This window comes from Mya arenaria, chromosome 12 (genome assembly GCF_026914265.1).
Source record: "Mya arenaria isolate MELC-2E11 chromosome 12, ASM2691426v1".
NCBI lineage: Eukaryota > Metazoa > Mollusca > Bivalvia > Myida > Myidae > Mya > Mya arenaria.
In genome coordinates this window covers 14,617,911-14,689,999 of record NC_069133.1, presented here as the reverse complement: position 1 = coordinate 14,689,999, position 72,089 = coordinate 14,617,911, and the positions used below count along the sequence as shown (strand labels likewise).

General features: G+C 36.3%; 5 protein-coding genes across 5 annotated transcripts; 2 read left to right on the top strand and 3 right to left on the bottom strand.

Moving 5' to 3' along the window:
* Positions 1-20,792: 20,792 nt before the first annotated feature.
* LOC128210364 (uncharacterized) lies at positions 20,793-27,089 on the bottom strand. The gene is made up of 8 exons (XM_052914676.1): positions 26,853-27,089; positions 25,750-26,098; positions 25,359-25,521; positions 24,592-24,667; positions 24,122-24,263; positions 23,547-23,729; positions 21,776-21,929; positions 20,793-21,451 (listed from the first exon to the last, which is right to left on the bottom strand). Exons 1-8 carry the CDS (start codon positions 26,972-26,974, stop codon positions 21,222-21,224), a joined length of 1,419 nt encoding a protein of 472 aa, XP_052770636.1. The 5' UTR covers positions 26,975-27,089; the 3' UTR covers positions 20,793-21,221.
* A 231-nt stretch (positions 27,090-27,320) lies between these two features.
* On the top strand, positions 27,321-49,513 carry LOC128211101 (putative uncharacterized protein DDB_G0271606). Its single transcript, XM_052915520.1, has 9 exons — positions 27,321-27,432; positions 35,932-36,017; positions 36,969-37,085; positions 37,965-38,130; positions 39,309-39,410; positions 40,217-40,319; positions 40,681-40,825; positions 42,279-42,392; positions 45,097-49,513. The coding sequence occupies exons 1-9, from the start codon at positions 27,351-27,353 to the stop codon at positions 45,424-45,426; spliced, it is 1,245 nt and encodes a 414-aa protein (XP_052771480.1). The 5' UTR covers positions 27,321-27,350; the 3' UTR covers positions 45,427-49,513.
* Positions 28,353-32,122, bottom strand: LOC128211099 (52 kDa repressor of the inhibitor of the protein kinase-like). Its single transcript, XM_052915518.1, has 4 exons — positions 31,899-32,122; positions 30,130-31,429; positions 29,586-29,717; positions 28,353-29,023 (listed from the first exon to the last, which is right to left on the bottom strand). The coding sequence occupies exons 1-4, from the start codon at positions 32,039-32,041 to the stop codon at positions 28,418-28,420; spliced, it is 2,181 nt and encodes a 726-aa protein (XP_052771478.1). The 5' UTR covers positions 32,042-32,122; the 3' UTR covers positions 28,353-28,417.
* A 2,138-nt stretch (positions 49,514-51,651) lies between the features above and the next one.
* On the bottom strand, positions 51,652-68,789 carry LOC128211100 (uncharacterized protein DDB_G0284459-like). The gene is made up of 3 exons (XM_052915519.1): positions 68,627-68,789; positions 61,282-61,717; positions 51,652-59,328 (listed from the first exon to the last, which is right to left on the bottom strand). The coding sequence occupies exons 1-3, from the start codon at positions 68,684-68,686 to the stop codon at positions 57,656-57,658; spliced, it is 2,169 nt and encodes a 722-aa protein (XP_052771479.1). The 5' UTR covers positions 68,687-68,789; the 3' UTR covers positions 51,652-57,655.
* Positions 68,790-71,268: 2,479 nt separating this feature from the next.
* Positions 71,269-71,797, top strand: LOC128210477 (uncharacterized). Its single transcript, XM_052914825.1, has 2 exons — positions 71,269-71,464; positions 71,568-71,797. Exons 1-2 carry the CDS (start codon positions 71,269-71,271, stop codon positions 71,795-71,797), a joined length of 426 nt encoding a protein of 141 aa, XP_052770785.1.
* Positions 71,798-72,089: the final 292 nt, after the last annotated feature.

Genomic DNA, 72,089 nt, shown 5'->3' with positions numbered 1-72,089 from the left:
CAGGCGCGGTTGGCCCAGGGAGCCCTGGGAAATACACGGACGAACCGGGATTCCTCGCGTACTATGAGGTTCGATAAATAAATCTATTTTTGTTTTTAAATTATATATTTAAAAAAATGCTTGGAATATCTTTAGAAATATGACAGGGTGTCTCCTTGTGTCAAAATGTTGTAAACTATTCAACTAGCAGTTCTAGATCATGCAGCCCATCATAAAGATTCAAATTCTTAAAGGTAAAAATTAAAGATGTAAATAGTTTAAGTAGAGTGGTGACAAAAGAAACAAGCAGCAATGACTTGAAAACGTTATCTGTAAGACTGCGTCCATAGGGATACATGTTAAAGATGCACTCTTACTCCCACATAAGATTTACCACAATTAATACTATTGTTTTATTATTCCAAAAAGGATGAATAAATGTCGAAAACAATGGTTCTAATGAAGGATACCTATTTTAATTTGAAGTAAATGTGCATAAAAACAGTATTTCTACCATTTGAGATCATAGTAGATCACAGTAAATCTTTAAGCATTCACCAAACATTTAATATTTTTTGCGTTTTCAGCTATTAAATACACGGTTACAATCTTGTTATCAGTACTAAATATTTTCCAAAAATGCATTATTAAGTAAGTAGTTAAAGGGTTATCAGTCAAAGTATATGTTTGTTATACATGTGTATGTATTTATATTGAATAAGATTGTCATTTTAACAGTTTCAAATGGATTCGTTTTGACCGTGAATATAAAACACCGATATATTTTTTTGTCTTTATAAAGACATGTTGGCCAGACTTGAGACTTGTCGTTGGTCAGACCCAGTGGTTATTTCACTTTTTCAAAGGCGCTGTGCTTGAAAATCGCTACATATTCACACGCATTCCTCGCGTAATATATTACGATAGGAAACACGTAAAGCGTACAAATCCAGGGCTGTCCGTAATGTTCAGATTACTAAAATAAGCAGATATTTATTAACTCAAAGAAGGCGATTCCGCAACTAGATACCCTACGTATATGGGACATTTTCCACATATCCTTTACATTATCCCACAGACATTATATGCGAAATGACTTATTGGCTGCCATTCCGGATGTCAGGGATACATATTTTACCTAGTAAGCTTTCGCTGTTTCTGACAACAGTTCCCTCATTCGAATTATGATTACAATTATATATTCACATTTGAACCTATTCAGGGTCGTCTTTGATGTATTGCATCAAATTCTTCATGATGTCTTATTCGCATCACGAGTTACACCGACTTGACATTGAGACGATATCTCCGGGCAACGTCATTTCCATAATTATTCACGATTATCCTATCACCGGCGTAAGATTTAGTTGAAATTATTTGTCTACGGTCTACATTTTTTTCGGTGACTTTCCAGTTTTATAGGACTCGCTCATGTTTTAGAACGAAAAAATAGTTTTCCCGGTAATTTAATTCATCTAATAACACTTATCATTATTTTACTCTGTGATATCAAAATTGCAGAAAAATACAATATAGTGTGGTGCGCACCCACGACGGTGAAGTAAAAAAACATTGAAAACAGACACCTTTTGCACTAGGCCACCAGGACTTTTAATACAAAAGTTATGGATATTTAAACATCTTAACAAGACATTGATAACATCACGTGATTATATCAACCAACCAATCACGCAACAACGAATGGCTCGTATCATGTTATAACGCTTATGGAAATTGTGGTCTTCAAAGACAATATATCGACAGCAAAAATCAACATTAGCTGAAAAGTTTCAGCTTTTGGTATTTTAGTTTTAACACACCTAATGATTTGCCACATAAATCTTACAAAAAAGTGCAATTTACAAAAACCTGAGCCCCTTTAATTAAAACACTAGTTAAGGAATAGTTGTTTTTATTCTCGTGCACGTAATGGTACTAACGTCTCATACAAAAGGTCCCGGGTTCGATGTGGCGATTGATAATTGATATCAGTAGCCCGGGTTTGGACGTGGCACTCTGGCTTAAAGTGACACTCTTATTCAAAATCGATGAATACACATGTATAACAAGCATTAGTTTTGAGTGATAAGCCTTTAACTACTTACTAAATAAAGCATTCAAGGTTACTTTTAATAATTGATAAGAATATTGTAATCGTGTATTCATTAGATGAAAACGCAAACATATTAAATGATTGGTGAATGCTAAAAGATTTTCTGTGATCTACAATCGTCTTATAAGGTAGAAATTCCTTGTTTTCTGCACATTTCTTTCAAATTAAACACAGTATCCTTCATAAGAACCATTGTTTTCGACATTTATTAATCCTTTTTGGTAAATTAAAACAATTGTATAAATTATGGTTAATCTCATTTGGGAGTAATCTTTAAAACAACCTTTTCAATACAGTAAACACTAATTTCAGGCACCACTTCATGTAGATAACGTGATGTCAATGATTTTGTGCAAGTGCAAAGCCAACTCCACAATACATTCTTAACTAAACATGGACTCTGACAGTTATGCCCTATACGACCATCTATGTCAATGATGAACTCTATTGAACTTGCCGCCTGATCCGTCTCCACAGGTCTGCGAGCTTCTGTCCTCGGAGCAGGCGGACTTTCGGCGCCACTGGCTGCAACAAGCGGACGTGCCCTACATGGAGGACGGACAGGACTGGGTGGGGTACGACGACCCCGACAGCATCACCGCAAAGGTTGTGTTTTCATTCACGATGCGTTCACTGAGTCAACCATGCCGATTACATTTCAGTAGAAAGTGTCGGTTCAAATTTATTTGTATTTTTCAAAATAAGTCCATAAGCATCTTGATTTTGGCTTGGCAATGTGCTTCAAATCCCGTAACAATGAATATCTCTTCAAATGATCTGGTTTGGTGACGAATGAATACAGCAAGGCCATGGTGCGGAAACTTGATATTGATGCATTCCAGGACGATTCCACCTTGATATTTTAATGTAACTTTACCTTGCATTTAAATCACTTCAGGTTGCCTGGCTGATTGGGGAAGGGTACGCCGGTGCCATGGTGTGGACGCTAGATATGGACGACTTCCGGGGTGCCTGCCCCCTCTCTCGGGCACCTTACCCCATGATAAACCGTATACACAGGCTACTCAAAGGTGCGTACATTCAGAAGAGGCAAACTTTAACAATTCGAGGCTCAATGCAGGACATTATTTCTATTTTAGTTGGAGAATACGATCGTATTGTGTCGAGCTCGCAAGTTGACATTGTTATACAATACAGTCAAACCCCGTTGGCTCAAACTTCGAGTGACCGGCAAAAATAGTTCGAGATTCAGACAGTTCGAGCCAAGCGGGAATACTTACCTTCAGTATAACGAAATTGGTCCTTTACATCCAATTCGAGGAATTCGAGCCAAGTGAGTTCGAACCAACGTGGTTCGACTGTATATGTAAGTATCAGAAGTATATCATATTGACTGACAGTTGTAAATCTACCAATGCCATGGCAGCATATGTATTTTAATTATTAGGAGAGAACGGTACAGTGGGTCAAACGTGCAGAGAAGATGGCGTCATGGGTTACCCTTGTGATGACGTCAGCGCCACGTGCTCCGCTGAGACTAACGTCTGCGTTTGTTCCTCGCCCACTGTTTCAGATGGGCTACAATGTCTAAAACGTATGTATCGCATGTTTAATGCATGTAGTAATACAACATATGTCTTGTGTTCATTGCTACTTGCAGCCCTAAAACTTGGGACATCGCTTAAGCCTCGTTGAGCACTAGTTAGGTGTTGTCCTGCCAAGTCAGCCACTCAAAATTGACACAGGTCAAGAAATACCTTTCATTTAATTTCAAATCGCTTACCTTTCGAACCCATTAAACTCAACTAAACTCACTCGTAACAACGAACTAACGTTATAAGAACTGTTGTTGTTGTTGTTGTTTCTAACTCGAGTGTTTGCTCCGCTGTCGTTTTACTGTGATCTGTAAAATATATGTTTCCAATCATCAGGAAAATATCCAGGCGAACCATGTGACATACAAACGGACGTGTGCGTGAACGATTCCTCTTGTGACTTCATTTCCGCAGAGTGTAAATGCAGATATGAGTTTTACTTGGATGGGAATAACTGTGTTCCAAGTAAGCTGACTTTGCCCCTTAATTCATAAAGTCCGAGCAAAAACGTTTTATATTACACAGCTTTTAACATTTCCTTGAACTAGAAATATTTTTAAATATTCTTCAAGAACGACTGTTAACATGGTGTATGCAGTATATATATAGCAATAAAAACAAATAAATTAGCGTGCTGAGTTGCCATAATTATTTATTTTAGCTGCAGTGAGTGTTTGTCAATACTTGTTCCAATATTGTACATTTTTAAAACTATATACATGTGATTTTATTTCCAGGTCTCCAGCACTTTGCTATGTTTCTATTTGTTATGTATGTTTTTTTATTTATGTCAGAAAATAGCTCATTGAGCTAATGTTTCTTGTTAAAATATACCAGACTTAAAATAGAGATTCTTGTATCATGTACCTTTGTTGTTTCAGAGAGCGGTCTAGAGGAAGCCTGTGACACAAAATTCCCAACCCCCTGTCTGGGGGAGCAAACAAGATGTTCCTTGGAGGGAAACTGTGTCTGTGTCACCGGCTTCAAGCCCTTGCAGGGACAGTGTTTTCCGCAGCCGCTATCCACAGACGCACTGCCACCGGATGTTGGATCCTCCACGGACGCACTGCCGCATGATCTTGGGCCCTCCACAGACGCACTGCCACCGAAAGTTTGGTCCTCCACAGACGCAGCGCTAGCGGATGTTGGGCTCTCAACAGACGCACCGCCAACGAATGTTGGGTTCAAAGATTTGCAGATTTCAGTAGACACAGGGGCTACAACAGCATCCGAGGAAAGAGAAGAGTGGGATAGGCCCCCTGATACAGATGCCAATGGCGATGTCGGCGCAAGTAACGATGCGGATATGAATGCTGAAACGTTGACCGGAACTCCAAATTTAGCCACAGCAAATGAAAATACATTAAATAGTATGAATGTTTTGATGATTGACAAACATATGCTGCAAAAGATTCGGGATGAAAAAAGTAGTGATAGTAAGACAGATCTTTTTCCTATAAATCACCTTACTAAACCAAAGGAATTCCATATTGAACTAGAGGACACTGTTCAAGAAATAAAACCCGGAGTACCAGAAAATATGCATACCGATGTTGTGGATACAGCTTCAGATGATGATGATGATGATAAGGATTCATTAAAAGGTACATGTTAAGCATAATCCTATTACATCTTCAACTTTTAATCGATTGTCATATTTTTGGTTCCTATCGTTTTCTCCTGATGTATACAATAATGCATTTAAACAGTGTTAATATTTATACCAAAAAATGTAGTAAATTGAAGTTTTTCTTCCAAGGACCAGTCGCCGTGTGCTACTACTCCAGCTGGTCAAGTGACCGCCATGGTAAAGCTCGTTTCCTGCCAGAAGACATTGACCCCACCCTTTGCACCCATCTCGTGTATGCGTTCGCCAACATAGACACGAACTTCCAGCTAACAATGACGAACAGCTACGCAGACGAGGAGATGTGCGCGAGTTTTAACGGCCTGAAAGCCAGAAACCCGGAAGTGAAGACATTATTGGCGGTCGGCGGCTGGGAGTTTGGGAGCTGGGTGTTCTCGCAGCTGGCTTCCAGCGAGGAGAACCGGAAGAACTTCACGACTTCCTGTGTGGATCTGCTGCCCACATGGGGGTTCGATGGACTGGACGTGGATTGGGAATATCCGGTTCTTAGAGGCGGCGGCCTGGCAGACAAGGAAAACTTTGTCACACTTCTCCAGGTACGAAGGTGCTAAATATGAAAATGTTTATACAAGATGATCACTTTGATAATAAAACCCTAGGAAAGTATCAACGTCTGGTATATTACTGCTGAATATCTTTGCAGCTAATATGATCGGCTATAAATAGCTTAATTATTAAAATATTGAATATCAATTTGTAGCTAATGGCCATCAACGGCTTAATTATTAAAATGCTTATTATCAAACTCATTATTTCCAATATTTGTCGTTTGGAAAATGCTCGTTTATTTATATGTTTTGTACCTGAGTTCAGTGATATTTGTGCAAACAAATTGACATGCATTTTGGTTTAATTAGAAAAAACAGAGACTTCATATTGAATTCATAAAGTTTCCCGGATATTATTCAGGAAACATCTGACATTGACCTTTTAATCAAAAGCGTTTAATACATTTTATAAGCAGACTGAAACTGAAACTGTCGGATTTCCATTATTTTCGAAATTTTGTTTGTTCAAGATATCTAATTAGCTCAATTATAAAAGCTTATTTGGGAAATAAAAAAGGAAAAAAAGACAAGTTTGCCCTACAAATTTAACCAGTTGTTGAATTCAATTGGAGCAAAATGGTCACTTCTGTGGTTTGGTTAAGGTCAGCGAAAATACGTAATGGTCAATGTTTATCCGTTAAGTGCTGTTGGCCAATCAATTTGCTTGTATGGTCAAACTTTCCAAAATACAACCTATACATTGCTTACCTTGTTTCATTTTCACCGCCCCCACCCCTTAAAATTGTCCAAATGTATTTGTTTATGTCAATATCGGCGAAAAAAGTAATTAATACGCTCTGACTGAACCATTTTGGACGAGAAATTGGTAAAACGTTTTTTGGTGAAGTACACCAAAACATTTTAATCAATTGAAATTCCGGTTCTGGGGGAGGGGCGAATGCCAAAAGGCTGTGCCCCTAAGTTACACCCCTGTAACGTCAATGCCTGGATCCGTCACTGGTACTGCTTTTATTTTCACTTTTTTATTTAAAATCAAATAACCTAATTTGCATTCTGCGAATGCCAATAAATCTTACATACGATACAATTTTCGGAATATCCTTGCTCATTATTTTACTATGTATAAAACATATCCAAATGATATCAAAATAACATGGGGTCAGCAGGCACCCAATACTATCATTCTATATTTAAAGACGAGGCTGAACGCATGGGGAATCCCCGCCTGCTACTTGTCCCAGTTTTAACGCGCCTGTCTAAGAAAAAATGTTCTGTTAATTTAACCGACATCTATATCATTGATCAATATAATTGGAATTCCAGGAACTGAGAACGACGTTTAAAGACGAGGCTAAACGCTCGGGAAATCCCCGCATGCTGTTGTCTGTCGCGGTGGCTGCTGGGAAGGAGACGGTCGATACCGCCTATGACGTCAGAGGAATCGCAAAGTATTTTTGCCATTTAATGGTGGTGGTAGAATATTATGTTAGTACATGTTTGTACACGAATTATGGCTTTATAAAATCTAATTATGTAAACCAATGCCTCCACCTGTTTCTTAACTGTAAATATCTCTACTTCGTGCTGACGCCTCAGGAACGAACGAGTAATATGTATTCCATTACAAATTGCAGACATGTTGACTTCATTAGCATTATGACCTACGACCTGCACGGTAGTTGGGACCCGGTTACCGGTTATAACGCCCCGCTCTTCCCCCGGTCCGAAGACGGGTTTATGGACCGGACACTCACTGTGGTAGGTGTAATTTAAACTTATTTTCCAACGGTGATCAGGGGCTGTATTCAATAACCAACTTTGCTCGATTTTGCATGACATGCCCGGCTTAAGACTTTAAGAACGATGCGATGACAATAACTTAAAGCAACTGTAAATCTTTAATATTTCGTCAGCAATGGGCCGCAAACTACTGGGTAGATCAAGGGGCTCCGAAATCCAAACTCGTAGTCGGCCTTGCGGCGTACGGACGAACGTTCACACTGCTGCTCCCCAATAATTGGAACATCGGAAGTTCCGTGATCGGAGCCGGGGTATCTGGAGAATACACCAGGGAACCAGGATTCCTGACATACTTCGAGGTATAAATGTAACCGATGAGGACTGGTTATATTTTCGAAAATATGTTGATTTTTTACATGATACTTATCTGTCCGTCTTTAATATTGTTTTTACAGTCCATCTTATTTTATTCAGAGCTCCTCGGCCATTTTTATCGAAAACAACCTCGGATGTATATGGACGATTTACATTGTCAGAAATCGGTACACTTTAACTACGCTGCAAGTAGATCGCGTAAAGATTTCAATTTAGCTTTCAGTTAATCTTAATGACTTAACTCTTGAGAATCTTTATTTTGTTTGCTACAGTACACTTCACAATCAAGTTAAATTTAGATCTACACACACAAGCCAAAACACTATATTAGATAATAATAATAATATAATTCAAACTTTATGAACTACTTCTACTGATGGACCGGCATGCATTCGAGGTTGTTTCCGTAGAAAATGGTCGAGGAGTTCCAAATGATCTTATTTTATATTCTCAGATCGGTGAACTGATAGACTCGAGTAACGGTAGCCGGTGTTGGGACGACGAGGCGAAGGTTCCGTACCTGGTGACCGGGAACCAGTGGGTCAGCTACGATGACGAGGAAAGCATCGCGTACAAGGTTGGTAATTGTAACCGGTTCGGAACCTCAACTTGGATGATGCTCGGTTTTTATCCCGATGATGTCTGAATACCATTTCCGCAAAGCATCACGTGTACATTTATAAGTGTTCGGGATAACGTATATGTTCATCCCAAAATAGAAGCCTATACATGACGTCGTCTATTTAAGCACGTTTTCAAGGGAAACCCCCGATGTGATGCCATTATTTCTGTGTCGTGTTGTAAGATTATAAGTATCTTCCATGACCGAGAGTGTAAGATAGGTTCATTTCGACCCGAGCGTAGGGTGTTTTGCGGAAACGAGGTTTACCTATCTTACACCTCAGTTAATCAAAATTAAGTAAAAATGTATTTTTTGCTGGAACTCTTTTGTGCTTAGTGAAAATAATTGCGTATGGAAATGCGATAGCACGTGGTTTTCATGGATATGCGCGCAATAATCCGGTAAATGTTAATAGTCAAATCGGTCTTTTTAAATAGTTCTAAGGAGAATGAAGCATTATTTCTTGAATGGTGCTTGAAAACTGTTTTATGGTGACATTTGAAGCGAGAAATAATTAATTAGCGTTCTAAATATTACCAAAAGACAAGATTTCCTCGATGCTACTGACGACAGTCTTCAACAAGGGAGGTAATTACAAAGTTGTGACCATTTAAAAAGGAGTTCCATACGGGCATTTTATCTTCGCCCGTGGGCAAGATAAGAATATCTAGCATGGTTAAATTATTAGATCTACTTATCTGAGGTGGGAGAAAATGTTTTGCCATTACTAAGACACTAAACATAAACCAATATCTGGCATACATGCTGACAAAGTCAATTTGCAAATTTGAATCAAGCTCCACGACCAAGATTAAATTAGAAGGAAATTGTTTCGATATGACCATAGTTTAATAAAGAAAAGTAAGGCAAACTTTCGCATCAGCTTGCAATTTTGTCTTATTGAATTATGTCATATCATATATCCAGGTGAACTGGATACGGGAGGAAGGCTTCCTGGGAGCCATGGTGTGGAGTCTGGACCTGGACGACTTCCAGCAGTTCTGGCGTTCTTCAGTCCGTCCATTCTCCCTGACAGCGATGATATTGTCGGGACTGCGAGAGCCGCTAGAACTGCCGGTCATCATCAACGAGCCCTGCATCCCCCCAAATGTCACTACCGGAGGTGAGGATATATGCTTTATGCATTTGATTGAGGCGGGGATCGGGGGAGGGGTGGCAGCTGAAATGTTATCATATTATCATTAACATACATGATTTAAAGCACTAATGGCATGATCTTCAGCACAATCATTTTAGCACAATAACAGCAAAATTAGCAATTCACTTGTAATATACGTTTTTCATTAAGAATATGTGCATGCAGAATGTTCAAATTAACAAAACCCATTTCTACATCAAATACACACTTTTCTTTCAATTTAACACGTTTGCAAGCACACAACTGCATGCCTTATAATTCCATTTTGCATTGTGTGTATTGTCGTTTGGATTTCTCAGGTTTTTCTTTTCCGTATGTTTTGCATGTGCAGGTAACTCGGTTGTTGGTCATAGCACAAACCTAACCTCAACAGCCAACGGTTCTCCTGACATGCCATCTGTGACTGCCCCGACAGCCCCTGATATGGACCGGGTCATTAATCCGCATCAGCGGGCCAATATTCAGCATCTGCCCTCTAACAAAACAGTGGTGGTTGCCTCGACGAATGTGGAAGAAACTTCAATAAATGACAGCAATACCGACAAACATGTCGACTTGTTTGAAAAACTAAACAAGACTGAGTGTCGTGATTTCAACCAAAATGGCACACTTATTAGTGCAAGCACTAATCTTTGTACAAATACTTCTATTAATTCAGACATGTTTGCTGTAAACAGTGCTGGAAATTGTTATTCTCACTATTTTCTTGAAGTTTTGATTGAATTAGTCATTCTGTCTCAATTAGTATTCTAATAATACAGTTCTGTGATTTACATATTATCAATAATGGTCGAAATAAAAACAATACAATACATTTGAGTATATTGATTGTATTTTGTTCTATTGATAAACAAATGCAATTGAATTGGCTAATAAATAATTCGCTTAATGTCACTTATTAAGTTATTGGTTATGACTTAATAGCATTTTATCTTGAATATCATTTGATATTTATATATGGTAATGCCATGGTATGTCATCAAAACTTTACTTACCACGAAAAAATGCTTATATACTTTCCTTCTGTTGATAATATTATTAATGGTTAATCAAACTGTTCATTTGTCAGCAACAGAGGGATTGAAACGAGCAGGTAAACGTTGCGGTTGAGATAAAAAAAAATGTTCCAAATTCCTTTAAACCGCTTATATCAAACACACGCACACACACACACACACACACACACACACACACACACATATAGATATATACGAGTATATATATATATATATTAAATTATAGCATAACAACCTCCATTTTGTGTTATTAAACTTGTACAAAGAACACATACTTGGATAATGTAGTACACACAAAGGTAGCCAACACGTACACTTAATTGGATGACGAAGTGCACAAATCGATGCCCACAAGTAGTACACGTCCCCGTACAAGCAGTGATTCTCATCCACTCTGCTGTTTGCTGCACTTGAAGCAAATGTATTTTGTTAAGTCATGTCTTCAATCGACACTATGCATGTGTATGATATATCACACAAAGCAGTCAATACAAATTCACTCTTTATCCATATATTATATCTTTTAGCGGCTTAAGGGGAGCGCACCCTGTGTCCTCATGCTTAACTGTCCACTTGGTGACTAGGTTATTTGCAATATAGTAGTATATATATATACAAAGAATATGGAAAAGAACCATGGTATACTAAAAAGACAATAACTGTTTCTTGTTTTATTGGAGAGGTCTCCAAAACGACTATGCCACGTGTACAGTTTACATTGTTAGTTTCTTGGAAGAGATATGAACTTTGCGCTCCCTCCCTCTAAAATGCTGGGTCCATAGTGATATCAATTAAGCAACACACATATGCTTGTTCCAGATACAACGGCTCGTTACACGATGACCTTCTGTGAGGGACGAACGGACGGGCTGTATGCTAACCCTCGTGACTGCCAGAACTACTACCACTGCAGCTTCAGGCGCACGTTCCTCAAATACTGCCCGCCACAACTCCGCTTTCACGTAATAGACCATTTAAATGTCAAATAATATTCTTTCTTCCTCTCTTTTAAATAAGATTGTTTATCGAAAAGTTCGCATCGCACCTTTGCTACATTATATCTTTGCGACTTTGTCTAAATGTGGACTCGACACTTCAATGCTGTTTCCGAAGCTAAAGAAATCACCCACATACACATTTATGCATTTTGGGCACAACATTGTTCTGACATGATTCCCGCGTTCTTTATAAATTTAATGTGTGTTCTATGTTATAAAGCAATTAATTTGATTTATACGTTCTTCTTCACTTTGCAAATTTTTTCTCCCGACAATGTAGTTCTCAAACATGTCCGCGATTGTTTCAGCGTACCCTCTTATACTGCGACTGGCCAGAAAACGTGAAGGAGTGTTACGATGATGAAGATAAAATTGAAAATAAAAGCGATGAAGCTGAAGATTCTGAGGCAAGAGTAACTGACAGCGCAATCGTAGTTGGAAACGACACACTCGAGAAAAGAAGCAACGGAGACAACTCAGTCGATCGCATAAAAGATAAAGAATTGTTAATGCAACATTTCGAATCGGATACATCGTCTGAAGTTGAAAATATATTTACGTCCTCCAAATCTGATAAGCAATCATTTGATAATTATATGAAATTAGATATGTCGGAAATAAACATAGAGGGCTTGAAAACACTAGACAAATTACTGACAGAACAGGCAAACGACTCCAAAGACAAACCAAGTAGCCCGATACCATTACCAGTAGTAGAACCTGCAGTCAATATACAAGCGGTCATTTCTGATGAAATTGAGACGAAAGTATCATTTAGATTAGATTCGGATGAAATGTTTGAAGTTGTGAACACTAGTTTGGATAGTAAGTCAAATGAAGACGAATGGGGATCAGATCTGGAATTTTCAAGCGACTTAATTGAAAATAATGGTGTAGATAAAACTGGTCTGCCAACAAATGATGTTGATTCAGTAGTTAACACATCATCAGATAAACGTGAGATAAGTCCTGCCGAAGAGGAGGAATTCGTTACCTCAGCACTAGATGAAGGTGAAATAAGTCCTGTAGAAGAAGAGAAAGACGTGGAAAAAGAAATACTATTCAAGCCTCCACAAGATCAAGGTCAATCAAGTCCGGACAAAGAAGATGAAGATATGGAAATAAACAACCTTACTGTGTTGCAGATTCTGCGGAAGAAAGGACCTCGAGCGTTTGAATGAAATCCCTTTTGTAGTGCTACTAAGGTATTTATATATAAGTGCATGTTGTGAATATAACATAAAAAGACTCTTTCATATTTTTGGCATCTGTAAACGCTATATTTTTTATAATTTTAGTCTTTGATACCGAAATTGCCGGGGAATAGTAAAGCATAAAATAAAATATTCTGGTTGTACTGGGGCGCCGTTACCCACGCCGGTATTGTCAAGAAAAATAGAAAACTGACGTCTTCACTAGTCGGCTAAAAGGACTTTTACAATAGCTGTTGTATATTTTAACCTTTATTGAATATATTGGAAACATCATGTGATATTATCCATTAACCAAGCATGCCACAATTATTTATTGACTTGCGTTACTAATGGTATTCAAAATATGGTCTTCAGAGACAATATTTGAGAGAATTTCAACATTTGTTCAAGGGTTCTAACTGTCAGTATCTTATTTTGACACTCCCAAATATTGGCCACACTTTATTTCGTAATATTTTATCTTAAAACTTGCATTTTAGAAACCATGGTCGGATGCAATGTCAGGGTATTTCAAAGAGTAGCATATATGAGAAGGTTTTACTTAAAGCACCCTTTAAATTCATTAGCCTTCTCAGAGATGTTATTCTACTCGGTAATGTTATTTGCAAAATTAAATTTAAACAAAATAATTCCAATGACGTGTTTTAGTAATTTTATATTTGAACAAGTATGCTGTTATTCTGCTGAATTGAACAGTTTAGTGGTCAGATGGTCACGATTATAAATAAGAATGCTGTATACTGTTCAAATGATCATATTACTCCTTAGAGACTTTCGGTTAAACGGGTATTGGTGCTAGCTGACCTCCTTTGACATTTTAAATCACTCAAAGAAATAAATTCATTATCAAGAAAATAAAATTTACAGTATTGTGCAAAATATATATCTAAAGAGGTCAATTTGATATTTTTCACACGAGTGTTACTGTACCAGCAAATTTTGATTGCAGAATATGGGACACGAGAACTGTATTGCAAGAGTCTTTTATATATATCTGCTAGCTTTTGCTATATAAGCAACCCTGAATTGATGCGCCATATATATAAGTTTTGCCATAGAGTCGAATATTTTAAAACTCCCTAAATAGGGACATTGCATGTCATCCGTCCATATCTGTATTGATAGTCTATTCACCTGGGAAAGTAACATATCGTGAGTGGTGCAGGTTAACGCGACTTAACCTCACGAACGGTTCGCGTACGACTCAAGAAAGCTCAAGCTCGTTCAAATCAGTCAGAACCATACAATTAGGGTGACCACATTTACATGTCAGACCTTGAAGTTCAAAGTAGCTTTCGAGATAAAGACTTGTCCAAATCAGCGTCCTAAAGGGTCTAAACAATAAAGTTAAGGCACTCGAAGATGAAAACTCCTCGCTTAAAACAAGAGTCATCGTGCTTTAGAAACTGAAATGCTAATCTTAGTTTGGTTATATATACACATATACATACAAACAAATCACACACAAAAGAACAATTGGGTAGTGGTACAGGTTGTTACAAAATAAGAGAAAAACGCAAATTGGAAAACTGATATAAATTAGAAATACAGTTGACCATTAATTCCTTCCACTAATATGTCTCGATTAAATGAAAAGTGTTTGAGAGCGAAGATCAAAAGAAAGGCTTCGTTACTTTTACATGTTTACACATTTGGCTTTCTGCAAAAAGCATACGGTTTTCATTTTTTCTAGCAGAAAAAAATGTTCTGGGTATTCTGTTATTTGTCCACAATCACATTTAAGATTACCTCGAAGAAAATGAATATGAAGATGTTCCTTAAATAAAGATAACTGCAAAGCATTTCTGCTTCTTGGATTCTGGATTTCAGAAAGTACGCCGCCCACAAAATAAATCGTTCGAAATAAGCCTTTGTACTTATATTTTAAAGTTGACTTGAATTAATTCGTTCAGCGTGTTTAGAACAAAATGGAGTCGTTCCCACAAAGCTATACAAGTCGTGAATACGGAATTGTTTGAATAAATTCTCAAGCATCTCGGTAGTACTACATAACTATGCCTTTTTCAAAATGGACACTTGGCTGTTTGTTCAGTTGTTAGTGGTATTTGTTCGCGAAGATACTGTGGCTAGCTATCATTGTTTTGGAGATAGAATAAAATTTACTTTAACATTTCGCTGCGATCACTACGGGAGTACATCAACTCATCGGCCTCAACTCTAGCTGCTTCATATTGCATTTTTTCTAAACATTCTTTATCATAGACGGCACAATAGTCCCATAGTACAGATGAGTTTATAAGCAAAGGTTGCATGATATGTACGAGAGATGGTTGGTTGGGCATTTTGATGAGAACAAAAAAAAACAAAAACAAAAAATTGAATGTAAAAACTAAACCTTATTAAATATCATAGCAAAAAGTATAAATTGAATTAATAAAGACATATCAGAGATTGGTAAAGAGATAGCTTTATAAACAATAGACATGCATGATTTACAGGCCAATGACTGAACAAAGAGTATTCATTTAATAGAAAGTAAAAATATCATGAGCGCCTTATGGGCATGTAACACTATCCTAAACTGATTTGTGGTGTAAGGTGTGGTTAACCAATCACTGAATGTGTAACAGAGTATGAAACTATAAAGCAAATTGTCACGTATAAAATATTACGGGTTGTTTAAAATGTGCAAATTAGTTCATGAATTTATATGAATGGAATATCAGTAGTTTGATTTTTCATGGTAAAATCAAATATAATAAAACGAAAAAAAAAACACAACAACAGTGAATTATAGAGTGTGGAAAAATGATCATACTATTGAAATAGAGTAAGTAATGTTGATACAAGCTTTTTAGGACATGAACTGAAGGACTTTATACACGTAGATGTAGCATCCCGAACATACAGTCCATAGTTGGCTATTCCCAACGAGTGGTCCTCCATTCTCCAAGTATGGCAGAAAAATTACACGCAGAGCTAGACTCAAAGTACGTTACATCAAAAAAGAAAGGCAGTAGACCATGCGTAGAACATAAGATTTTACATCCAGACGACACTGAACCATTTCTTCTTCGAGCGAGCATCGTAACAGCTTCAGGTGAAATAGTTCTTCTGGATAAAGCTAACAAAAATATCAAACTTCTTAACACTTCGTTTGATGTACTTTCAGTAATGAATTTTGCTACTTACCCGTTCGATATCTGTGCTTCGAGCAAACGGAAGTCAGAATATTACGTAACAGAACCAGAAGAGCAAAGCATCCACTGTATCGGAGTAGGTCAAGGTCGATTGGCGCTTTACAAAACCATGCGTCTGCATGAAGATTGTCGCGGAATTACATGCTGGAAATCAGGAATTGCTGTATCAGTGATGCGGGAAGGCTTCGTCGGGACACTGGGATTGTTAGACTATAATTGTAAAATAAAGAAGAAAGTCTGGGAATCAGAACTGGGTACTGACCTTTTTCGGGCTCCGTGGTATCTGGAATCAATCAAAGGCAGTACGCATGTCGTGGTGTCAGATCAAGGAAATCACTCTGTTATTTGTCTAGACTGTAAAACATTGAATATCATATTTGTATTCAAAAACGAGAATCTTGTTGGACCTAGGACTCTCGCAGTAGATCCAGAAAATAACATTTACGTGATAGGGAGCAGCGAGACCTGTCATAATGTTGTCAAGATCTCCTCAGATGGGCGAATGAAAGGGATCGTCCTCTCAAGAAGGGACAAGCTGAATTATCCTTCAGGGCTTTGTTACAACCAGAACGACAACAGCCTGGTTCTGCAAAGAGATCGCGAAAAGCCAGCAATTGCAGTTTTCTCAATGTGATATAATATGTTTGTGTATTTGAAGAAAACTCTGTTATTTCTTTGTATGTATAATGGCGATGTGTCTATTTTGTTTCCCTTTAGTTAAAGAATTCATATAAGCTTACATCGGTTTAAAGTATATATTTGTTCAGTTACACGGAAATGCTTTTAGTAAAAATCGTTTTGTCAGTAAAATCGCAATAGTGAAAAACATTCCGAGTGATTGAATAAATTCACTGGTTTAAGATCTGGCAAGGCATTGTGCTTTATGAACTCCCTTTAAGATGCACTCTTATTCTCAAATAAAATTAACCACAATTAATACTATTGTTTAATATTCCAAAAAGGATGAATACATGTCGAAAACAACGGTTCTTATGAAGGATAGCGAGTTTAATTTGGAAGAAATGAGCATAAAGAAGGGTATTTATTCCTTACGAAACTATAGTCGATCACGGTAAATCTTTAAGCATTATCCAATCATTTAATATTTCTTTCCGTTTTCAGCTATTAAATACATGATTATAATCTTGTTATCAGTTATTAATATTTTCCATAAATGCATTATTTAGTAAGTAGTAAAAGGATTATCACTCAAAATTCGTATTTGTTAAACATGTATATGTATTGATTTTGAATAAGAGTGTCACTTTAAGGCTTTAGTCAAGTGTAACAAGGTCCTTATTGTGTTTTACCTTTTGATGCTATTTGCTTTTATCTTAAACTATAATTCAAACATATGGGGTTATCTTCAGTCGTTGGTGATCGACAGAGTACAAAACATATATAGGAGACTGACTCTTCGTTAAATGTTCGATTAATTTGTTGTTTATGCCTCGAATGATATACTGTCATATATGTTTAACTCACCTGAGGTATGTAGCCTCAAGAAGTGGCCTTTTGCCAAACAATTTCAAATAATGCCCCTTGGGTTCAAAGCTGGCCACTCCTCTGGGTCCCAGGCGTTCTATATACTTATTGCTGGTGCAGTTAATCTGTAAAATCATTGAAAATATTTCTCTCTGAAACCGGAAGGCCCAGACCCTTGATATTTGGACCAGGTATGTAATCTCATGTAGTGGTTAGAAACTACCTTAAACCATACCAACCAATGCTTTCCATAACAACGAATGGAATCCATATCAACCAATAACTTTACTAAGCTACCAATGATTTCCTCTGCAACCACGTTCTTCCTTAGTAACCGATGGCTTTCTAAGTAACCAATAATGACCCCCTTGGCAGCCAATGACCTACTTGGCAACCATTAACTAACTTAAGCATCCACTATCTTATTCAGCGAATGACCATTACTGCCCCCCCCAGAAGCTTCCTACATCCATAATAGTAAACTACAACTATTTAAGCAAGCAATAACTCCCTTAACTACAAGTGCCACCGTAGCAACTACCTACAGCCAAAGCAGCCAATGACTTCCTTAGTAACCACTTACTTCTCAGCTACTATCTTCGTCCAAAGTAACCAATGACTTCCTTATCCACAAATGACCTCCTTACCAACTGACTAGATCCACAGCAATCAATTAATTTCGTATGAACTAATTACTTCCTTGGCAGACAATGATTACATCAGCATCAACCTTCATCATAGCATCCAAACAATGACTTCCTTAGCAATCTTTTACTACCTTAGCAACCAATTTCTTGTTAAGCAACCACTGGCTACCTCAACAACAATGATTTCCTTTTCAACCAATGGCTTCCTTATAAAAGACTTTCTTCTTTTGCAAAGCAATCAATGATAATCAATTTCTTTAGCAACCATTGACTTCCATAGCAACAGTCGGCTTTCATTGCGGTGTAACAATAGTTGTTCGGTATAATTATATCAATATCAGATGCCAGGGGGGTGATAGCGTTTAATGTTAACCTAAGAACGTTTATGTCAACTGGGGCGTTATATATATTGAACGTGAGATGTTTGTCAAACATTATGCCCCCCCCCAAGCGCAGGATTATTTGGACACTTGAATGAAATATGCATGGACCTCCAATCCAAGTTTGAGTGTCATGGGTGCAGGCATTGTCAAGTTATCACACAGACAACCTTCTGTGTTAAAGGTCACTGTGACCTGGACCTTTGACCTGATAAGCCCTTAAGTTAAAAGGGCTCATCTACAGGTCAGGCCCAACCCCCTAGTCAAGTTTGAGGGCCATGGGTGCAGGCATTGTTGAGTTATCACTCAAGCAACATTTTCACAATCAAGGTCACTGTGACATTGTCCTTTGACCCGATGACTCCTAGGGGTCATCTACTGGTCAGGCCCAGCCTTCATGTCAAGTTTGATGAGCATAGGTCCAAGCTTTGTTGAGTTATAACTGGGAGAAGCTCTGTTAACTTTTTCATGTTAAAGGTCACTGTGACCTTGACCTTTGACTCAATGAAACCCAAAATCAACATGGGTCATCTACTGGTCAGCCCCAACCTTTATGTCAAAATTTATGAACAAACGTTCAGGAATTGTTGAGTTGACTTCAAGGTCACTGTGACCTTGACCTTTAACTTGATGACCCCCAAAATAATTAGGGGTCATCTACTGGTCAGGCCCAACCTCCAAGTCAAGTTTGGGGGCCATGGGTGCAGGCATTGTCGAGTTATCACTCGGAAAACGTTTTAACATTCAAGGTCAATGTGACCTTGACCTTTAACTCAATGACCCCTAAAACCAATAGGGGTCATCTACTGGTCAGGCCAAACCTCCAAGTCAAGTTTGAGAGCCATGGGTGCAGGCATTGTCGAGTTATCAATCACACAACTTTTAATCATTCAAGGTCAATGTGACCTTGATATTTGGTCAGATTACCCCCAAAATAAAAAGGGGGTCATCTTCTGGTCAGACCCAACCTCCAAGTCAAGATTGAGGGACATAGGTGCAGGCATTGTCAAATTACCAATCCGACAACTTTTTATCATTCAAGGTCACTGTGACCTTGAACTTTGACCCGATAAGCCCTAAAATCAATGGGGATAATCTACTGTTCAGACCCAGCCTCCATGTCAAGGTCTAGGCATTGAATCACTCGGACAAGCTTTAAAAACCTTTTTTCCATTTAAGGTCACTGTGACCTTGACCTTGACCTGATGGCCCCTAAAATGAATAGGGGTCACCTACTGGTCAGGCCCTACCTTCTCATGAAATTTGATGACCATACATCTAGGAATTGTTGAGTTATTACTCGGACAAGCTTTGGTCTACCGACGGACCGACCTACCAAACGACATGTGCAAAGCAATATACCCTTCTTCTTCGAAGGGGGGCATAATAAACAGGTTAGGAAAACAATAGTTTGCTTCTGCCCAATGTAGCTACAATAATACTTTGCGAAACAGACGAGCTCAAAATAATTTCCAAAATGATGCACATGTATAAAGTTATGAAATTTGGTATGTGAAGGCGTACCTTGGGATTGCATTTGGATTCACCAGGGACAATTTAAGGTATCTGACCACCAAATAATCTAGTTGTCCACTAGTTTCATTAACATTAATGTAAAATATTGATGAGATTTTTTAAGACTGAAATCGGATGTTAATTACATACTTTGCATTATTTTAAGGCCTAAAAATATTTTTGTTATATTTACCCTTTCTGTACTCAAAACATTTTCAAATAATACAAAAATAATATGGTGTCACTAGGCATATTTGTGAGGATGATACCTTAGACATGAAACTTGGTTTTAGCAAGCTCATGTGCCAATTTTTAATGGGACTGCATTCTGTTTCCACTCATTAAGTAGAATTTGCCAAAGTGGCCTTACTGTTGACTGTTTAATTGTTTTAACAAAGTGGCCTTTATTTGGAATGTTTTTAATTTTTACAAATTGGCCTTTTTAATAAAGGTGGAATGTTTTTTTTACAAATGTTGAAAGTTGTTCTATTTTAGAAACTGCCCTTCATGTTGGATGTTTTTGGTTTTTAGAAAGTGGCCTTCATGTTTAATGGTATTTTTACCAATTGCTGTAAAAGTTGAAAGTGGTTTTTAGCAAAAGTACCTTGATGTCCCTGTAACATTTGTTAATAATTTTTTTTAAATGGGAAAAAGGAAACATTCAAAACCATGAGCAAGAAGTTACAATATGTAATTTATTTCATATAACAAAACTATAATAATGCCAACAATAGCAACAACAATGAAAAATCAACTCTGGCCAGCAGAAACAACATTCCACTATTTGCCATCATAATGTTAACTAGTCACATCTGACAGCAATATATATCTCAAATCATTCCAGAACAAATTCAAGCATTGGTTTGAAAGACCTGAAGAAGTAATTAATAGCAAGAACACATTTATATGTACATAAGGAGGTCTGTTAATGTGATGTTATGTTACTAAAACATAACAATAACAAGTCCTATTGCAACTGATTGGAGAATCATCATCCCCAATCCATTTGTAAGCTCAAATCACAATCTTCAACCCTTATTTCAATGGGCAGCCAGGATCACAATCTTCAACTCTAGTTTCATTTGGAAGTTCCCATCACAATCTTCAATCCTGATTACATTTGTAAGCTCGGATAATGTCTCTGATGGGTGCCCTGCAGACGGGACACTTGGCACCACGGTCCATGAGGTGACGTCCGCAAGGGAAACACACGCACATGTGTCCACATTGGTAGAGCACGGAGTCACTGTGGTTATCCAGACAGATGAGGCAGTGTGTGTCGTTGACGGGCGTGGACGTCACCTGTGGTGTGGTCTGAGGGGGAGCCTGGGCACCTGTGTATAACAAATACAATACATTTAAAAACAACAATATTGCTTCATTTTAATTATACAAGTTAAATTTCATGATTTACTAATGAATAGACGAAATTATGCATATTTAAATCAACTTACATGACCATCTACATGTTTAACATATATAGCACTTCTGGCACACCAATCAGCATAAACAATCTTGCAGATATGAGATTAACCATATAGATGAAAGATCATTTTAAATCAGAAAATTCAAGCTTGAATAGACTTTAAATCTTACATACAGTTACCAACCTTTCGCCCATTATTACAATAAAACCAATACAACATGAGCATCCCTACCTGCAGCAGCAGCGGCAGCCAGCCCGGCGGCTACTTCCTGTCTGATGGAGCGCTGTATGTCCATCTGCAGGTCAAAGCTGACCTTCATCATGTTCTTCATCTCCTCAAGCTGGGCCTTCAATGAGACTATCTGACGACCCAGATGCAGGTTCGACTGGAAGGAGATAGGAAAATACTTTATTTAGAAATTGTCCTAATACATGATTTTCTTTCCATTGTAAAAGTTCTGTTTTTAAAAAGAAGGCATAATTTCACAATATTTACACCTCAACTTCCGTTCCTTAAATGAACTGCCTTTCGGCAATTGCGTTCATCAATCGATGAACGCAACATCTTCGGATCGCAATTCATCGCATAACAATATACATAAAAAATTGATCTTATTATTGTTTGTATTGTGTCAGCAGGTCCCGTAAAATATAAAACAACATTTTAGAAAGTGCTAAGTTATTAAATTTTAAAAGTTTTGTTGCCAAAAGTGTTTCAATTTTACTTTTAAAAGTGATTTCAAGTGGTTGATCTTTTCCCGCATTATTGTGACGTCATTTGAAAAAAATGTTTCCGGTAACAGTCGGGTCGTCCTATTTACAGAATGGGTAAGAAAGGATTACTAAAAGGTAATCCGAAATGAAATTAAATATTTTTTTAAACGTTTCTTAAATAAAAAAATGAACAGTTGGTGTAAATATAAGGAATGAATTGCGGGGTTGATGTCATTATCGGGGATATGAACGCAATTGGGCTGGTCAAAGTACGCGTGGAGTCCTTTGGACTCCACACACTAAGACCACCCCAATTGCGTTCATACCCCGATAATGACATCAAGCCCGCAATTCATTACTTAAATGATGTCATTAATCTAATCACTTTGTTAACGCGAACAATTTGTGAAAAATTGGCCCAATGATTGCAAAACATAAATGATACAGTATTTGAAACAAGGGCTTTTGTTAACGGATGCTTAGAAGGATATCAATCCATAGGCCATAAAATCCAAAATTGAATCCTTGGCAGTACAGGAATTTTCATTAAAGCAATGACAGCCAGATATGGACCCTGAATTTTTGTCAAAAGCTTAATACTAAGCATTTTTGGGTGGGGGGATTTCTGGGGGAAAAAGTGTGTCCTATACACTAAGATTTATGGTATTTCTGACAACTCTTCCAAAGGTGAAGGCTTGGAAGTTCAAAACAACAAAACCTGGGGCCAATGTTACTTTATGGCCACATTTCAATAACTCAAGAATTATAATGGACTATAAGCATACCATTTTGTAGAATTGGCATGTCTTAGTTTTAGTTTGTAGACATAGCAGCTGTACAAAATTGAAGAGATAATTTGTGTAACATGCCATATTTCTGAGAGGCTTCCCAGGGGATTTGGTCTGAATTCCAGGGGATTTTGATATTACACCAGGGGATTTTTACGCGACGAAAATTTGCGCAATATCTGCATTTATAATATAACAATAAATACAGAAATACATTCAAATTACAATTACTTTTGGACTTAGTCATCATGGTCCTTCATGGAATTTCACACTCATAATATTATTGATGCTTTCCACTGTCATCCTTAAGCAAGTTTTGAAAAAAAAATAGGGTAAAAATTGCGGGGGATTTTCCCCCCCGCCGGGTATGTATGGCATATAGACTTAATCTTAAATATTTCAGAGAAAAACTTCCAAAATCAATGACTAGGAAATTCATTCATCCAGTTTTAAGCCCAATGTTGAAACTAACACATCAGACTACTTGTTTCTGATCCCTACCTGTGAGTAAGGTACAGTTGTAGCAGTGACGCTGTGAATGGACACGTTGTCCCAGTTGTTTTCATTAGGTGGGGGAATGCCCAGTTCTGAGAAGTCGTTCTGGATGTGGAGCTGGGACTGAGGAATGGATCGAATAAACTCCTGTACCCTTTCACCATCTGAACCTGTAGCCTCGAGATGGTTCTGTGAATGTAGAGAATAACATTTTTACAACATGCTTTACTAAATGCTAATGAGAAATTTTAATAAAACACACCGTTTCTTAAACTGTGAAAGATGCATGTGTCGTAAGCGATGTGATGCATCAGTAAGTAAGATTCAATGCTTTGTCTACAACGATGTCAATTTTATGTAAGTTTTTGACAATTTTCTTGTTTTCTTGCAATTGTAACATATGGTGTCTAGTCCCTTTAACCTAACAGGTTATGCCATCATTTGAAGATGTTGTGACTATGTGTCTTATTGTCTTATTATAATTATGTGATTATTTTTGGGGCTGTTGCATGACACAGGAGTATAACAATACTTTAAGATTAACTTGAAAAAAAAGAAAAAAAAAGAGGAAAAAACCATACCCTGAGATGGCGCTCGAGGACATTCCTGAGCTCTCCGTCAAGTGCGGTGGTAACCAGTCTCCTGTGCACAAGCTCACTCACTTCCTGTACGAGCTCCTCCTGCTGGAATTCCTCTACCGTGTGCCAGTTGATTTCCTGGGCACTGTCATTTTGGGAAAATACATTCGATTAACATAAGGTTCTGCCTTTGGCATTAACTACATGTCTCAGCCATCAGCTGACATAGCTACATTAATCAGAATTATCATGATTTGAAATGATTGCAGCATTTTAGTTTAATTATGATGATTATGAGTTAAGTTGTACATAATATTTTCTAATTTCACAACTATATTGACACTCTCAATCAAACATTAAAAACTAAAGAAACATTTACTTTCACTTTAAAATATAGATCTATACTTGTTCCTCAAGTAAATTAAAATTGCCTGTCTTACGCAAGAGCCTTTATAGTTACAACACAAACTCACCTTTCAGCAGGGGTCGGGATGATAGGAGGGGCTGGGGGAGTTGCAGGGACATTGTTCAATATAGAACCCAGCAGGCCTGGAATATGTACAACATACTGTTAGAATCATAATCCTTGAAAAATAACACTTGAGGGGACCATATTATCATTGCACGTAGGGTATGATCGCTGTGTACTTATTATATTGATTATATTGGTAGGTTAAGGCAGGGTTTAATGGATTTTGTGAGTGAAATTTTCAATTTTATTTTTTGAAAGACATGACCGTGTAATGGCCAATGAACAACTTTTGTTTAAAAATGTGGGACGATTTTATCAGATCTTCATATCATTTAAAGCAGATTGATAAGTCTCTTTCTTTTATAAAGTAAAAACTTAATGCTTCTAAAAGTTTTGAGGGTTACAAATACAACCATTACGAATATTCTTTTATTGTACATGTGGAATATAACTTCGTAGAGTCATCATTTTGCTCTACTAAATTAGATAGATAGATAGATAGATAGAATTAGCGTGTAACTGGGCTTTAAGGAAAAGAATAATCACAAAATCAATCGTTACTTAATACAAAAATGGCAACTTAATGCGTAATATCCAATGTATCAATTTACCTGGTGATAGTGTATATTAGGGCCAAAATACAAGTTAAGTATCTACCGTAATACCCTGGTACTATACCTCCGCTAAACCAAATGCAATCACATAAGTATACTCTTTTTCAATTTTTGGAGAACACAACCATTTGGGAGTACATAATAGCATTAATACCTCTAGGGTCCTGCACTCTGCTATTGTAGTCTACAGGGCCAATGGATGATGCCCGTGAACTTGCCGAGGAAGAACTGGCTGTGGTCACTCTGCTAGACACACTGTCACGTCTCTGCTGCTCAACTGATGGGGGTCTCGGGGAAACTGTGTCTTGGATGGGGGTCTGTCAATGAAATTGATGTTATAAACTTTCTTCACAATTTTGTTCATTGTGTGAAATCAATTAGCATTTACTGAAAAAATTGTGCTTATAGATAATATTATTTATTTAATCAGGGCTCATTTGATTTTGATTTTTTTATGTCAAAAGCACTCAAATAAGTGGTTACGTTCCAAAAACATTGTCATATAATTGAAGTCCAAATTTTTGTATCATACAATTAATGCGTACCTGTGCTCTTGGTGTCAGAATGGGTGATGGTGTGGGCCGGTGATTCTGTGACACAGAGCGGATACTGCCCCGGATAATGTTCTCCAAGTTCCGTCGGAAACCTGCAGTCTGGAGCATGCTGGATACACGCTGTTGCTGGGAGACACCTTGGATCTCAATGACAACTGCGTCAGGTCTGTGTTCTTCAACATTGCGAGAATTGAGAGGAACATTATCTTTTCCTGCAGCCTGGACCGTTTCACGAACTTCAGCATTCTTTCTCATGAACTGGTTTATGTTATTTCTGTTATCTTGTCCTGTAACAGGTCTGTTGTTGTTCTGGATTTCTCTCAACTCATTCTGTCGTTCACTGCAATAAAATGAATGTACAAGAAGATTATTAAATGGGTAGTCATATAATTTTATGAATTCCATAACAGGTGGTCTACCTTGCATTTGTAGTTACATGTAGACATGTACATGTACATACTTTCTGAAAACTGGTATATATATATATACAGTAATTGTTTTGTTGAAAGGTTTCTAACAGAAGCAGGTAATGAAAAGCAATATGGTAGTCTAGGAGATGTGCAAGGCAGACTCATGAGACACAGAAATTAAAAATGACCAAAAAAGTGTACATGTACTTTGATTTTGAATTCTTTGATGCAAAAGATTGAAACATTCTTCCATGATTATTTATTTATTATTGGTGTTAAATTTACTTATGAAATCACTTAATTAATATCAAAATAAATAAAATTATAGAATGTCATTTCCATTGAATGCCCTGGGGCAATCCATTTGTAAGGGATTGGTAATAGAAGATGCAGTGATTGGATAAAACAGCCTAACATATCACGTGATCCTAAACACCTTCAATTGATTCGGAATTCCTACAACGAGTGTGTATATTTAAACAACAAGATATATGGACTTCAGAAGTCTCATCATTATTTGAAAGTCTAGTCCATATATATGAGCTCCTGAACATGTATTGTTTCATTTAACTGACTATCCTAATATTTATACAGCACTGGATTTGTCCTTACTGATTCGAAATCCCTTAATCGACTGTATTAATAACATTAAACTGTGCTATGTACAAAAATAGTAAATATTACCTTCTTATTCTTTCCAAGAGGACATCCATTCCGTCCATTTTACTTTCACTTTGCGATTCAGCTGGGCTAACGTTGCCAGAATCTATGTTTTCCAAAACTGGAGTGACACCGCCTTCTGCCATCGTCTCGTTTTTATATTGAACAGGTCGCTTTTCGTTTTTAATCCTTATATACCCGGGTTATTTTAATAAATTACGTTAACCCACACCAATGTTTTGGTCTGTTTATCAACTGACTCATTGGCAATTGTTGCTCGGCTGTTGTTATCTACGTTGTATTAGCCGCAGAGGAATCGGGACACAGATCTTGCTTCGTGGAAAACCTTGAACTAAATATAGCTATTACTAAAAAAGCTGAAAATAAACCAACGGAGACGCACGGACTCTGTCGGTTGAAAAATCGGGACATCCGGAAGCTGATCGTAAAGGATCGGAAAAGACCGGAGGTCATTTGGCGGTAAGTTTTCCTTTCACTTTTGTTTTGCAGACGAATCTGAACATGGCAACTATTGACGGTTTGTTTGAACAAATAATTCACTCGGAAAAAGTTGCACACCAAAGAAAGACATTGCTTCAAGAATGTAAGTATTTTGTCCTATTATCTTGTTTTAAACTTAAATCCAGATAACGTTAGAAGGGGCGTAGCTTAGGGGGTGACCTTGCGCCCCTAGCTAAAAACAGAAATTTAGGTGGAATGTGTGTGTGTGTGGGGGGGGGGGGGGGGGGGGGAGGTTCTCCACGAGAAATATATCAATAGTCCAAAATGCTGGATTTTGTGCGTATTTTATTACTTATACAATTTATTAGATCTACACTGAAAGATAAAGTGAGCATGAACGATTTTAGGAAGTGGATGCGCAGGCCAATTGCTCCCCCCCGGACCTGCTAGCGTGGTGTATTTACATCTTGTCCAGAATCAGTACTCTTGAGATTTTTAGCATTGCTTTGTTATCATAGCTTCGCATTTATAATTTGATATCGTTTGAGACGTGAGTTATAATATACTTACAAGTTCATTCCACGTTAACTCAGCAACTTCGCCTGTGTATCTTAAATTAAAATGACACATCAAGAAAGTTATTTTTCTTTATTTTATTCGAAAGAACAAGGTTTCAACTTAATATAACTGAATGCAGTGGGTCCAAACAGGCCCTTACTAACAAACAATAAATCAGCTTATTAACACATTAACTATAAAGAGTAAGATACGTTATCGAATTTAAAATACTAATTATAGTATGATGAACATAGTCAAAACACAATACATTTCTGTTTTAAAACAAGCACCAGCCATATTGATAAAGATAACAATAAATAATCCGTAGTTGGTCCATCAAATATTTTTTTTATATTAATTGTCAGGGGCGTAGCTGGCTGTTTTTGAACTTAAGGCCCGATTGGGGATCAAAGGGGCGGTTGCCCCTTTGTCAGGGGGTCTGGGGGGCAAAGCCTCCCAGAAGCCATAAACAACCTGAGAATAAAATACTCTGAAAACGCCTAATTCTTATACTACGATATTTAATTTCTTTCACATAATATTTACCAATTTATAATTTACGGTAAGAGTTAAATAAACTCCATGTTTCTGCATTTGGCAGACGCGAATTTGTTGATGATTGTGTCGATGTCAACGTCTGCCTCTCGGTGAATGTGTAATATGCCCAGGTTAGACAACCTTTCACCGGTCATAGTACTGCGAAGGTACGCCTTTATGCGACGCATTGAGCTAAACAAGCGCTCACACGATGCAGACGTGGCTGGCATTACACAGAGTATCGACAGCACACGATGAATGCCGGGATAGGCTGTCCGTGGTGTTGCATCCAGCGTTGCTAGCAGCGTAGTAGGCTTTTGGATATCATCATTGGTCCAACGCACTTTCCATCGTCGAACCTCGTCAGCAAACGCTTCTTTCGGCGATTCTATATCGTCCTTAAAGCTGTTATAAATAACATCAGTCTGACCATCGTCAAGATCCCTCAACCGGACTGGTAAGAGCAACTGTGCACAGAACCGTTCTTGGTTGGCCATTACCCTGCTAGATACTTCTTCAATGAGGTGATCGACGAAAACATTGTACAAAGCAATGCGCCAGTATGTCTTCGGGTCTTCAACTTGGTAATTCGCCCTGTTCCGTTGACGTTGGTTCTGGCGAGGCACGCTTGCATCAATCTAATAAAGTAATTATGTCTTACGTTAAATGAATAATAGTTACGTAAGTTGAGCATGTAATCAATAAACACACTCTATGATGCGGACAGCATGGAATTGTTTCATTTTGCGCGGCCTCGGCTTCATAATGCAATGGTTAGAGTTGTAAACCGCTATAACCTCTCACTTATGAGGGTCGTGGGTTTATGTGAGAAACACTTGGTAGAACTACATGTATATATGTACGAGGGGCGATGTTTACAACTGATTATGAAACTATCCGTCTGCATATAAAACAACACGAGATTATAGCTAGCAGAATATAACACACACACACAAACAAGAAATGTTCGGTTGTGTAATTCTGAACGTTGACCACTTTGCCATTCTGTTTTTAGTTTCAGCGATCGTTATCTTAATATTTTGCTGAGGTCTCATTCAAAACAAGTCACATGTTCCTGGCAGGTTTCGTTGATGGATTCCATCAACGATACCTTCTATTGATGATCTAGCTTTATTCTAACTCGAGAATGATGTTTAAGTAAAGTAGAATATCATAATTATTCAAAATGTAATTGTTTACTTGAAACTCCGAAGCAATATCAGCTGCCTTCTGGAAAATGGCATCAAACACAGTTTCATCCATTCGCTCGGCTCGCAAGATGTCTACGACTACACCAGCCTCTCGTACAGCCTCAAGTAAATCCATACTAACCTAAAATTTAAAAAAAATCCTGATATGTTAAAAAAAAACATCAAAACAAATAAAAATGAGGCTCTAGTTTAAACGAGCACCAGGTTTTTTTTTAATATTTATGCAGAATGTAAGTGAATCATGCAAAGATCTTTTTGAGAATGAGATAGACCATGGCGATGACATATTTACTACAGACGTACACCCTGGTCAGTTTAAATTGCAATATGTGTGATATTTTCATATTATTATACAGTGTATATCGGACCTGGCAATACCAAACGATCTTCGTATTTTGAAACGCAAAATACGAAATATTGTTTAATTTCTGACTTTTTTTAAATTAAGTATTAGTTTACGAATGACTTGTCTATGTGTATTTATTGCTTTGTATTATTATATACATGTAATACGTTTTTTAAATGAAGTTTACCTCCTGTAAGATTGCAGTCAATCCAACGAGGGAGCTGAGTACCTGTTCACATGCCACGAGTGTAAGGATAAACTCGAATCTCAGGATTGCACGCACGTGTTCTCCTGCTTTATCGTCACCATCTGCTTCCAATGTTTCCAAGGCATGGACGACAACTGCAAATGCCTGTGTGAACGTTGTGAGAGCGTCCGTGCGACTCATCCATCGCGTTTCGCAGAGAGTCTTCAACTTCTGGCGACCATCCATCTGGGCACGTGATACAGGATCCTGAGACAGCTCAGTAGCGAATGCATCTAAACGTTTCGCAGAGTAGGAAAATGCAAATCCAATATCCTGAACTGTTTTCATCATTGTTCTAACACATTGTAGTTTACATGTATGTACCAAAGCCAAGTTCAAACAGTGAGACTTACAATGTACGTAGCTCGCAAGTGGTACACGTTCCCGTATCAGTGCTTGAACTCCATTGTATTTTCCTGCCATGTTCCCCGCTCCGTCATAGCACTGGGCACGCAGTTTCAAGATGTCCAATCCACAGTCTTGGAGATACTCTACAATGGCCTCAGCAAGATTAACGCCCTTAATTGATCTACAAGTAACAAAGCCAATGAATTTTTCATTAAGCTCATAACGTCCTTCGTTGACTGTAAGAAAGCGAATGCATATAGATAACTGTTCTTTTGTGGAGCAGACGGTAGCTTCGTCGGCCATGATGGCGAAATATCCGGCTTCTTTACACTGTGTGAGGATACACTGAAGAACGTGATCGGCACATAACGTAATAATCTCATTCTGTATATCAGGCGATGTGTATTTGGCATTTTCTTTTCCGTTTCGGAGGTGATCTGCGAGTATGGGATCGTTTAACGCGTGGGATTGGAGAACCGCCATAAAATTACTCCTTTCTTCCGTGTGGCCTCTAACGGGTATGTTTTGTTTGGTAAGCAACAAAATAACTCTTATTATCTGTCCAAGAATATGTCTATTTCTTTTTACCAAGTCCTTGGTAAACGAAGATAGCTTACAGACAATAGACTCCTTCTTCCCTTTCATGACATCAACGAAATTTTCCGCCATAGCGACACAATTTCTGTGGACTTTGTCTATATGATGACGATTAACATTGGCTGACAAATTTTTCCAATCATTAAAAGGGAGCGTGGAAAAACATCTGGTCTTCCTTGTATCGAAGATCACGCAAGGGGCACACATCACGGAGTCCATATTTACCGAGTACCTCAACCACGGGAAGTCGTTCAACCACTTTGCGTTAAATGCTCTGAGTTTACCACCAATAAGCCTGTAAATCAAGAATAATTATGTCATTTGATACAATAAGGCCTACAATGAGGACTATTTTTGAAACAAATCACGCGGAAATCTACATAAGAAATTAAGAACACATCGACATGCGTTTTATTTTAACAAACTATATGTATTTGTTTTTCCAATAATTTTAATCGAAAGAAAAACAGAAAAGTCGTCAGTTTACCATCTCAGACAAGCTTAACGAAAACAATAGTTCACCCATTAAACTTGGTGCGTTACTTTATATGAGTAGTATACTTAATAAAAACAAAATAGCAACTCTCCCTTATCCTATTATTTAAGTTCTTTTTTTCTCTTAACACATCGCATAATGGTTTCAAATATAGATCTAGTTTCTTTTGTTTAAAAAAAATGACGTTTCAAAGGAAACACATTGGGTTAAATAATAATTAAATTCAATGTGAATGTCATTAGCATTTGCATAAAAGTGTCAAATTTACCTTGACGGAAACGTATAGGCATGTGCCTCAAGCCAGGACACGGTAAACAAACTCAGTTTCTCTTGTTCATCAAGTTTGACAATGGATCCAGATTTGGTAAAAAGGTCGGGGTAGGGCGGGTTGAAATTGTCCGAACTTGCCATTTTGGAATTTGCCGCTTTGTAAACATCATTCGGATACTGAGTTTCGTTACGATAAAGCGCTGTTGCAAAAAAGGGAAACAACTGTTGTCGAACTAAATCTATACTTCGCGTAAAAAGTGCGTTCACATATTACGGACATAATATTGACCCGACAAGGCGACAACCGCAATTAAAAGTTCATATGAGACTTAACTGATTGAAGGTCTTTAAAAAGTTGGATGTAGCCCTCACCCCCCTCTGTCTTCATTTTTATTACATTTTTCGCATTTTTTTAAAATTTCATTTTTGACTATTTGAAAATATTTTTAAGGCCCGGGCCAGCTGTGCCTTATAGGAGCTACGCGCCTGATTGTTAAGTATTCTGTTTGTCCAATTCTACTGAACATTATTTTCTAGTGCTTTCAAGAATGGTGTAAACAAGAGTAAGCGAGGAAATAAATTATATTTAGTTATGATGAAAAACTTTAACATTTTACTTTTCTAAATAATATAGTTTATACTTAATGCATATTTTATCATGTACAAGAAATAATCTAAATGATCCTTATATACCAAAATAACGTATCTTACGTCTTCAAGAATATTTACCAACAGGTATAAAATGTTATAAAAACTTATCAGATCTAGCCAATATCAATGTGGGAAGTTATGATTTGTTTTCAAACAGTTGCATCAGAATAAACACTAGTTATAATAAACATTGACACTGAATACGTATATATATATATTCATAGTCTAGTCGCACTTATAGTCTGTCTTTTTTGTATAAATTTCTTAACCACATATCATTCTGTTATATCAAATATATAAGGCTGTAAACATGTACATGAAGAGTTAGCCCCCTCTTTGTAACATATTGATCTAATTTAGCCTTTAAATTCATTAAAATGCTTAAAATTATATGCATAATGTATCTGATGAACGTATCTTACTATTTAAAATAAATAAAATTCTTTGTATATACAGCGTTAATGAGGATATTTTTGTGTGGTTTCACAATAAAATAATTCAAAATTACTTTCTTCAAATCGACTTTTAGCATTTGCATATTAATATAACACCATAATGAAATTAATTCGCATGTTAACTTGCAAATCTAGGAATCATAATTATAACAATACAATGCTTACTACTCGATCAAAACACAGGTTTAGTAAACACACACATACATTGTCTATTGTATAGGCCTTATGACTTAGTTTGGTATGCATGACTTGATAATCCCTATATCAGATTCATTCAACTTGAATAGTCCTTGTGACTTTCCTGTTGGCGTTGGACCTTCAATACGGCAAATCACGGCTTTCATATTAAGTGGCCTAACTCATCAGGAGCATTTGGCCATCTGTACGGTTTGACTTAAATTCAACTTTCTTCCATGAATGTTATGTCAATGGTCTCACTTTCTATGTCTATTTAAGTACCCTTTCCAACATACCATTTCTCTTCATAAATGGCAGCAACAAACTCTCCTGACTTTAGATCTGTAATTGAAAGACTATTCGGAGTGTCTGGTCGTGTGTTTCTGGTTTTAAATTTTTCTATCAACTCTTCAGATAGTTGCGCTTGTTTCATTTGTTGATTTTCTTAATTTCTTGTGATTTGATGTTGCCTTTCTTTGCTGCAATGTCCAAATGCTGCATAACCCACCTTCTATCAAGCAACCGTCACAGTGAAACAAGACGACTGAACTGAGGTGTACCGTTCTTTCCTTGTTGGAAAGGCAGCATATAGTTTCATGGCTCCGTTAATTCGTTTATGTTTTGTTTCTTAAACATACTCTCATACTCATTTGAGAGTAGAATCTGTAGTTGAGACATTTGGTTCTAAACTCCCCATGCAAAGAAATCACTAGCAGCCTGAATACTAATTTTGCATTGTTTAGACGGCCTCAGATGGTGTCGTTTTGGCTGTTCCACCGATTACATCACATGGCCCCTTACCATGTTTGGATTCAAAGTAATTCCAACACGCACTCATCCCGAAAAGCTCATTGTGCCACTCGGCAATATAATAAATGGTTATGTACAGTATTGTGGGGATGGATTATCAGTCGAATAATGGTTTGATTTTCACGGTTTTATTAAAATATTTTACATATATTCATATCTCATAAGATATGTTGACATGCATAAGATACGTTATTCATTTGCCATCTGGATACTCTTTCTAAACTACTACATGGTCTGTTTCATTTACCTTAATTATGAATAGACCATTACTAAAATCATATATATCAATAGTTATCCTAAAATAATTGAGATATAACAATTTCAATTGCAAAATTTACTCACTTTGTCATTTATCTTCAACGTTTCAAACGTTCGGGGCATTCAAACTTAATGTGTACGGTAATAAACAAAAATGTCTACATCATGGTTTAGGCGGATGTAAAAATATTGATGATTTGCATCTATGCCATTTAGCTAGATTTATTTCAGGGTGTGAATCAATTAAATTATTTCTAGAACGTATCTTATTCGAACGTATCTGATGCACATTAAATTCAATGCTCAATTATTCCGCCAATTTGATTTGACATATATGCTTTTGGGTTATATATTAAAGCACATAACTGCCTGTAACTATATATAGGTTTAGGACGTATTATCACCATTTTGTTTCAGATATTGAGGCTCGACTGGGAATGTATCTGATGGATTTTTTTTGTGCAAACCCAGTCGTGATTGAAACAAAGCCTAAAACTTACTTTTTATCCATTTTACCTGTATGGTACTTTTCATTAAGTTTATCTATATATATTCCTTTGTTTGATTGAACCCTTTTAAAATATTACGCTGCCATTTATAACCAAAAATATTTGGCTGTAAATTTAAGGAACGTATCTTATTAGTAAATTTGGGACAATGAATGTCTGGCATGCATACAAAAAATAGCGAACACAGCAGCATTTTATCCTTGAAAACGATTAGTCAAACCTTCCTTCTAATGATAAAATGAAAAATAATTGTTTGATTAACTTCAGTATGCACAGTATCGCATGTACAATGTGGTGTATATCATTTGTGACAGCCCAAAATGACCAAAAACAGCTAATATCTGATATAGCCACAGCAATGTGACAATTTGTATACTAAAAAACTGATTGGTTTGAGGAAATATTGATATTGTTCAACACACAGATGCCCCCAAACCCACCTTAACATTATTTATTGTCAAAATATATGCATGGGACAGCCGATTTACAAAAGTTACTGAGTTAACATGGAATGAATACAAGTACCCTGATCCTGGTTAGTCATATGTCATGTTAAAGCTGCACTCTCACAGATTTACCGTTTTAACAAAAAAAAAAAAAATTGTCTTAAAATGAGCTCATTTTTGCGTAAATATCTGCCAACCAGTGATAAAAGACTGCTGACAAAAGATCAAACTGCAGATTTTGAATGTAAATTTCTGTTCCAAATTTAATGTTTTATGGCTAAAAGTGTTACAAACGGTTTAAGAACAATGCATAAAAAAATCACATTTTGAACCTAAATATAAAATTCTCGATCTAATTTTTTGTCAACAGTCTTGTATGACTTGTTTACATGCATTTTTGCACAAATTGGCTCGTTCCAAGACAAAAAAAAAGTTGTCAAAATGTTCAATCTGTGAGAGTGCAGCTTTAAATCCTGGGAATTGTTTTGTATTTAGCTTTAGAAAATACTGTACACTAAAATAAATAATTCCAGATATGAAATAACCAAAATCGTCTTCATGACTTGGGTATCATAGAGTAGTTGTCATCCTCATCAACATCAACATCATCATCAACATCGTTTATAATATACTTTTTTGTACCTTGAAAATAAATTAACCTTATATATTATAAAGATCTGTACTATAATTTTCATGTTTTTTTTTACTTAAAATGTTTTTTTCAGTGCGTCAAGATGTTTTTACAGCACAGGAGAAAGGGAAAGAACTGGAGAAAAGGTTTTCTGAACTAAGGGAAATACTAAAAGCTAAGGTGAGCAAATCTGGGGATTAAAACCATATTGATACATTCAGCAGTTTGCACAGATGTCATTTTAACTAATCATCAATTTCATTAATTGATAAAAAAATCTGGTAGAAAATAAAAAAGAATTTTGCTCCAGTCACTATGTAATAGCAAGGTATTTATTTCAGCTTCTGCTTCATTTTCAAAACCTTTTTTTTTGCTGCAAACTGTGTGAAAATACATGTGACTTGTACATGGAAGATGTTGCTGTTAAATATATAAATTAATTCTTATTAATGTTATTGTAATGGATTTGAAACAGTTTGATTTTTCACTTAATTAATCTAGACTAAAGAATATGAAACAAACTTGGCAGTGATTTTTTTGGAACTATTTTTACTGCCATGAAAATTGGGGGAAAAGTTGACTTAGGGAAAAATACAAAATCAGTCCAAAAGAGCTAATATAATGGCAAATATACATTTTTTAACTTTTTTATGCATAAATTATGCTGTGAAAGAGTAAGTCTTGTCAAGATTTTGTTTATATTTCAAGAAATTCATTGCTTTTTTAATCATGAATAAAATCTGGTTAAATTGATCTAATTGGGAAAATTTTGGGGGAAATGAACAGTTTTTGCAAGGGGAAACAGCCTTTAGAAGGCAGTCAATTGCATAAAAAAATCACTGCTTGGCTACGATTATTTAAGCACAAATTTTTAAATAAGCCTGAAAATTATTTCCTTATACATTGCTTGCAAGCTCTTAAATTTTCTTTACAATTTGAACTTGAGCATTTCTTTTTAACTAAAAAGCACTGTATAGAGTATATTATATTATAATGTTGTAAAAAGTAATACAAAGTACAAAGTAATGTTGACTACATTTTTCCTGATTTGCTGAACATGAAGCACTAATTCATTTTTTAGCATGTCACGCTTTTGGAGTTGATAAATCCTTTTGTATGACATTGTTTCAGTTGGATGAATTGAGCAGACACGACCTAACTGTGAAATGGCTGAGCAGCCAGGAGCAGATATACAGGGACCAGAAACAGGAACTGACTGAACAGCTGCAGACACTCAGGGAGGCAGAGGTTAACTATTGTTATGAATAGAAGGATGATCAAGTTAGAAGGAAGATCAAGTTAGAGATCAAGTTAGAAGGATGATCAAGTTAGAAGGAAGATCAAGTTAGAGATCAAGTTAGAAGGAAGATCAAGTATTTCTGAAAATTGATCATTTACAATTAAAGTTGGCAATAATCGATTGCACAATCATGCGATCGCTCATCTTTATGCCTGTATTGTTTAAAAATACATAAATTATGGTAGAATACCGTCACAGACCGTAATAGTATGAATTATTTGGTATTCCACTAAAATCGTTACGCTCATCATTGAAGACCAGGGCTTCCATTAAAGAAAGAAGGTTCGGAAGTATATAACTCCCTAATATTGGGCTAAAACTTCCAAAATTGAGTCCCTGAAGCACAAAAATTTCAATAATTTGTTAGAAAACTTCCCAAGGTGAAGTATTTTCATCATTTATTAATACTAATGGTGTGTTCATAATGAATACTTTAGCTGTTATCTTGACTTTAGTGTTAAAATTTAGTGTGAATATTAATTATTTTAATACTTACTTCACAAAATGGATGCTGTCAAACCAAAGGGCACAACAGGGTGTAGCAAAAAGGCAGCAGGGTGCTGGAAAAGGGTAGATGGGAGCCCCATATTGCTATTTAGGCCTACTCACTCACACAGGAGCACTGATTGTAGAGAAATTCCTTTTGATCAACTAAACAAAAACAGATTGAAGTTAACATCTGATTACATTGCTTGGTAAGTTTTAAATGTATTCAAGGTCTGCATAACAGAAGTGATTTTTACAGTATTCAAAAACAGTTTATTTCACATTGCAGATTTGTCTAAATTTGGAACTTTCTACTTCTTTAAGATTCAATTCGTTTGTAGAGAGAGCATGTTACAACATATGAGAGAGACAGACTGTCATGGTGTGAGAAGATGTCAGGTCTGGCAGAGCGGTACGGCCTAAGTGGGGCGGGCAGGGAGACCAGACATACAGAACAAAGACAGCAGCTGCACCAGCTCATGGAGGAGATGGGGGCCCTTCAGGCTGGTAAGTGGAGCTGCTGCAATGTCAGAGGCAGATACACCCACAGTGGGATCGGCAGGGAGATGAGAGGTACAAAACAACGACAGCAGCTGCACCAGCTCAGGGAGGAGATGGGGGCCCTTCAGGCTGGTAAGTGGAGCTGCTGCAATGTCAGAGGCAGATACGCCCACAGTGGGATCAGGGAGATGAGAGGTTCAAAACAACGACAGCAGCTGCACCAGCTCAGGGAGGAGATGGGGGCCCTTCAGGCTGGTAAGTGGAGCTGCTGCAATGTCAGAGGCAGATACACCCACAGTGGGATCAGGGAGATGAGAGGTTCAAAACAACGACAGCAGCTGCACCAGCTCAGGGAGGAGATGGGGGCCGTACAGGCAGGTAAGTTGAGCTATCGTAACGTTAGTGGGAGGTACAGTCTCAGTGTGGTCGGCAGGGAGACCAGACATACAGAACAAAGACAGCAGCTTAACCGGCTTAGGGAGATGGGAGCTCTTCAGGTTAATAAGTGGGGCTGTTAACATTATCAGAGGAAGGTACGGCCTAAGTTGGGTGGGCAGGGTGACTAGAGATGTAGAACACAAGACATCAGTTACAGCTGCTCAGGGAGGAGATGGGGGCACTCCAGGCTGGTAAGTGGAGTTGCTGCAATGTCAGATGGAGGTACGGCCTCATTTGGGTTAGCAGGGTGACCAGAGATTCAGAACAAAGACAGCAGCTGCACAAGCTGAAGGGGAAATTGGGGCCCTTCAGGCTGGTAAGTGGAGTTGTTATAATGTCAGTGGGAGGTATGGCCTCGGTGAGGTCAGGGAGATGAGAGGTACAGAACAAAGACAGCAGCTCACGGAGAAGATTGGAGCCCTTCAGGCTGGTAAGTGGGGCTGTTACATTGTCAGATGGAGATACGGCATCAATTAGATAGGGAGACCAAGGATACAGAATACAGAGACAGCAGCTGCATCAGCTCAGGGAGGCGATTGGAGCCCTTCAGGCTGGGTAGTGGGGCTGCTTAAATGTCAGAGGGAGGGCATGTCATTGCCAAGTAGCAGTTAAATGGCATACTGTTTTAAAATAATCAGTTTATATGTATGATGCTTTATTGAATTAGTTTGTTTAAAAGAAGGCATACTTTGTTATTCCTTACAAAAAAACAACATCTGTACTTAATCAATGATTTTATATTTCAGAACTGCAAGCCTATAAAGAAAAGGAGGCAGTCGTTGTCAAGTGTAGAGAAGAGAGGGACAGTGTGAGAACCAAGCTGGAAAAACTGCAGGAGGATAACAAAAGTAAGGAATTCTTGTTATTTTAAACTCAGATTTAGTTTTACACATTGTCATCCTAGAGCTAGAACTCAATAACAGCAGCATAGATGTAGAAGCAGTTTTTAGTTCTTGCTCTAAGATTGCATTATAGCATAAAATGACCATATGAAAAATGTCAAGATATTTAATTATTTGTAAGTACCTATAATTGAAAATGAAAAGTGTCATTCAAGGAATTGATCTCTTGTTATTCAAATTGTATTGAGTGCTAATTTCATTCTTTAAAATTAGAAAATGAAACACATTGAGATGTTGTCCACAAAACCAAGTTATACATAATTACTTTGGATATTTATAAGTGATTAAATGGATATTTATAAGTGATTAAATTCTTTCTGAATATGAAGTATGAAGTTTTCACAAGTGTATCTTCTAATCATAAGATATTGTCTAGATATCACCCATTAAATGAATGTAAACTATTGTCAATTTGGATATGTAGTAACATACTAAATGATGAAATAGCCATATGAAAATTTTGATTTAAAATATTTTCTTTATTACAAACAATCTCTTATATATATAAATCATAAAAAAGAAAGTTAGAACTGCAATTCTAGACAAAAGAAAAACATGTGATTTCTTATTTTAACAATGCATCATTGACTCTGAATAATTGAAGAAGACCCTAAAATATCATATGATATCAAATATTATATATATAACCCCAGATATTCAATGTTATGTTTACTTTGACATTGTATAAATATCCATCAAAGTTTGTTTTATCTCCACTGGTCCTTACTTTATCTCTTTTCTTCATTTGACAGAGTTGGCGAGTAGTCTGTGTACAGAACTACAGATGACCGAAGACCTGGAGGCTGAGTGTCAGTCCATCTCAGACCATCTGAACACTGACCAGCAGTTTATCAGGTAAGTCAATCTGGTGGCTTGTAATTGCAACGATGTCTTTTAGTGTTGTCCATTAAAGTATTAAAGTGCCAGTCCATCACTGACGAGCTACACTTGGACCAGCAATTTGTCAGGTTTACAAGTCAATGTTGTGGCATCTGATTGCAGCCATGTCTTTTAGAGTTGTCCTTCTGAAGTTTTTGTTTTTTATATTTTCAGACTTGTTCATTTCTGTTCTGAGGCTTCTTAAATTTTCAAGATTACAAGCCCAGGGCCTACTGTTCAAAATCCTAATTTCAATCACTATTTTACCAGTAAATAAATTTCATTAAATCTGTTATTTGGTGACGATTATGAATAAACATTGAAATCATTTAAACAGCCTACAACAACAGTTAGATGAAGAGAAACATCGCTCCACAGTTCTCGGCTCTGAAGGGACCCAACTACAGTCAGAACTAAACCAGCTACACCAGCAACTCTGGCAGCACCAGCTCAAGCAACGACAGCAACAGATGCTTCAGCAGGTAGTAATTTGGGCCATTTACATTCACATCAATGATAAAATATAATTATGCATGAGAAAAGAGCTGGTTTACACTTTTCTGATTTTGTCAGCCCTGATCCTCCTTATAAAACTAAAAGCACCTACATATAAGTTATGTTAACTAAAGGAAGACTTCATTTCCTTAAACACTCACTGTTGAAATGTTTTAATTTGTAAAAACACTTTGCATTTAATTAAATACTGCTTTTAAAAAAACAGGACTTCACATACTCCTTGGGAAAAAAATCTGGGGGTAAAATGCCCTTTCAACAAAATTCTGAAGCTGTGCAGTTTTGGCTTATAGTGACTTAAGTTATGAATGATGGTATTGATAAAAACTAAGTATTTAGGAAGCTCGTGTTAGGGATTGGTTAGAAAAAGGTCAAGGTTGTTGCTTGTACTTAGATTGCCAAAACTTCAATTTGCCCGAATTATTTTATCGTACAAATTAAATATCTGATTTTGTCACATTGCAGCATTTCTAATTAGTATTTTAATGGCCTTAAACACTCAAGCAAAGTGGACATGCATTGTTTTGTCAAGCCTCTATTGAAGGGATTTCCCTGACAGATAACCTGAGTACCTGAGGATGACTCAATTTTCTAGCAACGGAATTTCTGTGCATCCCTGGTGCCCCCCAAATCATATCAACTGTGGTCGAAGTTAGCATAAACCCGCAAGCCCTTCCTGGTAAAATGTCTTCTGGGCTTGCTCAAATTCTGAATTTTATATAGCAGTGCTTGTTAAAAAAATTTATGCTAAGCAATATTATAAGAATTCAGGCTTGTTCATCAAAAAGTCTAATTTCGATGACTGTATCACTCCAAGTTACTGCAAGAGACCACCAATTTTTCAAGCATGAAAGACACTGTAAGGACCCCCAACTAAAAAATCTTTAGGAAAACCCCATGCCACTAAAGCCCATATCAATAGAATTAGTTTTTCATTATGAATCACAGTGTTGGGCAAAGATTATATATAAATCATTTAATTTTATATGACATTTATCAGGGGTTCTTAATCTCAGAGTCAATCCTATAGTCAGGCTGAAGAGCCTTTTATTTGAGACTTATATTGTACAGTTGTATTAAAAGATTTTTTTTCTCTGCCATAAGTATCAAGAACTGTTGGAACTAGGAAGAATTTGTTTTTCCAGAAACCTTTGCATCAAAAACAGCAGAAAGTACCTTGAAATTAATATTAGGGTCTTTGGAAACAATTTCAAAAGGGGTCTTAGCCCCATTAACCCTTCTTTTAGCATGAATCCATCATGTCGGAAAATAGCTCATTGAGCTAACGTTTCTTGTTAACACATTCCCGACTTTAAATGCCGTACATATTCTTGTATCTTGTACTCAAACAGACCCCATTGCTGCTTGAAAGAACCCCTGATTATAAAATTAGTATTTTTCATGTCATTGTTGACTTTGCAGAAACAGCAACAGCAGCAGCAGTGGAAACATGAACATAACAGGAAGGTGCACAGTGGTAAACAACACCCCAACACAACGTCAAATGGATCTGCTCAAGTCTCTCGTGTAACCCAGGTCAGTGGAACAATTGCTTCTACTGAGTCAGGACACAAAGTGATTTTATGCTTGACTTTCCATGTATTTCCTCGTTTTATAATTCTGATTATATACAGTTATGGTTCATAAAACACCAAAAGAACAGGGTAATGGAAAATAAGTTTATTGTTTTAAATGTTCCAATTCAAATAAAATAAATTAAGAAAAGGCAGCTTTTGAAAGTCAATGCTATTTTGTCAAGCAAGATTTAGGCCCCTAGCATTGTCACCAATCGCAGGGCAATTTAAAAAAAAAAATGTATTTTGAAACCATAAATTCTACAAACTTGCATTAATGACACCTGTCTTATTTTACATGATTTTATGACTATAAGTATCTATCATGTGTTTCCGGTACTGATAGAAAAATCTGACCTGAGGGCACGAGCGTAAGCCAGTAACGAGGCTTGCCGAGTAACTGGCCATGCAGCGTGCCCGAGGGTCGTTTTTTTCGATCCGGACCGGAAAAACATGATTGATATTTTTTCTTACATATCTGAAATTATCAATCTGTGGAGAAATTGCCGTAGAAAACACACTTTTGTACAGTTCACCAAAAAGCACGTACGACATTGTTTACCAACTTCAAAAAGTGCAGTAATTTTAAGTCACTATTGACGTCAAATAGCTCCTCTAAAAATCGCGTTTTTATGATGATTTATTTTCAATTTTAATTGAAAGTCTTGCATACTTACATATTTGATTGCGCTTTATTGAAATGGCATGATATACTTTTAATAAAACATACAATAAAAAAAGAAGTGGCGTGTTGTTGCGCGTGACACATCTTACATGGGGGGTGTAAGACGGGTTTGTCAAGCACTGGTCACATGATCGGAAACACACGTTCGGTTTGCAAGAATTATCTTTACTCTTTCATTCAGTGTATATTTTGATATGAACTAAATATATGGAGGAGTGTAAATACTACCTTGATAAAAGTCTTGCAGGCACCCTCAATATTAGAATATGGTAACTGTGTTTGAATGAAATATGGAAATACATGTACATCAAGGACAGGGGTTCTAAATTTCAGGTTTAATCCTGAAATCCGGATAATAAGAGTTTTTTAACCTTCAGACTAGAATTGTACTGTTGTAAAGATTGTTTTTTCCTCGAATGTTTGAATCAAAAACAGTACTGGTAGTACCTTAAATTGAATATAAATGACTTTGGAAACAATTCAAAAGGGGTCTTACTCTTCTTTAGGCATGAATCCCTTATACTCAAATTACGGCTGATATTTTTCAGGATTGATAATTATCAGTTGTAAGAACCCCTACTATGAGAAAGTACTTATGGTCCTTGAGTCTAGTGTTTGCACATAAAGGGGAGTTGAACATAATTGAAAAGATTATCTTTAACATTATGACATGCAGTACTTAACATTTATTCAGTTCAAGTTCAAATTGTGACAGTGACAAAAACGTTTTTTTCTCTCAAACAATTGCCATCTCAGAAATAACTGAGTCTAACTTTTCCATCAACAGAGTTGCAACCTGGAATCAAAATAAGTCCTCACTGTATGCTTTTATTGCTGACATGAGCACAAGTGGTCAGTGCTCAGCATGAGCTAATTTTTGATCAGGTGATTGTCTGTCATTCGACCGTGGTCTACATTTTCCTTCAAAAACCTACACCTCCTATTAATCACTGGGAAAATTTCAACCAAACTTCACAGGATTGCATAAATGTATGTGCATGTATGAATATGTATCTCACAGTTGCATTCTTTTAATAATTTTGAAACAATGATATTTAAAATACATTTGTGTTGAAGTGTCTTTAAAAGTCATGGTTGAACATAACAGTAATAGATAATAAGGAAACATTATACAATGCAATTGAAGTGCCAGTCGATTGTCATTTAAAAGATATATAAAAGACCCCTGCTTAAATGAACCTTAAGATGCAGAAATTTCCAAACCTGGGTTAAGAGGCTACTTGTCTTAAGCAGCCACTTTGACCTTTTCCCAAAGTTGGCACTTTAAAACAGTTTTGACTGTATGTATAAATCTATATACATGTATTGTATATAAAAAGATTTTTTTTTTTTATTATTATATTATTGTTTTACTATCATTGCTTGTATAAACTCAAAACTTCATGAACATATTCACAGAAATGTTTTGTGTTTTAGGGACAAGTTATATAACACCAACTTGAATATTGTAGAGTTACCGCTCTTTGTACTTTTTTAAATAAATACATATGTTTTGAATATTATATGCCTATTTGAAGAAGGGAAGTACTGTATGTTCAACTGCGGCGTATGGCCAGGAGGCATAAAGTATGATGTCCAATCAATAACTTTATAAGTTAAAAAGATGGCCCTATATCGCTTGGACAAAGGGTTATAAATTATAACCCTTTGTCCAATGAGGTGAGCGATATGGGGCCATCTTGGCCCTCTTGTCTTTTGTTAGAGGAAAAGCCACACTGCAATAATTGATTCTAAGATTATGCAATCTATTATGAGCGACCTCAGTCGTGAGCAATTTTTTCTTTGACAGTACTTGTTTATTGTTTTATGCATAATTTTACACAGATTACATTGTTTCCCTTTCATACAAAATCCCAAGATTTTAATTGTCTCTTCACAGAATTGACCTCAAAGTTGTTGAATTGTACCAATTTCATTAAATAGCTGTAATTTTATGACATTGGTTTTACTTTCATTTCAGTATGGGTCAAGTTGCGTTGAAATCAATAATGAAGTGTTCTCAGACTCTGACGACCTTCTTGATTCTCAAGGTCACCTTACCGAAGGTCAACTGCAGGTCACAAGAAACAATGGTGACTATATACATAGTTTGAACAGTAATGTTTCTGGAAACTGTGAAGTGGAATCGCTGGATGACCCAATGCTAGCAGAAAGTGGCCATTGTGATGAGGCTGGTAGCAAAGGTCAAGGTCAGACATCTGGGATTGACGGTTTTAAGGATGGACTTGAGAAAGATGAAACTACAGAAACTACAAAAAGAAGAATATTTCGCTCGTTTAGAAAGTTGTGATAGTTTATTACAACAAAAACAGTTCAAAACAGTTATAGCACTGTTACAATGACTCTGCTATACTTATATTTAAAATTGGAAGTTGAATTTTTTTGCCTGTTTTCATTTGTTATGAATGTTCAAGATAATGTTAATCAATTTATTATTAATCCCCCGCCACGGAGTGGGGAGGGGATTATAGGAATGCACTTCATCCGTCTGTCAGTCTGTCTGTCTGTCTGTCTGTCCGTCGGGCTGTAACATTTCGTGTCTGTGCTATAACTTACTTATGCATTGATGGATTACCATATTACTTGGTACAAATGTTGTCCTCATTGAGACAATGTGCAGTGACCTTGACTCGGGTCCATACCTCAAAGGTCAATACCACACGAGACACTTTAAGGTCAGAGTACACATTCTCTTGTCCATGCTATAACTTACTTATGTATTGATGGATTACCATATTACTTTATCGAAAATACTTAAGGCTTGCTATTTCATCGATGTTATAAATCAAGGACTCATTTTCCTTCTTTTTTTAGCCAAAATAACCTTAACATTGATCTGACCTACACTACACACAATATGAATAACTTTAACAAATATCCTTTTATAATATGTTCATATATCCAAGAATATTTAGGTTACCGATCAAACAACTTGTATTTTCTATATTCCCACTCTTGACCAGTGGTTGTGTACAATTTTTGTCAGATTCAACGTACCAGTACCAGTCAGGTTGCAATAAAACCCATAATATACTAAAAAACAATGGCGGGGGATATGGCCCTCCTTTGGACTGCCTTGTTACAATCTAAAATAATAATTGAAATAATAAATAATCTTATTTTTAAAATCTACTTTTCTTGCACTTTTCTATGGCAACAATTGTATCACAGTTATGCATATATTTTTAATGGTCTGATAGACACAGGATAAACACAGGATATTTACATATTGGTAGATACTCTTTTTTTGGGGGGGGGGGACTGAATTGTTTACAATTTATACCAAAAGAGAATATAAGAAATACTTATGATTTATCATGTTTGAAAAGTGATCAAAACTGTTGTTATTGATAAAACATCATCAAATGTTCAAAATAAAGCCTCTATTTAAATAATTATTGTTAAAAATATGACACAAACTGCTATATATATATATATAAAAAAATATATTGATGAAAAACTGTTAGTAATGCTTTTAAATATTCAATCATTAAAGGCTTGAATATACAAAATTCTATTCTGAGGCTTTTTGCCTTTATTCATTGAAGTGAGTCAAATAACTCTATTTCAACAAAGTTTGAAAAAATCACTATAGGAAGTACCTTAAAAATGATAAAATGACTTCGAAAAACAATTTCAAAAGGTACCGTAGCCCCTTTACCCTGCCTGCTATGTGCATTATGGAATACTCCCACTTAAACAGAACCTTGGCTATGTTTTAGGATTGACATTTTATTATACTCAGCAGTCAGAACCACTGTTACATATATATAAACTTATATGATGAGATTTATCTCTATATAAGATCATAAAGTGTGAATGTCAGCAAAAGTGAAAAACTTCATAAATTATAGTTTAAGTTCAAAAACCTCATAAATTATGTTCAGTTCAAAGTGTAGTTATAAAGGTCAATAATTTTTACTTTGAATCAAAGAAGGAAGCTCATGGTTCACTTTCTATGAATGGTAGCACACTAAATTGAAATACAATCAGATTTTATATTTAAACATCCGACACTTAGCTATAGCAAGTTTCACATATTTATTACCGTATCATACCCAACAACAGTTTTCCCTCATTTGAATCTGAAAACATTTTCCTTATTAAGATATGTTATAATGTATTTTTCTTTCTTTTTTACGGACGATAAGGTCTCTGTTTTCATTTTTCAATGCAAGTTGTCAGGCGTAAACTCAATTTAAATAGTTTGGGGATTTTAGGGGAATATATAGAAGGACAGTATCATTGTGGTAAACTAGCCTTTCCAATTACCTCAAATTCTTTAGAAGAATTAATATCGCATCCTTGCATTCTTACTACCTGAATTCATTTCTTCTCCTTGATATTTATGAATCATGAAACATATATTGTTTTTTGACAAGTAGAAGAAATCATCAGCTTGTTATTTTGAGATCTCTAGTTGAAGTGGCACAATATAGGTTACACTTGATAAATAACAATATTATTTTGATGCATTATTATGTTTAACTAATTTGGACTTAAACAATCGAAACAAAAAAACCCATCTGATTTGTTTATAGATATATAAGATATTGGCAACATTTCGCCACTTTTTTTTAAAAATGGGGAAGTTGTGGCCACGTTACAGCTATTATTTAAAAAAATAACATTTATAAAGGCTTATGTATTCATATGCATTTACACAAATCATATGCTTTTATGTTTTGTTCATTAAAGACAAATGAGTTAAACTTAATAATGCACTAAAATTAATACATTTCTTTTGTGGACATATCAATTGTAAACCTTTATTGTGTCCCTAAAGCTGCTCCCTCACAAATTGACCGTTTTAACAACTTTTTATTTTTTATTTTTAGCTCGACTATTCGAAGAATAAGGAGAGCTATCCTAGTCACCTGAGCGTCGGTGTAACCACTCATGTTAAAGTTTGCGTACCACCTCAAATATTTTCATTGACATTATAATGGCTTTGAAACTTTGCACACTTGTTCACTATCATGCCTCCAGCCTGTACACAGGAGGAGGTAACTCTATCAAGCATTTTGACAAAATAATGCCCCTTTTTCTACTTAAAAATTTACGTTAAAGTTTGCGTACCACCTCAAATATTTTCAAACTCCATTGACATCTGGCTTTGAAACTTTGCACGCTTGTTCACCATCATGCCCCCAATCTGTACACAGGAGGAGGTAACTCTATCAAACATTTTGACAAAATTATGCCCCTTTTTCGACTTAGAATTTACGTTAAAGTTTGTGTACCACCTCAAATATTTTCAAACTCCATTGACATCTGGCTTTGAAACTTCGCACGCTTGTTCACCATCATGACCCGAGCCTGTACACAGGTGGAGGTAACTCAATCAAGCATTTTGACAAAATTATGCCCCTTTTTCGACTTAGAATTTATGTTAAAGTTTGTGTACCACCTCAAATATTTCCATTCAATTTATGTTAATATATCAGCACATCATGTATTGCATTGAAATCTAATCTAACAGTGATCCATGCATGTTTCGCCAAAACTTTTCAATCCATACACTGAAAAGCGGCGGATTAGTCGCGCGCGCTTTCTCTGTGACAGCTCTTGTTTGGTTGTCTTGGAATGAGCTAATATTTGTGTAAATATCTGGAAATCAGTGATATAAGAAAGCTCACATACAATAAGCTCTCCGTTTTCATATTTATGTTCGAAAATTGTTATTTTATGGCTAAAAGTGGTACTTAACACTTCCAAGAAAATTTAAATTTTTGGTTGTTTTTCAAACAATTGAATTCTGTTATTTTATATTGTATAATCTTATTTGACTGAACTGAAATCATTGATGCCAAAGTCAGCTGCTTCTATGGCAAAAACTGAAAAAAGGTCAAAACAGTCAATCTATGAGAGTGCAGCTTTAAGGTTTCCTTTGTACAATTGACTGAATTTTGGTTCCTGGTCTTTGTTTGGAATGGCTAATTAAGTAGAGCAAGAATAAGTGAATCTGATACCAATATAGATATATCAAAAATGCTATTTTTTGCCTTGAAAGATGGCAAAATTATTTCACATCTGAATTGAGTTGATGTTAAGAGCAGAAAACAAAATGTGATTTCTAATGTAATCATATCCTTAGAAGGCCAGTAGAATGTTTGTTTGACATTTTTGGCCTTGAAAGATGGTAAGATATGTCATTTCACATCCGATTTCAGTAGCTGTTGAAGTGAAAAACAAATACATGAAATGAGATAAAATTTTCTGTATTGTATATTCGGTCATTTATTATATATTTTAGTATTCAGTATGCATTATTCATTGACAAGGCAATAAAATTTAACATCATGGCTAGTGGTTTTATAAGGTGGCAAGCTTATTTGTATAAAAAAATCACATTTAAATGCGTTGTAATAGATACTTGCGTATGACAGACAATTAAACATTTTGTTTACAGCTAAATCATTTGACTAAAGTCATGTATTAAAATTTATCATCCACCAAAAAGTTTAAAAAAAGTTTTTTTATCAAATATAAATTCTGAACACTGTCGAAACTATGCATTCATAAGCACTTGACTTTTCTCATGAACTGGATGTCAACGACAATAATTTTAAGCATTTTGAACCAGGAAGTATTTGTTTTACATTGTGATGTTGTATGCTAATATCAATATTCTCATCTTTAGTTATACTGAGGACACTTTGATTTAAGATACTTTTAAGTGAATGTCTTAAATTTTGTGAGTTTGTTTTTCAGTTATGGCTATTATTTACATGCTTACATGATCCTAAGAAACATACTGACACCAAAACATTTGCATTATACCTTTACATTTTACATCCACAAAACAAGATGGTCAAATTGGTCCTATATTGTTCAGCTAATTACCTTGAGAAACTAGCTATTGCCAAGGAAGTCATTGCCAACTAAGAGAAGATGGTTGCTAAGGAAGTTAGTGGTGTCTATGAAGGTTCATGGTTGCTAAGGAAGTTAATGGTCTCTATGAAGATCCATGGTTGCTAAGGAATGTGATGGTTAATATTGAAGCAAACCATTGTCGAGGTAGTCATTGGTAACTAAGAACATATGAGGTTGATAAAGAAGTTGATTGCTGCTGTGGTTGACTTTTATGGAAGAGATGGTAGCTAAAGAAGCAAACTGCTAAGCAAGTCATAGGTTGCTTAAAAAAATATTGTTGCAAATGCAATTTGTGGTTTCTAAGGAAGTCAATGGTTGCTTTGGAAAGTGATGGTTGCTAGAGAAGTTTGGTTATATAAAGAAAGTTGCTAGAGGACCACTATACAAAGCTATAAACTAAATATTTCAGTTCTGGGAATTTCAGTTTTAGTTTAAATCATGTCACCCCCAGGGCTTAGCCAATTATGACCCTGGGTGCACAATTTGACCATACATTTTTGAGAACCACAGACCAATGTTAATTGCCAACTAGAGATTGCTTTATTGAAAAGGGGCTTAATGTTTCACCATTGTTGTCATAAAAGATAAATAATGATGGACATGAAATTTGTACTTTTGGACAGGAGACGAACAAACATGAGTCATCAACTGGTTATGACCAAGCTGCATACTAAGTTTGAAGTTCCTGGGCCTAAACACTCATTAATTATTCATTATTTTACCTACTGGCCTGAAAAGCACCTAAGGATCATCTATTAATCATGACTAACTGGCATACCAAGTATGAAGTTCCTGGGAGCAAGCTTTCTTTAGTAATTCAGCAGGAGTTGTTTTTTAACTTCAAGGTGACCTGATGACCTTTGAAATTCTGATCCCAAAATCAATAGTTGTGACATGACCAATTGGCATATCAAGTAGTAAATTCCTGGGTGCAAGTGATCTTTAGTTATTAAGTGAAAACCATATTTTCACCTCAAACTTGACCTTTGACCTCAAAATCAATATGGGTCATCTACTATTCATGACCAACTAGCATACCAAGTTTGAAGTTCCTTGGAGCAAGCATACTTTAGTTATTGAGCAGAAACCATTTTTCAGCTTTAAGTAACAGCCAACATATTGTTTTTCACTTTAAGGTCACAGGGACCTTGACCTTTGACCTACTGATATCAAAAGCAACACACCTGACAACACACACACCACAATTGCTCACCTTTGAGCACTTAATTCTCTGGTGAGCTTATGAAAACACATAATAGCCTAAGAATGCCATTTGTTGTAATAGTCATCTTAAATATGCAGAACCCATCATGGAATGGTGACAGATCAAGGTCACGGTAAATATTCAGAGCCAAGTTTAAGGTCACCATACATAAGTCCATAACTGTGCAGAATACTATTTCAAGACTGAGACTTTCATTTTACCTTGACCATTATGTTTTGTTAGCATAAATCCTACTGAAGTATACAAATGCAAAAATGAATGAAGTTCAGGGGTTATACACCACAGATCACTATTGTCATTGCTGTCAGTGTGAACACACATACGGAGTTTCATGCAGATGTTTACTTCTGAACTTTATATCATCAACAAACAAATAATGAGTGTTTTATAAAAAGCATGAGTAATGCAAGATGCTGACACATTTTTTCTTTATTCTGGCTATATAACAGATTAGAGCGTAAACACAATATACTTAAGTTACAGATATTCTATGAAACCACTTCAAGTTGCCATCTCTACACAACATGATGATGCATTCATTTTGGTGTTTATTCATGTTAGGACACACTCAATATACAATTTATAATATTTTTATATAAATGTAAGATTAATCGCTTAAAGCTGCACTCTCACAGATTTACCGTTTTTACAACATTTTTATTTTTTGTGTTGAAATGAGCAAATTTTTGCCAAAATATCTGCAAACCACTGATAAAAGACTATATAAAAGATCAAATCGCAGATTTTCATATTTCCATTCCAAAACTAATGTTTTATGGCTAAAACCATTACTAGCGGTTTAAAAAAATTGCATAAAACATCAATTTTTGAACTAAAAAAAAATATGTGATCATATTTTTTGTCAGCCGGTTTATGACTGGTTTACATGTATTTTAGCATGAATTGGATCGTTCCAGGACAAAAATAAAAAAGGTTGTAAAAACGTTCATCCTGTGAGAGTGCAGCTTTAGATTAGCAGTACAATTTGTACATTAACTATTGTGTGATTTAAAGCTCAATAAAGCACCTGGTACAGGTATCCCAAAATCAGTGAATTACAAAGCGAACGGTATTATACTAGTAATAATCTGATATTTAAAGTTTCTATAAATAAAATTATGTTTATAATTTTTAGTACATACACATGTACCATCTGAAGCAATTAAAATAAATATATCTCCTTAACTTGGAAGAGCGAGTATAATCAATGTTAGAAATTCAAGTATATCGAACAACTGTGTAACAATTGTAAAATAATAAATTTTTAACAGAAAGTCATACATATATACATAAAAACATCACTGACCACATCTAAGTACTCCTTAGAAAATTTACAAAAATACAAAAAAAGATAATACTTTTCTACATGTACCCCATAATACTAAATCTACAGGGATGTTATTGACCTAGCAGCTGATGGGCTGAAACCATTTTGACAAGGGGTTTTAAGGGGCTGCTTTAAAGCTGCACTCTCACAGATTGAACGTTTTGACAACTTTTTTATTTTTTGTCTTGGAACGAGCAAATTTTTGCGACAATCCATTGAAACCTGTAGTAGACTGCTGACAAAAAATAAGATCGCAGATTTTTATACTTAAGTTCAAATATTGATGTTTTATGCATTTTTTTTAAACCGTTAGTAACAGTTTAAGCCATAAAACGTTAATTTTCAAACTGAAATATGAAAATCTATGATATGATTTTTGTCCTTATATCATTGGTTTGCAGATATTTACGCAAAAATTTGCTCTTCCCAAGACGAAAAATAAAAAAAGTTGTAAAAAGGGTAAATCTGTGAGAGTGCAGATTTATGCCCCTCAAGGGTGCTACGCATCCTGCAACAGGATCAAAATGGGCTTTTAGAAGTCCTTTTGAGGGCTCTCCTGGCTCTTTATTTTTATGGTCTCTCCACACTTTCAAATAAATATAATCTTACATGTATGTAGAATATTTTTAATCTATATTTTGGTCCCACTATTTTTTTATCTGTGGAAATCAGCTTATCCACGGACAACTCACATCCCTGAATTATTGTACATAATTTTGCCTTAAAAACAAAAACAATTCACTACATTATGTTGAAATTTCATAACCTTAACTCGTTAATACTCATGTCAAATCTCAACTTATTTTACCACATAAAAGCAAAGTATCATTAAAACCTTGCATGTCTTTATATGTTTTGAAAATGTACTTTTTTAATGAAAAGTGTTGATAAAAGAAATGTCAATTTTTCAAAGAAAAACATTCTGGAGCAAAAAAAATATACCTGTGTAATTGTTAAAAAATAACGAATTGTACTCAAATTCTTTTTTGGATGTTGAATATTTTTCTATTGGAATCTTGATCGGAGGTTTAAATATATGATGAAATGCACTTTTATAAGGCGTAACAACTTTTATGAATTTTAACTTTTGATGTTATATGGTAAAATCAGATTAGATTGAGATTAAGATAATGATTTGACTTCAGTGTTTTTGGGGCCAGGTGAAAGCTGGTAAATAATTAAAGCAAAATTATTGTGAAATATGCAAATACTTACTGCACCTAGCATTGCATGGCACACTAACATTATATGTGCTATATATATATACAACAGCAAAAAGGCTTACATAAAGTATAATGAAACTCTATCATATAAATTATGTTAAATTCATTTACCATAAAACTAGTTTACTAAATCTATTATAGCACTTTAGCAAGGTTTGAAAAAAGGGCAGCGTGCTGCACTTCAAGAGGAAAAGGGTGCTTTGGAAAAAATGGCACAGTGTACTCTTCAGGGCTAAATAGAATTTTTAAATTATGAATTGGACAGAAAAAATAGTAACTGAAGTCATAATTGTTAGGTTTCAACTGCCATATATTTAAAGTTTGCATGCATTTCTTATCTTTAATCAAAACAAAAGAACTATTTGGTTACCATAACTTCTTAAAGTGAAACTTGTTTTTAAAATCCAGACAAACTCATGTATAACAAATATAAATTTTGAGTGATAAACCATAACTTCTTACTTAATAATGCATTTATGGAAATTATAAATAACTGTTAACATGATTGTAACCGTGTATTTAATAGCTGAAAATGCACAAATATTAAATGACTGGTTCTGCACCTTCCTTTCAAATAAACACAGTATCTTTCATAAGACCCATGTTTTCGATAGTTAGTCATTCTTTTTGGTATATAAAAACAATTGTTTTAATTATGGTACATTTTATTTGAGAGTAAGAGTGCATCATTAAGGATAATGTTCTATGAAGGCAGAAGGATGGCCAGGCTGGTCTCCATAACAAAAGAATGATGCCACCAAAAAAGGACAGGCTACTGTGCCCTTCTATCACACTTTGGCGGAAGTAGAAAGCTAACAATGGGCCGATTGTTCAAAACTTCATTTAGTTAACAACGAAGTTAACAACATTGTTGTTAACTTTCAAATCTTAACTGCTCTGGAAGTTTAATTAATGCACTTGAGAACTGAAGTATTTCTGACAAGATTTTAGACAACTGTTTAGCTGTACTTGCTTTATGCAAATATATCAGCACATCATCAAACATTTCACATTTGAAATTTTAAGTTTCAAAATCAATACATACACATGTAAAACAAATATACATTTTGACTGATAAATCTTTAAGTTCTTACTAAATAATGCATTTATGGAAAATATTAATTACTGATAACAAGATTCTAACTGTGTATTTAATAGCAGAAAGCACAAAGATATGAAATGATTGGTGAATGCTAAAATATTTAGTGTGGTCTGTAACTATAGCCTCATAAGGTAGAAATACGGTGTTTTATTCTCATTTCGTTCAAATTAAACTCGGTATCCTTCATAGGAACCATTATTTTCGCCATTTATTCATCTTTTTTGGAATATTAAAACAATATGAATAATTGCGTTAAATCTTCGTAAGTTATCAAGAGTGCATCTTTAACAATGATTATTGTAAATCACATTGTTAACTTCTGAACAATCGACCCAATAATATTCAAATTATAACTTTTGCTAATTTTATCATATCAATAATTTAAGACATGCTGATACAATCTTGCTGTGTATCTCAAATCAGACTTCTTGTCAATGACAAGATTAGCTATCAAAATACATATATATAATACAAAATTTTCTTCCTGCTTGATTGTGATAGATTCACAACTCAGGTAAACCTGTCAGTTGATAGATAATATAAGATAACAAAAATTTTAATTTGACATAAAAAGAAAGACCTGTACAGTTTGCAAACTTCAACTATCAACAAGGAAATATATTGCTTTATCAGATATACAATACTCAAGGTTATAATTCAAGACAAACATATACAAAAAATATTAATACTTATAGTAATCAATCTGCAGTTTTTGATTTTTTCATGAAACCAACTTTGAGGTAAACAGGAAAGAATTATGTTATTAATGTTATGTCTGATATTCAATATCTCCTCATAATGTATTTTACTAACTCAAAAATACAGCCATAGAAATATGATAGTGAAAATAAGACCTAAATAAACAAATAGTTTGTTTGGTATTTTCCAAGTGTCCAAGAAAAATACCTTCAGCCCGATTATTTTTTTAAGATTCTCTGGTGGTTATTATTGTTGTTTTTTTTTCATTTTAGAACTGAAAGGTTGGAAAGTAAACAAAAACAACTACCCACCCACCCACACCTTGAAATCCTTAAAATGTGGATGACGGGAAAACAGGCTATTTATTATTTGTGGCTTAATATAGCACTTGAATGTATCTGGAGCCCGTTTCGATAAGATATCTTAGTTGAAACCTTACACTGCTAATTTTGAGTTGCCAGTGACACTCTCACAGAATCTATGCATAGTCATGTTCATAAAATGTTTTCATTGAAATGCAGATTACGCCAAGATGGGCTTATGCCTGTGTATCTTAAGCCTTAAGATCATTATTGAAATAGAAAAAGTATAATTATACATATTACTGAAACTAAAATAATAACACCTAATGAACTTGAGAAAACTATCTCCATTGGAATGACACAGAAAATAATGTTGGTTTGGACCACTTTTCTTGAAAAACTGCATGTTGAAAATAACAAATGCATCCAATTATCAACAGAACAACAAAACTATTAACATTTAAACTACTTTTTTTAATGTTAAGTAATCTGTTTGCTCATGGTAACAGGCAGCAATTTGATTTGTTCATAGTGATGCAGTCTGAAATCACTTGGGGATTTAAAGGCACTGGATTGATGAAAATGAAAAGCTTATTTGTACATCCAATACCTAATAAAACCATTTTTAGGTAATCCATCCATCATTTATACAAAAAAAAATCCACTGGTAATTAAGTTTCATTATGTTAGGTTTGAATTTTTTTAATTTTTTCACCAAGAGCTTTTTTTGTATAGACATTATGTTCTTTAAGAAACAAATTAATAAAGTTGCTTTATAATCATATAAAACATTATTTTGTTACCTCCCTTATATACATCATTTTATAATAAAAGCGTAATTATGGAGTTATTCAAAAATCTTATCTATTCAAAAATGATATAATGGTTAATCAATATAAATCAAACATTGAAATAATATCTATGTTAATATCTAAAATGTATTAACATATCTTTGCATCCTTATGATGGATGTCTTACCTAAAATAACTTCCCTTTGAATTTAACTTAAGAGTGCATGTTATTGAACTATGTCACCATTTGGCTTGGTAGCTTCAAAAATGTAACCTAATATGTGAAATTATACATGTCCATACATTATGGTCATGTATATTCTGTCAGACACAGTCAGAATTTGTATAAAATAAAATGAATATTTTAAGATTATTCTGCACATTGAATGACACCATTGATTAATATCATTACAAGCAAAAGTTCATTTATTTTGCTTTCACAAAATGTATGCAATGATAAATTAATTGGACCACTAACATGACCAATGTGAATTCAAATCAGTTTTTGAAATACTCTGCTTCCTAACACAAAAAAAAATCTTCTAAAAAAGCACTTAAAAACCCCCAAGAAGCTTTTCATTATCATCAATGATTTAAAGCCATATTCTCTGTCAAGATTAAAGATATTCATTACTGTTAAGTAATGGACTTTGTTGTCTTATCACTCAAAACCAAAAGATGAGTGCCAGAATGAACGCTAACACTCGATAATGTATTATTTCATAGAAAAAACAAGGGACCGAACTCAACTCTTTATTAAAGACAGAGTTAGGCCTTGATGACCATTGTCTCCAGCTAAAGAAGTTGAATATATTGTTGGGGCCAAGGTTAAAGTCTTTACACAATGATGTCGACACTGACAACAAGGCTATCACGATACTCTGAATTTTAAATAATAGACGAGCTAATGAAGTGATCATACATAAAAAGGAAAATTATAAAATGATCAATATGATCTCTTCATGCTACCGACACTATTTCTTGTCAACTACTTCATATAAAGATTCTTGCGGCTGTGGTATCACTGGATGTGGTTTCTTCATTGACATTGGTTTTGGTGGTATCTTTGACGGCTTCACTGGCTTGGCTTGTGCTAGTTCAGTTTCTTCATATGCACCGTCAATGGGTGCAGACGCTCTAGTGTTTGTGTTCATAAGGCTTTTTGGATCTTCATAACCTGGCGCCTCTTCCGCCACTGCATAATCTCCTTCCTCTTCTTCTTCCTCCTCGGCAGAAGAATAATCAGCAGCTGGATCTGGCATAATTGGACCAGCTGGCTTAGCACTTTTAATGCCATAGATATTCTCAGGTTTCTTATTATCATGTCTTTTTGCTTTTCCTGGTATTAGATTGGCTGTATTGTACATATTTTCCCCATCATCATCATCATCATCATCTTCGTTATATCTTCGCTCTGGTAAAGATGGTGGATTGCTTATTTCTTCTCTTGCTTCTTTTATGTTGCTGTAGTTTTCCTCATGGATTGTCTCCTCATCAGTACGGCCTTGCTCCTTCCATGCAGCTTTATTAATGTTTCCCACTTCAGCGTACTCCACACCTTGTGCTGGAATTGGAACACCACCCTTTTTTATATATGGCTGAGCATACTCCACAGCATTTTGAGCTGAAGCAGCATTATTGCATGCTGGTTCAGCATCTTCATATAATAAGTCTGGTTTTATCACTGAACGCTTTTTAGCAGGTTGTTGTTTGGTGTCTGGTGTAGGGCTCATAGCTGTATCATAAGTGTCATCAACAACTTGGTTATTGTCGTAATCAATTTCAGGTTCATCATAGATTCTCTCTTTTGAACGTTTTTTTACTGGCATATCAGTACTTTCTATTTTCTTGGACTTCTTTTTCTCATCTTTCTCTCGTTTCTCCTTCTCCCGTTTCTCTTCCTTTTCTTTTCTCTCTCTTTCCTTTTTCTCCTCCTTCTCTCTCCTTTCCTTCTCCTTCTTTTCTTTCTTTAATTCATCTTTGGACTTAATGCTTTTTTGGTCATCTTTTTTAATCATTGAACCAACTTTTTCTGTTAATTCCTGGACAATATCTGGTTTTGATTTACTTTTACCTGATGAGCGACTAGGCGCTTCAACAGGAGACCCTCCACTTCCAGCTGAGCTTCTTAAAGGTGAGCTTGGTGCATCATCATAAGATGTAGCATCTCCATTACTGGGTTGTTTAATAGGAATAAGAATTGGCATTTTCTGCATGCCTGGGTGGTTACGTCGCACATTTAAAGCATGTGACGGTGCAGTTATTTGTCCAGTACTTGTCCTGAGCTCTTCAGCAGGCTCTTTTGAATGCATCCCTTCTTTCTTCTTAGGGATAACTATATCACTTCTACTCTTTGAGAGTTGAGTTATGGCTTTATGCATTGCTTTAGCACTTTCCGTCTGACAGGTCACCGTGCCTTCGCCATTTGGGCATTTTCGTCCACATTCAAAGTAGAAGTGGCTGGGGCCTTTTTTCCCAAATCTTCGCATCCAGGCCAGCTGAAAACTGTACATGCTTTTGTGGGTTTTGGAATCTTCAAACCTCATTGTCTGTTGGTCTGAGAGCATAATAGTCATTTCTCCCTCTACCCCACACAGTTTCGCTAACGGCGATGGTTCCACAGTCACCGCAAATTTCTGAAAATTTGCTGCAATAAACACAAAAGATGGATCAGCATAAAGCTTAATATAGATAAACAAATCTTGAAGGAAGTTTAGACATATTTATTATTCGCAACTATCATTGAAAATCCTTCTAGAGTAATTTTATAACATCTTGGAACTATATAGCCCAAGGCCCGAGGTTACCCTCATCAGGAAACATCCTGTCATGATGCGTAAATATTAGGTTGAATGTAGCAACAAATGTTTGCACCTACAAACATGAAGCAGTGACTGTTCTGTCACATTTATCTCAGGCTAACAAGAGTTACAGCCCTTCATTTACATAGTTAAAAAAAATCTGACAATCATGTGCTGTATTAAAGTGCCCATAGTATTTCGCATACGCTCATGAAACTTCATAGATACATGTATGTTGGTTAAGCATTGGCTATTGTGCACCTGCCATGAAATATTATTGGCATGTTGGTCAGATTTGGATGTTGTGCACCTGCCATTTCTGTTGAAATTTACAAAAGCTTACTTTGACCTTAGTATTGCACAAACATGAGTCTACGTGTCTAAACATTTCAAATAAAACATTTTAGCATATCATTCAAAGCCCACGGATATAACATCATTATTAATCTTTTCTTCTTTTTTATCCAATTTACACTTGAGGGGATCGGTTTGCTGATACATGTATAAAATGCAGTAATTTTCAATGATAGCTTTAGATGTTAACAAGCATTATTAACTAATATTATAGACTTACAGCATTGTTTCTCTGTTCTCAATTGTAGGGCACTTGTGAACATGTCTTTTTTATTTTTTACATCATCCATTTACATGTATATAACTCACTAAATGTTTTTAAAAGCTTTCTGAAAGTTTGGTTTAGTTTTGTTATTGTTCTTACATTTAAGGCCTAAAAAAACAACATTTGGTTCCGGTTACCCAACCCTACGAAATCTAGGCATGACCCTACCGGTTTTATAGTAAGTTGTTAAAAAAATAAAATTAAAATAATAGGTAAGTGTGTGTTAGAATATGTAGTTGAAAACCATTAAAGCTTTATACAGAAGATTACTTAAACTGACCATTCTCCAATGATGACAATAATGCTCTTATAATATAAAGCCTAATAAAAAATAAAAAAAAATAATACTTCAAATCCTACATGTACCTACCCTACCTGCTTTTGAAAAGGTTGTAACACTAACCAAACCATTTGGTGGGGGGGGGGGGGTCATCTACAACCCATACAACTTCGAAAATACATTTACAAGGAAGCAAACTTTTGAATGCATTGAAAACTAGAAATGTATGCACCCATAATTCACGTTTGTCAAAAAAGTTTGTTCTCAATAAAATGTACCAAAATGATGAGTTCAACATACTTTAAGTAAGTAACAAACAAAATCCCAGGTCTACAACTTAATTACCTAAATAACATTCAGCAAGTGGTTCTTAACTAAAGTATTATAGTTTTGGAGTTTCGAGCAAAACAAATCCAGATATGCCAATTTCTGCTAATTTAACGACCATAACTCCAGTTTTAAAATGGTAGTAAAACCATTTTACTAAATGCAGCAGGAGACAAAACCTCAGGTGCAAAACTTAATCACCATATTAACATTCCCCAAAGGTTTCATGATCCTAGATAATATAGTTTTGGAGTTTTGAGCGACACAAGTCCCAAGTTTAAGCTAATTCAAGAGCCAAAACTCTGGTTTTACTAAGTCTTGAGTGCAAAGGAAACAAAACCCCAGTACAGCAGGAAACAAAACCCCAGGTGCACAACTTCATCACCTTAATAACATTCCACCAAGGTTTCTTGACTGTATGTGAAATAGTTTTGAGAGACAGTCGAACATGTTTGCATTATAAGACTTATGGACAGAAGTATGCACGGACACATTAATGGACAAGGGCAAATCTATGCCCCCCCCCCCAATTTTTGTTTGGGGGCATAAAAATATATACCAAAAGAAACTTACATTGACCTCCACCATACATCTGGTTGAGAGTGATGACTTCGTCATCACTGTCATTGCTGTCGTCGTCGTCATTCTCCAGCTCATGTTCTATGCTCAACGATGGCCCATCACTGGTTCTATCACCATCTGCTATGTCTGCTGCTAGGCTTAACTTTGTATGCCAGTCATCACTCTGGGTTTTATTTTCGAACATCATAAAAACCTTTTGGCCTCTTGTAAATGCTATTTCTATTTGATAGTCTGTACCACCTTTGCTGTTTTTCTCAACTTTCAAATTCACAGATTTAACATGCTGTAGCTCATATTTTTTCTCACTCGGTTTCCCTTTCCCTTTATTCTCTATAAATGTCTCTTGACTTTCATATATTTCCAAATATGCGTGCTGATCTGGTGTTTTGCCGTACAGTACTCCGTATTTTTTCACCCATGATGACTTCTGTAAAAATAAAAAAGCCAGATTTTCAAAATGATAGGGCCAAAAAAAAGTGGTTTGGTTAGGGTTACACAATAACAGGTTGGGTAGTAAGCTTTTTAAAAAAAAAAGAAATTATTATTTTTTATATGGCTTAATATAAGAAGGCTATTGTCATCATTGGAGAATGGTGTTTAAGTATTCTTCAGTTTTAAGTTTTTTTAACTACATATTAAAAAATAGGTTCATAAAAAAACAAAAAACAATTTTTTATTTCTTTTTGTCATCTGACCATAAAAACAGCGCCCATGTTGTTGGTAGGGTCTGGTAACCTGAACCAAATGTCGTCGTTTTTTAGGCCTAGGGTGTTGTAAATTTGGACAGAATGCAAAGAGAGAAAAGAACACATTGTGTAGGAATGTGATGTACTTGAATGTTATAAAGATGTAAGAAATGTGTTTAATAGTAAAAGTAAGATGCAGCTGCCAAATATGTAAAATTGATATGTTTTTATAATCATATAATAAGTTTAAATGAAAGCGAAGAAAAACAAATTACAGTCTGAAGCATATATTTCTATGAATACAGCTAGTCTCCATGTCAAGGGCACAAGGGTGCTACCAAAAAGGTCAGGGAGCAGCACCCAACCAAAACTCTTTAGCTTAACCCCTACTGAAGGGTACCCTGGAATTTCACTGGCAGATGGAGTGGTATCTAATCAGCTGTTAGAGATGGTTCATACAGTAACGGATCCGTGGTCCAGTGGTAGCACACTTGACTATCAATCCGGGGGTCACGGTTCGATTCCCCGTCGCATCACTAAAAAATACTAATCGTCTTCCGGAGGGACTTTAATGGGGGTCCTGTGTGACAGTGCTATACACTGGTGCATGTTAAAGAACCAGGGTAGCTCTTAGCCAGGGTTACATACTGTCTGTGCACTATGCTCCAACAACCTAATGACTAACAATCTTAACGGAGCAATTGCCAAATGAGCAAGGGCTGAGTGTGAGTATAAATAAGCTAACACACACCTCATACAGTAACAACAGTGACTAACTGCTGGTAAGGGACACCTTTACACCCAGAAATGGAGTTTTTTTCTTGAATAACATGAGAAATAGTTAATACTGAATATCTTTAAATGAAAATTCACCGGAAAATAATCTAAAAATCAGTATATTGATTTATCATGTAAGCTTATTTCAAGAATGAATTCATGTGTCAAATATTATGAATTCATGTGTCAAATATTATTATAATAAATTAAATCCACTTAAATGACAGTCAACCTTACCATTAATTTGCTGTCTTCAGAACATTGTTAAATTATTTAAAAGTTATCTTACTTAAAGATAAAAATACTACCAACAAAATATTTCATATTCTAAATAATAAATTAATTTGAAAGAAGTTTTATTCTTAATGGTTCACTATTTTTCTAAAGATTAATGAACCTGACTTCCCTCCTCTGTAATGTAAATCATATATTAACAAGAGATGTTTGTCAAACATTATGCCCCCCCCCCCCCCCCCCCCCCCGAGCGCCGTGTTGTCAGGATTATATGGACAATTGAATGAAATATGCATGGACCGAAATGACAGCTGATTTGTCGCTAACATTGTATGCCGTTGAGGCAGTTTTAAGATTATGACCATTCAAAGTCTGAGGATAGAGTGTGTTATGACCATGACCTTTGATTCTATGACCTCAAAATCCATAGTAGTCATCAGCTGGTCACCAAAAATCTAAATGTTAAGTTTGAGGGCCATGGGTGCAGGCATTGACAAGTTATCACACAGACAAGCATTTTTCTTTCAAGGTCACTGTAACCTTGACCTTTGATCCAATGACCCCTTAAATCATAAGGGGTCATCTACAGGTCAGACACAACTCCAAGACAAGTTTGAGGGCCATGGGTGCAGGCATTGTCCAATCATCACTTGAAACATTTTCGCATTCAAGGTCACTGTGAACCTGACTTTTGACCCAATGACTCCTAAAATCAATAAGGGTCATCTCCTGGTCAGGCCCAAGTTTGATGATCATAGATTCAGACATTGTTGAGATATCACTGGGAGAAGATTTGTTAACTTTTTTGCGTTAAAGGTTACTGTGACCTTGACCTTGGCCTGATGACCCCCAAAATCAAGAGGGGTCATCTACTGGTCAGGCCCAACCTTCATGTCAAGTTTGATGACCATAAGTCCAGTAATTGTCGAGTTTGCTTTCAAGGTCACTGTGACCTTGACCTCTGACCCCTTAAATCAATAGGGGTCCTCTACTGGTCAGGCCCAACCTCCAAGTCAAGTTTGAGGGCCATGGGCGCAGGCATTGTTGAGTTATCACTCGGGCAACCTTTTATCGTTCAAAGTCACTGTTACCTTGACCTTTGGCCCAATGACCCCTAAAATCAAAAGGGGCCATCTACTGGTCAGGCCCAACCTCCAATTCAAGTTTAATGGCCGTGGGTGCAGGCATTGTCAAGTTATCACTCAGACAACCTTTTACCATTCAAGGTCACTGTGACCTTGACCTTTGGCCCGATGACCCCCAAAAACAATAGGGGTCATCTACTGGTCAGGCCCAACCTCCAAGTTAAGTTTGAGGGCCATAGGTGCAGGCATTGTCGAGTAATGACACAGACAACCTTTTACCATTCAAGGTCACTGTGACCTTGACCTTTGGCCCGATGACCCCCAAAAACAATAGGGGTCATCTACTGGTCAGGCCCAACCTCCAAGTCAAGATTGAGGGCCATAGGTGCAGGCATTGTCGAGTAATGACACGGACAACCTTTAACCATTCAAGGTCACTGTGACCTTGACCTTTAGCCCGATGACCCCCAAAAACAATATGGGTCATCTACTGGTCAGGCCCAACCTCCAAGTCAAGTTTGAGAGCCATGGGTGTAGGCATTGTCGAGTTATCACATGGACAACCTTTTACCATTAAAGGTCACTGCGACCTTGACCTTTGGCCCGATGACCCCGAAAAACAATGTGGGTCATCTACTGGTCAGGCCCAACCTCCAAGTCAAGTTTGAGGGCCATGGGTGTAGGCATTGTCAAGTTATCACATGGACAACCTTTTACCATTCAAGGTCACTGTGACCTTGACCTTTGGCCCGATGACCCCCAAAAACAATAGGGTTCATCTACTGGTCAGGCCCAACCTCCAAGTCAATTATGAGGGCCATGGGTGCAGGCATTGTTGAGTTATCACTCGGACAACCTTTTACCATTCAATGTCACTATGACCTTGATCTTTGACCCGATGAGCCCCAAAAACAATAGGGGTCAGCTACTGGTCAGGCCCAACCTCCAAGTCAAGAATGAGGGCCAAGGGTGCAGGCATTGTCGAGTTATCACTCGGACATCCTTTTACCATTCAAGGTCACTGTGACCTTGACCTTTGGCCCGATGACCCCCAAAAACAATAGGGGTCATCTACTGGTCAGGCCCAACCTCCAAGTTAAGTTTGAGGGCCATAGGTGCAGGCATTGTCGAGTAATGACACAGACAACCTTTTACCATTCAAGGTCACTGTGACCTTGACCTTTGGCCCGATGACCCCCAAAAACAATAGGGGTCATCTACTGGTCAGGCCCAACCTCCAAGTCAAGATTGAGGGCCATAGGTGCAGGCATTGTCGAGTAATGACACGGACAACCTTTAACCATTCAAGGTCACTGTGACCTTGACCTTTAGCCCGATGACCCCCAAAAACAATATGGGTCATCTACTGGTCAGGCCCAACCTCCAAGTCAAGTTTGAGAGCCATGGGTGTAGGCATTGTCGAGTTATCACATGGACAACCTTTTACCATTAAAGGTCACTGTGACCTTGACCTTTGGCCCGATGACCCCGAAAAACAATATGGGTCATCTACTGGTCAGGCCCAACCTCCAAGTCAAGTTTGAGGGCCATGGGTGTAGGCATTGTCAAGTTATCACATGGACAACCTTTTACCATTCAAGGTCACTGTGACCTTGACCTTTGGCCCGATGACCCCCAAAAACAATAGGGTTCATCTACTGGTCAGGCCCAACCTCCAAGTTAATTATGAGGGCCATGGGTGCAGGCATTGTTGAGTTATCACTCGGACAACCTTTTACCATTCAATGTCACTATGACCTTGATCTTTGACCCGATGAGCCCCAAAAACAATAGGGGTCAGCTACTGGTCAGGCCCAACCTCCAAGTCAAGAATGAGGGCCAAGGGTGCAGGCATTGTCGAGTTATCACTCGGACATCCTTTTACCATTCAAGGTCACTGTGACCTTGACCTTTGGCCCGATGACCCCCAAAAACAATAGGGGTCATCTAATGGTCAGGCCCAACTTCCATATCAAGTTTGATGACCATAGGTCTAGGCATTGTTGAGTTATCACTCGGACAAGCTTTAAAATTATTTTACCATTAAAGGTCACTGTGACCTTGACCTTTGACCCGATGAGCCCTTAAATCAATAGGGGTCATCTACTGGTCAGGCCCAACCTTCATGTTAAGTTTGAAGACCATATGTCCAGGAATTGTTGAGTTATCACTCAGACAAGCTTTGGTTTACCGACGGACCGACCGACATACCGACATGCCTGTGCAAAGCAATATACCCCTCTTCTTCGAAGGGGGGCATAATAATAGTTTCATTCAAGAGAGCAGGTAAAATGGAACATTATGTTATGTTATAAATGCAGCGAGAGGCATTATAGGAACTAGCAGTTTGTGTCTCGACGCCCATGAAATAGCATCACATTAATATATAGGGAAACTTTGAAGTTTCTTATGGAACTGTTTAAGCAGATTTGTAACTATTGGAGATTGGGCCAACCTTAAAAAAATTCTTGTTTGGAGTAACCCTACCCAGATTTTTTAAGGTGGGTAGGTAGGTAGGTTTTTTGTTTTTTTTTGTTGTTTTTTTCTCCAACGACAACTGGATCTTGTGTACAGTACATTCACTACATAACACTAGTTATTCAAGGCATTGTAATAAACTTTTGAACAACAAACATCTTAACTTCTGATCCTTTATTTTTTTAATTTCAAAGAATTTCAATCTACTTAAGACTGACACAGAGATGAACTCAACAAAACAAACTTATGACACTCAAGATTTTGCTCGGTGGCCTCTTTTGCAGCCTATTGTTCATCATCATGGTGAATACATCAGCATGAGCAGTTTGGCTGTCTGTCTCAGTCTGTGATTGGTTACTACTACCGTAGATGGGTCTTCAATGTCAATTGTTACATATTTTAAAGTTTTATCAAAGTCAATTAAGACTGAAATCCTGTCATATGAATGTGGACTAAATTTTTCTGTTGCAGTCTCTGAGGGCTTTGACGAGACCGTTATTTTTGACATTTTTTCGAAGTTGTCGTAGTAGCTCTCCGGGATTGTTTCATCATTCTCCATTAAAATATCAAATACATCGTACCATGTGTAGTCGACATTGAATTTTCTTACAAAGTTGTATTTAATTTTTTTATTTAAGTAATTTATTGTCACACAAAACGTAATTTCGTTCGGTTCACGTTCGACAAACTTGCAGTCAGCCATGTTTTCGAAACGCTCATTGCGATCAGCGATAAAAACCGAAGCTCTACGAGTGTGTCTACAAATCGAAAAGAACCGAAACAGAAGAAAAGAGCAGAAACAGAAAATAGTAGCGGAAAGGCGTTGAAAAAAAATTCGCGGATCAAAATGCCAAAAAAAAAATTGAGTCGGCAACGATTTTTATGGGTCGGTCGCGTTACTCCAAACAAGAATTTTTTTATTTTAGGCCTTAGGAGAATTAAATAGGAGCATTACGCAACTGCTTCTAGTTTTCAGGTTCGGACAACCTGTGGGTTAAATGGGCCTCTTAGTAAACCTGGATCATTGGGATACAGACCAGGGCTTCCATTAAGAATTTGAATCTGGAAGTATCTTTTTCAACTACTTTTCAACAAGTATATTAAAAATCAAATTACTTGCAACTTTAACTTGCTAAATTGACAGACTTATATTATAAGAATTCTTTTTATTTAAAGCTTTCTTATTTAAATCCAAGCTTTAGTCTATGAAAGTTTTCTTCAACATTATGGAAGTTTTTGTACTTCCAAAGAATTCATTTTGGAAGTTTTAACCCATTTCTAGGGAGTAATATACTTCCAAACTTCCTTTAACAGAAGCCCTGACAGACTGAACAGGGTCTATGGTTTTATTACCCATGTGCAAGCATACAGAAGGGACTGTGGCTTCACTGATATACATGTATACTGAGACTGGTTTCTGAACATTTGTATACTGGTCCTTTTTGGGATATATATATATATATATATATATATATATAGCATAGATGTTGTAGTTATTCTCGTTGGTACATTCTGTTGTTTAGGGTAATTAAACATTGATTCTTGAACCATAATAATAGTTTCCAATCATTTCGTTTTTTAGGTAATAATTGTTAATCAAGTGTATGCATAACTGATGACATAATTATTTTAGGACAAATCAGTCTGAGTAAAGGTTTATATATTGGCATTAAAGCGTGGCTGAGCTATCCAGGCATGAAAAGATGCACGATTCTCTCATTGAAAATCTGACATAGAATTTACCCGGATTTTCTTTAAATATGAAATTGTTGGGTTGTTTAAACCAGTATTTTGAGGTGAAATAGTGTTCGTTTTGTTGAGCAATAAAAATGAATTATGATTTTTTCTATTTTTATATAAAGCTTCCTTTGAGCACAAAATGATAATCATTTGTTTAAAAGACAATTATGATGTATTTCTACAAAATATTGTACATTCAAATTTAACAATCACAAAGTAACTATGCAAGCTTAACCAGGAACCTTAAAATTAAAAAGTAAATAAGAATTCAAATTAAAGGGTAGTTAAATCTTCAAGAAATTTAAAGGTTACAATTTGAGTTAAAAAGATACTTACAAACACTCCTTTATTTTGTAATGAAAAGTCACCACTGTGTAAACACTTGGACTCTCCCATTTTCAATTAGATTGTATATTTAGATGATCTTACATTATCTACAAACATTTTTTAATTTCTCAACCAGGAAGTGGTCTGTGGTCGCATTTCATCTCTATTCAAGTATACGAACTGATACTGGACTCTATACAGTTATTGGGTAATGTCGTAAAACACCGTTGAAGATAAAAAAAAATGTCATTTATTAGACTATGAAAGAAATACGGTGCAAAGACATATTCATTTATTAGGACTTTAAACACATTTGACTCTAAAGTTATGATGTGGGCATTTTACAGACGTACCCACACAAGACAGACATTGGACTCTATATATAGTTATGAATAGGTGCATTGACTAACCATGGAGGACCGGCTTTGATAAAATTATGTTTATATTCGGATAGTGAAGTTCTGGATAATTATGTTTATGATCCGTATCGATTGATTTCGGATGTTCGTTCAAACTTATTTCAGTTGAATACTATAGGTCTTAATGTTTGAGATATTACTATATGTCTGTTGATGTAAAATGTAAATTTTACTCCGAGTTGAACTGTATACGGTTCTAAAGTGAATGCGGTTGAGGGACCATGTGAACCAGTACCCAAGTTAACCACTGCTGAAGTGAACCATTTGATTATGGTGGGTGTGTTAGTTTATTTGTACTCGCACTCGTGCAAGGCCCATTCGGCGAGTTCCACGATTTCATTGTTAGGCATATTAGGTGTTTTGGGCATAGTGCACAGACAAAATGTAACCATGATTAGAGCTACCCTGGTTCTTTAACGTGCGCCCGTGTATAGCTCTGTCACAGGGGATCCACATTTAGCGTCCCACCTGAAAATAACGATTAAAATGTTCAATCTAAATATATTGCATAGCGGTACTGACAGTTTTGTTCTGGCATAACTTGAAGTGACTTACAGCATCTAGTCAAGATTTAAAAAAAAATCCATTAGCATACATTATTAGTGTCTGGAACCAATAAACACCATAAATGTACATGCACTCCCAGTTGGTGCTTAAACTCTGCAACGTGACTGCAAGACATCTGCAGTACCCATGGGTACCATTGCAAGCCACTTGGAATGGTAAGATGCGGCAATAGTACTCATACACGTACATGTCTTATACAGGGTTATACCATTCAGAATGTTACAGGTTGATGCATAGAGCAGCAAATAATCAGTTAATTAAGCCCGTTTTGGGTCAAAACGGGTAGTACAATAATACAGGTACATACTACTTGTATTACTCCATCAGAAACAAATTGGTACGAATCTGCTTAGAATCGCTTACACAGTCATTTCGAACCTTAAAGGCCTAGTTTAAGCCATCTATAAGCGACACCCCTCCCCCCCCCCCCCCCCAAAAAAAAACATAAAAAAAATCGGATCTTAATCTTATCGCCTTGTGCTGTCGTATGCTTATCTCCGATCTAAGTACCCAGTTGTGCAGTTTTGGAGGTTTTGTTATAGAAATGGACCCTAAATGGCCATGAGCCAATTAACGAATACACAGGAAACTGGCCCTAGCTACTGTGACGTCAGTGTAAATAGCTGGAGATGCACAGCATCAGGGGATGGTCATGCCGGAGTCGGGTCAAAAAGGCCCAGTACCAGAAAGGCCCGGTCCAGAAAGGCCTGGTCCAAAAAGGCCTACTTTTCAATCAAAGGAAACACCTGTATTGTGTTTGAGGGTGTTGTACTTTGATAGGATAAGCGGTGTTTGTCTTTAATGAGGTGATAATTATCGTTTCACATTATCAGTTGCGGTGTTGCTTTGATATTTCACGGTTAGTAATGTTTGGCAGAAGAAGTGTGATAAAGATATATTCATACAATGTATGTATGACATCTTAAATGATATACTCAAAATAGAGTAAATCTATATTAATTATATAAATTAGAGAATTATGTTCCAGATGATTTTAATAATCCAATATATATGTCTTTAGTAATGAGTTTTCCGTGCATATTGTGTTCTAAGGAAGTATGGCCGCGTCAGCATGCTGTAGAATGTGATATCTGCCATCGCTGGCAACACCCCGTTTGCGGAACAGGTAATTTATGAACCATGAAAAAAAATCACTATTCATTTCAATGTAGATATCTCATGAAAAAGACGTATGTAAAGTAGAGAATATTACTCTAGTCCTGTATTTGATATTGTTTATTAGGTGTTTATGTACATGTATGCCATAGGATCCATTGACACGCATTTCACACATTTCAGTAAAGGTGTTAATATTTGATTGAATGGTATTTGGCATGTCACATTGGAGATATGTGGTAAGTTATACACAAAACAGCCAGTTTAAGGAAAATACTCTAAATAGCAATTTTGATAATGCATTTTAATCTCGTGTTTTCAATTCACGAAAATGTTTTATTCGGGAATTTCCCTTGCTGCGTATCGGGAGGCGACAAAGAATGAGGCAGGGTTGACGTTTGTGTGCCGTCCGTGTCTGCAGCCATCCACTACGGATGAGGAGATGAAAGAGTGCGCCTTTCATTGGTCGCAGGCGTTTTGGCGGCACGTGCAGAGCGTGGGGCTGGCCGAGACTTATCGCCGTAGAGTCGGCGTTTTCAACTACTAAGGATGCTGCTGGCTCTACAGTTGCTGTCTGCCAGTCACATCCGTCGTGCCTTTGATAAGCTGGCAGAGACGGCGACGACCGAAGCCACCCGTTCGCTCACCGCATACATTGAGAGACAGTGGATGACGAATCCCATCTTTGCGGTGGAGGATTGGTCCGTCTTTAGACAGATCATTCGCACCAACAACGATGTCGAAGGTTTGTAATACAAAAACAAAATAAAATAATACATTGTTATAAATTAAAAGCAAAATTTAAGTTAATATTGATTTTAATCAAAGTATATTTTCTTTATTTCCAGGGTGGCACAACCGTCTCAACCAGAAGGTCGGAGGGATTGGACTGGGGTTTTACAGGCTCGTGCTGATGGCTGTAGAGTCGGAGGACTTGGAGAGAGGAGGCAACGTCCGTTGTCTGCGTCAAGACAACGCCATAAGGACGCTTGCAGACGAGTACTTGAATGGAGACATTTGGACTTCTGAGTACCTAGGAAGGATTGGAGAAGTGTATCGTCTGCGTTCCTTAAACTAGGCCTTTAACCATTTTGCTCCCTCCATTTTTTGCCAGTTCGTAACCTTTGGCGAAAGTCAAATGTTTCGTAATTGTTGGGACCAATAACCAACTTCCAGGTAATGGACATTTATCAAGTAATGTCATATTCTTCATTTTAGTATGCCTTTAGTGTAAATTTTTAGATGAAATAGACTCGTCAAGTGTATCTTAAGATATCTTAGAGAATGGCGAACTATTGACGGACAGATAACCCAAGTTATACCGGCCCGATAGGTTGCCGACCAGATATCGGTTAGACTTAATCATAATT

What these genes read in the sequence shown, in the direction of transcription:
- LOC128210364 (XM_052914676.1), bottom strand. Translation starts at nt 26,974, where the DNA reads ATGGCAGAAGGCGGTGTCACTCCAGTTTTGGAAAACATAGATTCTGGC. An exon ending in CAGAGTGCAGGACCCTAGAG is followed by an intron (nt 24,668 to 25,358) that starts GTATTAATGCTA and finishes TACATATTCCAG; the next exon opens with GCCTGCTGGGTTCTATATTG. An exon ending in ATCCCGACCCCTGCTGAAAG is followed by an intron (nt 24,264 to 24,591) that starts GTGAGTTTGTGT and finishes CCAAAATGACAG; the next exon opens with TGCCCAGGAAATCAACTGGC.
- LOC128211101 (XM_052915520.1), top strand. Translation starts at nt 27,351, where the DNA reads ATGGCAACTATTGACGGTTTGTTTGAACAAATAATTCACTCGGAAAAA. An exon ending in AGACACTCAGGGAGGCAGAG is followed by an intron (nt 37,086 to 37,964) that starts GTTAACTATTGT and finishes ATTCGTTTGTAG; the next exon opens with AGAGAGCATGTTACAACATA. An exon ending in GATGGGGGCCCTTCAGGCTG is followed by an intron (nt 38,131 to 39,308) that starts GTAAGTGGAGCT and finishes TTTATATTTCAG; the next exon opens with AACTGCAAGCCTATAAAGAA.
- LOC128211099 (XM_052915518.1), bottom strand. Translation starts at nt 32,041, where the DNA reads ATGGCAAGTTCGGACAATTTCAACCCGCCCTACCCCGACCTTTTTACC. An exon ending in GCCTATACGTTTCCGTCAAG is followed by an intron (nt 31,430 to 31,898) that starts GTAAATTTGACA and finishes CTTGATTTACAG; the next exon opens with GCTTATTGGTGGTAAACTCA. An exon ending in TGACTGCAATCTTACAGGAG is followed by an intron (nt 29,718 to 30,129) that starts GTAAACTTCATT and finishes TTTAAATTTTAG; the next exon opens with GTTAGTATGGATTTACTTGA.
- LOC128211100 (XM_052915519.1), bottom strand. Translation starts at nt 68,686, where the DNA reads ATGGGAGAGTCCAAGTGTTTACACAGTGGTGACTTTTCATTACAAAAT. An exon ending in TACAAAATAAAGGAGTGTTT is followed by an intron (nt 61,718 to 68,626) that starts GTAAGTATCTTT and finishes TTATTTTTACAG; the next exon opens with AAGTCATCATGGGTGAAAAA. An exon ending in GATGTATGGTGGAGGTCAAT is followed by an intron (nt 59,329 to 61,281) that starts GTAAGTTTCTTT and finishes TGTTTATTGCAG; the next exon opens with CAAATTTTCAGAAATTTGCG.
- LOC128210477 (XM_052914825.1), top strand. Translation starts at nt 71,269, where the DNA reads ATGCTGCTGGCTCTACAGTTGCTGTCTGCCAGTCACATCCGTCGTGCC. An exon ending in CACCAACAACGATGTCGAAG is followed by an intron (nt 71,465 to 71,567) that starts GTTTGTAATACA and finishes CTTTATTTCCAG; the next exon opens with GGTGGCACAACCGTCTCAAC.